We start from the raw sequence: 60,948 nt of genomic DNA, 5'->3' as shown, positions 1-60,948 counted from the left end.
GTCACAGTTGGGGAGTGGGGCTTCACTGTGAATGACTTCTAACAACACTCTGGCAAATGTGAGCAGAACAAAATATACTAGATGAGAAAAGTGTCACCAAGATGCTTCAACACTTAAGGAATCTATAATTTTCATATCACAATTTGTTCAATTAATGCTCATTATGCAAGTGAAGTTTTTATTTTAAACATCCTGGAAGCACAGCCTTCTCCCCGGGCAAGCCCCAGGTGGGCACAGGCATCAGTGGGGAGCTGGCCTGAGTTCCCAAGGGCTCAAGCTCTTACAATGCACGTAGCCCACCACCCTTCAGCAGCCAGAAGCTTTACTTTCCTCAACAGGTCTGAGTTTCTGAAGAGGGTCCCAAGCAGGGATTGCCCCCAGGCTGAGGAGGTGGGTTGTTGCATTGTCTCTGTCTTGTTCTCTGTCCTCCTGAACAAGAGGACCAGTTTGACCAGCAATTCCAGTTCCCATCAATAAGGACATCTGTGAGAAAGAAGGCAATAAACTAGGATCAGCCCTTAGTTTTCCTGTGGGGTGGGTGTTGTGGTGTGGGAGATGAGACCAAGGCTTTGGAAATCTGATCTGAGTTCCCCTCCCCCTCTGCCCAACTGTCCTTCCTGGCCACTGTTCTTTCTTTATCCCTTTTTATTTTTTGGCTACATCCAGCTGTACTCAGGACTTACTTAGGCTCAAAACTCAGGGATCACTCCTTGTGGGGCTCTGGGGACTATCTAGGGTGCCCGTGCACCCCAGTCAGCTCTGTGCAAGACAAACACCTATCCACTCTACTATCTGTCAAGACATTGTTTTCCCCGTGTTCCTTTCTCTTGCGGGCCTTTGAACATGCCAATCCCTAGCCCAGAGTACTCTTCCCTGATTCACAGAGGAGGTGAATCAGTTCTACCCCACAGATTTTGGTCTGTGATTTCTATAGGGGAATCGTCCCTCCTCCCTAAAGCTCTATGAACTCTCTGTATTTTAAACTTCAAGAACATTCTGGAACTGTTGTTACAAGCGAAATTTGAAGTGTATTTCTGGGACAACTCAAATGATATTACTCTTCCCTCCTAAAGAGCCATCAATCATTACCATGACCAGAGCCACGTGGAATGGAATGATCTCACCACTGAATCCCACGTGTACGCTGGCACACGGGAAAGCTTGGCAAATATTTGCTGAGTGAAGAAATCATTTCCAGTAAAGACACTTCCCAGCCACAGGGGGCTGGGGCATGTACTCGGTCTCAATGTTTAAATAGATGCCTCCTTATCTGCTCTGAGCATCGTGTATTTTAAGCAAGATCCTGAGGCACAGTGCGCCTGCTTACTGATTGATACTCACCTTTCCCGGAGCATTTGTTTGTGGGGAGCTGAGATTAGCAAATGATCAATTATACTCAGCATGACAGAACCGGCATCTGGCTGAGTCACTGGTTTATAGTGCAGTTCCTGGCACATGGCCTCCCCCTCCCTCTCAGGCCTCCCCAATCATAAAATGAATGGGTGGGTGCCTATTTCCTCCTGCCAGTAGGATCCTGGGGCTGTGAAACTGCACTGATATGGAGCACAGAGCAGTGTGGGACAGTGCTGAGAGGTGGGAGGGAGGACCCCATGACAACCTGGAGTTGTATATTTCTGCTGGGGTGGGAGACTTCAGGCTATAGAAAAGTGCAGAGGCACTGGGCCTGGAGTCCAAGCTCGGGTTCCTTCACTCATTCACTGGAAGACCACTGGGCAGGTGAATGAGTAACACCCCTGAACCTCAGTCTCATCTATAAAATGGGGGGCCACTGATCATATGGCCTTCATGAAGCTACTGTGAGAATGTGAAGGTTTAACCCATGTAATAGACCAAGAATGTTACTCTTTTTTTTTTTAATCTCAAACTAATGTCTTTACATTGGAATATGTCAGCTGTTGGATATTAACCCTAAGTGCCTTAGGCTTCATCAGTGAATTCTATCTTTTCCTCCCCTTGAGAAACTTGTGGTGATCTTGTGAGCACCCCTAGTCCCGGGTTTATCTTTAACCTTTCCTTGGCTTTTTACCTCTCATTGTCACAATTCAAGTCAGTCTTGGTTACTTATAAGTCAAAACTTCTGGTGATTCTGGACTTTGAATTTATAGTGAATTGCTTGATTTTCTATTTCATATTTATATTTTACTTTTCATATTTTACTATACCAATAACTATTAATGTAACAGTAACTGCTACTGGTGCCCGCTTGAGCAAATTGATGAGCAATGGGATGACAGTTACAGTGACAGTGATATTTTACTATAGACCAAGTTCTTTACTTAAACACAGAAAGACTATTAATGCTTTGATTTAATATTTGGGAGTTGATTGACTCTGAAATATATCTACTCCTGAGCATCTGTCCGAATTACATGACACAGGTGTCTGTTGTCATAGTTCTTAAAACCCCATAAATGGGGTGGGGGGAACCCACATGGGTCTTGGATGGACTTGGGGCAAGCACAAAGCTACCCCAGCATCAAAATGAGACAGTCTAGAAAGCATAAAAGCATGGCCTTGATGTAAGCTGTTAGGACTTAAGAGACAAGACCCCCATGGGGAAAGCCAAGGTGAACCAGCCTGAGGACCTAGTCTGGAATTTACAGTAAATCCAGTGGGCTTCCCCTCAAAACCCAGAGAACTAAGTTTTGGAGTCTGTATCTCTTATTGTGGTTATCCAAATAACTGAAAGTATTAGTAAGAAGTAAACTCACATGTACAACTAAAGGAAAATAGAAAAGCAATTTAAGTGTCTCTGAGAGACTCTGGGGACTATTAGGGGTGCCAGTTAGAGAAAAAAGTTGGCTGCATACCAGATGAAATAAAAATAAAATCATCACTCGCATCTTACAGCTAAGGAAACGGAGGCACAATGAAGTCAACTAAGTTACTCAAGGTCACTAATATTAAGCAATGGAGACAATTGAAGAATTTAAGCCCAAGTAAGCCAGGTACAAGCACTTAACATGATACCTGGTAGTCAAGTGCCTGGAAGGTATTTGTTTCTATTGAGCGTTCCTTTTCCTTTATTCATGGTATCATCAAAAAGTCACAGATTAAGGGAGGACTGAGGAATGATTTCTTAGATTCTAAACAGGCCATGGGATTGAGAGCTGGGAGGGATTTCAATGATGGCCTAAACTTGAATTTGCTGGAGGAAGGGAGATTGTTCAAAGGACTGGATGTGTGCCATACATGTGTAAGGCCTTGAGTTCAATCCCTGGCACCACATGTCATGCTAAGCAATGCTAGATCAGTGTCCACCCAGCATCAAGTCAGCACTGCTGGGTCTGAACACCAAGATGCCAAACTTGGACCATTGGGTCAAATTGCCAGGAATGGTCCAACGGGCTCCCAAGTTTTCGGTCCCATCCCCCACAAAAAGGTAGAATTTCATTTCTTGATATAAGATATAACTAAACAGGTCATAAGGACACAGGTAAATGGAACATTATCCCTCCTCCCAGACATAGGGGAGATAGCCACATACAAGCTCTCAAGTCCATTATTGTAAGAGCTACACATGTGCGTTCAGAGTCCTAAAGGAAACCACAGGAGGGGTGAGCTAATTGTATCTGGAAGAATTTTTACAGAGGAGAAAGCATCAGCCCCTGAAGGGCTGAGTAACAGTTCATAAAAATGAAAGAAGGTGAACAGAGGCGAAACGTTTCAGATTGACCAAAGAACTTATTTGCAAATATTACACCTCCATAGGTCTGTTATAAAAGTACTCTCAGTGTTGAAAGCAATGATAAAGGATAGTATCATCTTTTATAATAATAGATATAATCTATATTTTATATACCACTAAAGTCAGGATTCTGGAAGGATCTCAGCTTCATTCTGCCCAGCTTACTTCTTCAGGTGTCTACATTGCTCTTTCAACACCCACCGCCCAGCCCTCCCCACACACACCCACACACCAGGACCCCTCCAGGGTTCCCTTTTCCAGCCAACTTTCAAAGACTCCTTACTTTCGCGGGCGGAGACTTCACAGGCAGTGCCCCGGGATCCAGCAGGACAGATGCAGTCACAGCGGGATTCTGCGGAGACAATGCATACAGTGTAAATCAGCCACATGCAACACGTATCCCCGGACCTCAGCCTTCCCCATCACCACGATTCCTTCAGATTAACAAGGAGCAGCCTCTTGTTGAGAGGCTCAAAACAAGATTTAGAACCAAGAACACCTGCTTCTTCCCTGAGATGACTTCACTCAAAACAAGAGGGTGTTTGTTGCCTTTATCTGGAATGGCTAAAAAAATTTAAAAAATTACTCACCAGCTCATTAGCTGACTACAAGTCTTACCTGTTATCAGAATCAGAAACTCCAACAATGCTCCCTTTCACCAAGTGATTGTCTAGTCTCTGCTTGATTACCTCTAGTTACAGGGAGCTCACCATCTTTAGATGTCTTATTTTACGTTTTTTTTTCCTTCTCATTTTAATATTTATTTTGTCTGGTGCTGAGACTATTCAAGGGACTCCTTAGTCTCATCATGGGACAGGCCCTGCAAGTACCCCAGTCTCTGGCTACAAATTGTCCCTCACCTCCATAAACTGCACCAGGCAGGTCCTATAGTTTCTGGGTCCAAACATCACACAACGTAAGAGTGATTTTCCAGCCCCACTAGATTAACACCTTGAGCCAATGATCTCACTCATGGTCAAACTGACCCTCACTTAGGTGCTCTTGACCTGGTCACAGAACCTTCCAACTGTAGGATCTCGCTTCGATTTGTTTTGCTAATAATATTCATCATGTCCAAGAAGATGGACAAAGAGACCCAGAAAGGGCAGCTGAAACCCTTCTCCCTGATAAATGCTCTTCCTTAGAGGCACTTCTGCTGAGCTCACTCCATCCTCTGGGGCTCTCTTCTGATTCAGCTGGTACCCTGGGTGGGATGTGCTTTTCCAACTGCTGGACTGGACTCTTCCTCAGAGCTCTGCTTGTCTCTCCCCATAGGAATATAGGATACACGGCCCCTGCAGAGTATCAGTAACCCAATCCTGGGACTCATCCTAATTGCTGCCTCCCACCCTACCCCACCAATTGGCTCACCAGGAATTGCTTGGGACCCGCACAAAGGATTTCCCCATCTTGACCCAAGGCCCTATCTTGACCCAGAGGAGATGCTCTGAGTCTAAGACCTGCTCTGTGGCTGAGCACACAGCCTCACCCTGTTCCTGTCTTCCATGTCACAGAGCCATCAGCCACTGTTTCTGCTGGAACTGGGATGGAAGTGACCCAAGAGCCAGAGGAGTGGGTTTTCCTGCCTACAGTCACTCAGAAGACAGACAAAGGTACATACTCATATGTTGTACTTTTTAATGGGCCATTGCCTGCCTCCTGGGAGTCCCAGAATTCAGCAAAATCAGATTCCACCTGTCTACAAATTGGGCTTATAATTTGGCTTCTAATCATACAGGGGATTCATCTGGAAGGATTTTCCAAAGGCCGAGCCCAGTGATTGACTTTAATTATTTTGGGCTGAGGCCCAGGGCTTTAGAGCTATATGTAGCTCCTTGGGGGGATTCTCAGCCTGGGCTGGGGTCTGCTAACTTAGAGGAAGGCATGGAGCACTTTGCCAGGGGTTCTCCCCAGTGAGGGGGTGAGAGGTAGGGGTGCTCCTGGCTAGTCTTCTCTCTGCTCTAGGTCTACTAACACTCAGGCTGCAGATTAGAACTCCTTGGTGGGGGTCAACCAGCAGTGATTTAACTAATGTAACCAGCAGATGGGGGCTTCTGCAGAGATTCTCATACAGTGACCCAGGCTGGTGCCTCAAGTGGTTCTAATGTGGATGCAAGGTGGAGGAAGCTTGACCTTAAAAATGTTCACATGGCCAGGACATGTTTTCCACCCGGAGAAAAGGAGTTTCTGTTAATCCCAGGAGTTTGGACTGGAGGGCAAGGGACTGAGTTAGATGTCTCTCCAGGGGATTTGGGGTTGACCCCGAAATCTGGCTCCTGAGCCAGCCCCTCCCATAAGGGACCCCAGCTGCAGGGAGGGGGTACCTTTCAGGACGGGGACCCCATTCCTTTGGCAGGGCGCGCAGTGGCAGGAGCTGATTTCTCTCTGGAACTCCTCCAGGGCTTGCTTCATATTCTGCCTCACAGTGCTGGAGTAGGCGAAGTCTGTGGCCGTCACCAGCTCGTACAGAGGCTCAGCCTGCCAGGGAGAAAGAGAGTATTGACAGAGAGCATCCACCATGGAAGCCTAGGGTGGTCCTAGATAGCACAGCTACAGCCATGTGTATAGTTTGCCTCATTCAGGTTCCAGCAGATGCACACTCACTTAATACCTACTGAGTGTCAGATACCCAGTGTAGGAAATGAGTAAACTATAGTCCTACCATCCCTGAAAGCGTGAGATCTAAACAGCAGCTGCCAAACTTAAGAAGGTGCTCATCAGAAAGGCAGGCTATGGAGTGGGAGGGAACCTGGGACACTGGTAGAGGGAAGTTGATAGTACTAGTTGGTTGGTGCTGGGACATTGAATATCTACAACTAAATGATAAATAACTTTTTATATCAATGTGCCCAATCAAGGGGGAAAAAGAGTAAAATAAAATCCCCACTCTCAAGAAATTCAGTCTAGAAACATACTGCTGGATGTGTGGATGCTGGGCTACTGGTCACAGTGGAGCTTGTAATGGAGAGTGAGGAGTCCATGGTTAACCTGGCAGAATGGGCAGAAAAGGTGGTTTGGGGGAGACTGCGTGTGTGTTTGTGCATGTGTGCGTGTGTGTGTTTTCCTTACCTTTTAGTTTGTTGTTTTTTTGTTTCTTGGGGTCACACCCAGTGGTACTCAGGGCTACTCTTGGCTCCATGCTCAGGGATCACTCCTAATGGGCTTAGGAGACCTTATGAGACGCCAGGGATTGAACCATGGTCAGCCATGAGCAAGGGGAAAACTCTATCACCTATACTATATTTTGGCCTCTTCCTTATTCTTCTTATTGAGTTACTGGTAATTTATATTTTCCATGCATACTTTTGTTCTAACACCACATCCATCCAGAGTGCCTGCTTCCCTCCAATAGTGCTCCCAAGAGCCCTTCCTACTCCAACAGGACCCTCCAACTGCATTGGTAAGCTCAGTTTTATAGACAAAATCTCCAGTTCCGATGCCTTTGAACATTTGTTGCTCCCTAAACACACACACACACACACACAACACTATTGTGGGGGGTGTGTGTATGTATGTGTGTAGTGATGGTGACACCTTCACCTTCACATCCAGACAACTCTATTAATACTATGAAAGTGTTGTTCCAAACTCCAATCCATCCAAATTGTCCCATGATGCAAGAATTGTCACGAGGGAGCGTTTTCCCGGGTCCCAAAGCTCACAGAAGATCTTTTAACTGGCAATGTTTAGAATCACTTTTCTGCTGCTCCTCTGACACAAATGATCTTCTCTCCTGTATATTTGCATCATTTTACATCTGTAAACTCCTAGCATGCATGAAGTCTGCTGCTCAGATCCGGCACGGGGGTAAGGGGAAGCCTTGCTCTCTCTGTCCCACTCTGGATTTGGGGAGACCAGATCATGCCAGTGGATAGAAGAATGAAACTATGGAAGTTTTCACAAGTCAGAGAAGTGGGCTTGGGTATGCAAGGCAGACATGCAGTAGCAGGGAGAGTAATGCTGCATATTCTGCACTCAGGGCTGTATGATGTGTGAAAAGAAGAAGCCACGGAGGGTTGCAGCAGTGTTTGTGGGTTAGAAAGAAAGAGAGGCCAAGTTCCAAGAGGAACTCAGAGAGGCTGTGCATCCTTGGACTCTAGTTCCTGTTCTGGGACTAGGTTCCCTTTCTGAGTTTGTCAGTGATCCTGTCCTGGCCCTACCCAGGAGGGTGTAGGGTCTGCCTAATGTTGCAATCATACCTAATAGAGCCGCCAGTGAGAAGGAAACTGTTTCCTTTCTTAATGCATCTCAACCTGACCTTCTCCCCAGTGGGCACAGCCCAGGCTCCTCAGTGGGCCCATCGGGACCCATTTGTTTCCCTGTTTGTGGTCAATGAATTGATCCAGAGGCTATTTGCAGAATAGTCCAGCTTTCTGGCCGCACACAGGGGAGAGGAGAGGGCGCAATAGGGCTTGCTGTCTATTCACCAAAGATGAACCCCTCCAATAAACTGCCTTCCCCAGGGAACATGTGGAAAGGCTGCCTTCGGCCACCAGGCACTTTCCTCCTGTCTGTGGTGAGAGGCATTCCAGAAGCTTGAGCCTGCTGGGGCAGAACCACATCGGACCCTCCAAGCCACAGCAATGTGCACCAGGCACTGTGCTGGCAGTTTACAAATCCAATCCCTCAGCATCCACACAGGGTAGCAAAACAACCTCACCTTAGGGCAGGCTAAGGACCTTAGAGGGAAAGATCTCACAACAGCACTGCCCGGGAGATAGCTCAAGACAGCACAAGGGCCCCTAGCACTGCCCACCTTCACAGCATCTGTGGACCCGAGCATGGAAACCATCAGGCCATACTGCTGGGCTGACTACTGCGGGAGTGGCCACTAAGGCCCCAGATTCTAACCCAAACCTATAGGCATGGTGATTGTTGATAAAAAAAAAAATGGCCCGATTATTCCCATTTCCAAACTTTTTTCCTTTCTTCCCACATTCTATTTTTCCCCCCTCTCTTCATACCCTTATTTCTTCCCCCCACCCTCTTAAATATACAGGTCTAACTATTCGTCTTGATCAGTAGGTCCTTAGCACACTCATCTCTGTGAAAATTTTACTTATCATGTTACTGCAAAGGGATGGGGGGTGCCATCTATGAAACCACTAGTTTTAATAGCTTAACACCTCAGGTTAGTGCCAAGATGGGGACAAGTGGTTGAAAGCCACTCTTTAAAACCCAAGAAGTTCTCTACAGTGGAGCCTGGAGATCAATACACAGGTAATTATTGCTAATGATATATTGACAATATATCAGAATACTTTCCATACGTGACTGACTTTATTTTATGTTTGGTGTTAGGAGTCAGTTTGTCTTCTCTTTCCCCATTTTTACAAATGAAAAACTGAGCCCAGGAAAGTTCAGCAGATAAATCACTTAGAGACTCACCAGGGGATGAAGAAGGTGGTGGTCTCTCACTGCATAATTTTGCATAGGTAGATGGACATATATTTACACCAAATCGGTGGCATAAGATAACTGAAGTTTGGAGTGGCCAGAGAGATAAGACAAGGGTTAAAGTACTTGCTTTCATGCACCCCAGTTTAATCTCCTGCACCCCATATAGTCATCTGAGCACCACTAAGAGTAATCACTGAGCACTGTCAGGTATGACCCAACTCCCTCCTTCCAGTGCAGTTTTATTGTCTGCTTTTTACATAATATCAAACTTGGAGCATTTCCTACTGCATCTGTGGGCCTGAGACTGCCATTCGACAGTCTTTGATGAGATGAAATTTTATGGCCTTCTAGCATCCTTCAGTATAGATGAACTATAATGTATTCACCGCTTCCTCTGTTATTGAATCTTTTGGTTGTTTCCTTTCTTCTTTTCCCTTTGCTACTAATAACATAAAACAAGGTACCTCTTTCTACATATATCTTCACCAGGTTTTGAAGTTATTTCTTTGGTAGATTCTTGCATTTGGGGTTACTGGATCAAAAGCTTTAAACATTGTCAATCTTTTCAGTTATATGTGGTAATGATCTTTCTGAAGGATGGTGTATTCTCTTCTCATTTTGCAAAAGTGCTCATCTCATCGTTTTCAATGACATTGAGTATTATGGATGTTTAATCATTACCAATTTGGTTGGTAAAACATAATATTGCACTGCTACTTTCACTTTCATTTTTATTCCTAGAGAAGTTTAAAATTTCGCATATTTATTAGTCTTCTGAGGTCTTTTGGGAGTTGTCTATTTCCTTTGAGATGTGTCTTTCTTATAAATTGTTTCATTCCTCCCACATTAAAGATTTCATTTTAGCAGGAAAAAACGGTATGTTAGCTGCCATTTAATTATATTCATTTCCTAATTTGAAATTCAGAATTTATTTTTGGGAGTAAGATCCAGCTGTTTAAGTCCAACATTATTCTACCTGGCAAAGCTCTCTCATGCTCAGTATGTCTTAAACCTTCTCTTGATCATGAGAAGGTAATTTGCTTTTAGGAACCCCTGAGCAAGTTACCTTACCAAGAATCATGGCTTACCAAGGAATTGGGCTTTTTTTTTTGGGGGGGGGGTGCGGTGGGGCATAGCTGGGTTGTAAGATGCTGTTGCTCTTCAAGGGAGCTTAGTCTAGTGATTTGTTTCAAGAGTTAAAAGTTAGTGGAGTAAAAGGCTTTGGAGCAGTGAGAGGAGACTGGTCCATTCCTGGTCTAAGGTGTAGTCTTGGAGCACGTGACAAAGGAGAGCCCCCATGCACAGGTGAGTGATGATAAGTTAGTCCCTCTTACTCAGATCATTCAGTGTGCTGTGTAATAAGGAATAAGCTTTAGTTATGCTCAGCAGAACCCAAGGACTATCACAGTTGCCTGCTCAGGCTGTCCTGACCTCTAGGTGGTCACTATTGCATCTTTTCCTTCTGTCAAAGACAGTACCAACACTCTGACCAACTGGCATCACTAAAAGCTTTGGGTCACAAGCTGCAACCTAGCTGTTCTCACCATGACAGACAATTGCAGGGGTGACAGACTTGGCCTAGGGCTTCTGGTTAACACAGGCCCCAAATAATTTCAGATAAACAACAAATAATATTTGTATATTTGTCCCCTGACACAGTGGGACTGTATACTGAATGGGTATACTAATAGGTATACTAAAAACATTACTTACTTATTTGCCTGGGATTTACATTTTATTGTCCATCTTGCACTGGCATTGGCTGAATCTGGGACCTCTTTACACAACCTCCCCACCAAATTCATCAGAATGCCTTTGGTATTTGTCCTCCGTGAATAACCATTTTACTAGGTCCCACGAGATGCTTCCTCTAAGATCCCTGGCTGTCACTCCATTTTCTCCAGGCACATTGTTGTAAAGAATTCAAAGGCCAGTTTGACTTATTTGTGAGGGACACATTTTTCTCTAAAAGTAGAAAGTTACCAAGATATGTTTAGTGTTGTTTGGTGTTTAGTCTTTTTGCCTGCTTTGAAGCAGGCTGTTCTGTCTCCTCCAGGCAGCCACATTTCTCTAGATGCCTGATTAATGTGTCTTTGTATTTCATCTTGCTGCTCTGAGTTTTAAAAAAGTCTGAGTCTTACATTTCCAAACCAGTATGCTCTATCCACCATATTTCTCCCATATTATTGTTTAATCTCTTTGTCTTCTACATCTGCATTAGGAGAATATTTTTATAGCACCTTCCACATCGCTGACTCCATTTTCTGCAGTGTCAATTCTGTTCTTTATCGTTTTCAACTCAGACTTTCATTCCATCACCCTGCTTTGCTTTCCTATCTTTAGCTCTGTCTTTTTTCACTGGAGTAGTGTCTAAGTGTCTCAACTTCTATTTTTCATTTTATGAATAATTCCTCATCTTCTTGGATTTTATTATAATCACAAAATAAATACATTCTAAAATTGACTTTTACTTTTCATTTGTTAGAAGTATACTTGTCATCTGCATCTTGAATATAATTACAATGTTTTGACTTCAAAAATCTCCATACTTCCATGGCACTGCCTTCCTTTTCCTTGTGCCAAGAACCATCTCTATGGATAGACACGGAGAGTATCCTGCTAAGTGAAATGAGTCCAAAAGAGAGGGACAGACATAGAAGGACTGCACTCATTTGTGGAGTATAGAATAACATAACATGAGGCTGACATCCAAGGACAGTAGATACAAGGACCAGAGGGATTGCCCCATAGCTGGAAGACTGCTTAATGAATGGAGGGGAGAAGGCAGATGGAATAGAGAAGGGATCACTAAGAAAATGATGGCTGGAGGAACCAGTTGGGATGGGAGATGTGTACTGAAAATAGATAATGGACCAGACATGATGACCTCTCAGTGTCTGTGTTGCAAGCCATGATGCCCAAAAGTAGAGAGAGAGTATGGGGAATATTGTCTGCCATGGAGGCAGGGAGAGGGTGGGAAAGGGGGTAATATACTGGGGGTATTGGTGGTGGGGAATGTGCACTGGTGGAGGGATGGGTGTTTGATCATTGTGTGATTGTAACCCAAACATCAAAGCTTGTAACTATCTCACAGTGATTCAATAAAAATTTTTAAAAAGAACCATCTCTAGTTAAAGTGTACTGGAAAATTGTGTGAGAGGGCTCTTGTGTGACTTCTCTGCCCACAGCCTCCAGGGTCATACCCGCTAGTGTTCAGAGGCCTCCACAGTTGCACCTAATATTGCTTGGGGGATCATGCAGTGCTGGGAATTGAACCAGGGTTGACTCCATGCTAGGCATATGCTTTTATCACTCTACTATCTCTCTGGCCCTGGTCTTTTATTCTTAATCTTTAAGACTAGTTTTGGCACACAATTCTGGGTCAACACTGCATCTACTGATTGCCTTTCTTGAAGGAAAGAACACATACGTCCTGGAAAGCTATCTGGTAAGCTGACTCTGCAGAGAAGAGTTATTCTGAGATAATGCAAAGTCAGTTACAGATTTTCTTCTGCCAGAGTGTGTGGAAGAGGGGCCCACTCAGAATGTTCATTCTCACTTAGAGTAAGCAAGACTAGAGAGAGTGTGTAAGAACCTGTGGCAATCCTGTCTTCCCCACACCTAGAAATAGCTCTCTCCCTCCCCACCCACAGTGCCCTACACAGCATCACAGTGACGGGGGGTGTGATGGGCTGTGTGCTTTGAGGAGCTGCAAAGCCTCTGGGCTCTCAGGAAAGGCTACACCCCTGAAATGGTTTGAAGGCCTGGCAGACATTGAAAACTGAGAATACTAACAAATGAAATCTCTCTCTCTCTTCTCTGTCTGCCTGTCTCTCTCCCCCCTCTCTCTTTCTCTCTCTCACACACAAACATTTGTCACACCCCCTCACACATCCCACATCATAACACATGCTTGGCTCTTAATATTTCCAATGCCCAGGCTGGCATGTTCAACCTGTTTAGATAGGCACCGAGGTCAATCCATCAACTCTCAGTTAAGGAAAATATATTCAGATAAGATATGTCAGTAATAAGCAAAGACCAGGGATGTATTTCCTCCCCTGCTCTGTTCCCTTCCATGTCCACCAGTGATACCAACTAAGGTCACCATGCCATCAGCCAATCACAGGTATCTCTGCACTTGAGCTTCCTGGCTTTTCTCAATACTTACTAGTAACTGTACCCTAGAGTGTCATCAGTCAACAAGTGACAGGAGAGGATTGGTATGGCATATTTCTTTATGTGTCTGACACACAATAAAGACACTGCAAAAAAATCCAGTGTTTTGGACTGCAGAACTTCCCACAGCCCCTCAATTCCCTGCCCCAGCTGCAAAAGTAAGTCTCAGAGTGGCAAGAGAGATGGCGTCAGATGTGACATGGACACCAGGGCTCAAGTTGCCACAGGCAAGGATCTACCAAGGCTGAGGTATGTGACAGTCCAGTTGGAGCAAATGTCTTTTTAGTTTAAGTTTGCAAAAATAGTTCCTGTTTGGGTGACAGGTGGTTGAGGTTGTTAGTTTATTCACTCAAACCCACAGGAAAATCTAGAGGGGAGGGGAGAGGTCAAAGACTCAGGTTCCAACCTAACAAAGATTCTTGAGCAGCAGGATGGCTACATTCTCTGTGACCTTGATTTTTATCAGCTATGAAGTGGAGAGGAGCATACTGAATTTTCAAATGAGTGAAGATTATAGGAAATAACATTGCACAAGCCCCTGGCAGAATGTCATGAATATCTAGGTGTCCCGGTCGTGTTAGTGATTATCATGATGTATTATCCTGTCCTGTAGGATAACTGTGCATGCAAGCATCTTACTGTTCAGCAGAGACTGTCTTTCTCCTCCAGTACCTAGTGCCTCTCTCATAACAGGAACTTAGCTCCATTTTCCAGTTGGAGAAGGAAATATTTAAATGAAGAAATAAGTGGTTCACTGGTAAACTAGAAGACTAAATTTGAGAAGGCTGTATTGAGAAGCTGATGGTTCATTTCCTTTAATACCTTGGAGCCCACTGAAAGGAGGAAGGGGTGTCCAGCCAGTATTGAGTACTGTATTATTAGCTCATTCCAGATCATTATGCTAAGGATGTGTCCTATTTAGTGGAGGCTCCTGTTCAGTTTTAGACATGACATAGCTCCTTGATACCCTACCAGTTTGTCACAAATGATCCCAGAATTGGCCTCCTACAACAATTACAAAAGATGATTGATATATTTTTCTCTCTAATGTATGTGCCTTAAGATAAAGGCTCAGGTCGTGCTGAACATATATCCCAGGCTCTGTTCTCAGTAGCTCTTTCCCTGCATAAAGAAAGAATGGAGGGACTCCTACGTGTACCTTAATTTGGTTAATATTTGGGTTGTACTGCACGGCTTCTCCCCACTTCTGCATCAGCTCCGTGGTAGGCAGTTCCCGGTATGCCAGGGAGGTGATGTCCTCACTTCCCCCTCCTCGGACAAGGACAACCAGGTCTTCCACCATGGTCTTGCGTTGGTTTCGGTCTGAAAGGCATGTGGAGACCAGCATGTCAGGACAGCCCCGAGCACACCATGGAATTGAATGCAATCTGACCAACATTATCATCCTCGAGTTCATCCTAAGGATGAGGGAGGGCGGATGTATTCCTGCCTGCTGTGTAGCCACAGTATGATCCCAGGCATACATGATGCATGTGGGAGACAGGACAAGAAAGGAGCAACTAATTGGAGCATCTATTAGTGCTAGTCACTGATGGAGCCTGTAGACAATAGCTGATTGGTAGATGACATATACACACAATACAACATATAGGAATTGATGGATGGCTCATAGATAATAAGTGAAGAGATCACTAATGCATGCACACGTACAGATACACAAACACACACAGGGATAGAATAACTGATTGTAGCCAATAAATAAAATCAAAGCAGGTGCATACCTTCGTAAAACTAGAGTAATAGATGATAGGTATTGAGGATGGCAGATAGGCTGATGTATACATCCATCACATACACATGGAACAGACATTTGGGCATACATATAGATCATTAATAGGTAAGTACTAGAGAAAGTAGGTAGGCTATAGATCACTTCTGCGTCAGTCACTAATCTAAGTGCTGTACACAAATGGACTCAGTTCATCTTCACTGTACAATAGGAACTGTACAATCTTTGCTTTTGAGACAAGTTGGCCCTGGGCTGGAGGGATTCACCCCATGTAGCCCTGTTCTGGGGTCTGCACTCCAGCAATTCTTCATGGGGGAAGTTTGGGAAGGCAGGATCCCACATGTCACAACTGTCCCCTCAACATGACTCCTGAGAAATTGATTTCTTGATTTCTCACAGGGTTTCTCAGAAAGCTCTGGTTACATCAGGGATCATCCTTATGCCCCTTTGCCCAAAGCTCAAAGTCTGGTGTAAAGTGATGACTCAGCACTGTGCTTTCAACACCTTTCAAGAGCAATGTGACGAGGGGGTCACACACAAGGACAAAGGTGAGAAGTCAGGGACATTTTGGTGGCAATAAAAGTCCAGTAACTGTGTACACCAAAACCATAAACTTTAACACCATTGTGTTTGTTTTACTTAAAATATAATAAAAATAAGTTACAAAGGGAGTGTCATTCACTGCTGATTGAGTTGTGAGTTGGCATAAACATTTTAGAAAACAAACAACTTGACATTACTTCATACTCTCCAACCACACAACCCCATTTCCAGGTGATTGCCTGGAGTCACATGCAAGCAAGAACCAGATTGTGAAGCATGCTCACAGCAGACAGGAACACAAAAGCACCTATATAATGACCAACAGTAGAATACACAAGAAAAATATGTGTCAGCCAGACAGTGCAGCGCTATACAGCATGGGAAACCATAGTCATTAAAACAAACAAACAAACAAACAAACAAACAGAACACAGGATTTTGAGAGTCTGGAACGTAGCCCAAGTGGGAGGCTATAAGCCTGGCCTGTGTGAAGCTCTGGGTTTGATCCTGGGCACTGTGTGGCTCCTTGAGCCTGGCTAGGTATCCCTCAACCCCAGTAATGTTGAATAAAATAAAATAAGAAAATTACATTCAACACAAATCAAGTTCAAAGAAAATCACTAAACCCTACTTGTTACTGATACAAGTCAGTGGTGATACCATTGAGGAAGTAAGAGCATGTTGAACCCGGCGTTGTGTGATGGTGAGGGGTCTAGGGGTCAGGACAGCACTCTCATGAGTGACTTTGATGGGGGGTGACTTTAGATGTAGTTTTGAAAATGCAAGTCTGGGGACTGGAGAGATAGTACAACAGGTAAGGTACTTGCCCCGCATGTCGCTGACCCAGGATCAATCCGTGGAACCCCATATGGTTCCTTAAGCCTTGCCGGGATATGGACCCCTAAGTGTATAGCCAGGAATAAACCCTGAGCACTGCTGAGTGTGACTCCAAAACCAAAATATAAAATAGAAAGTCAACGCATGTCTATTTTACCAATGCCTCTCTTTGTAGAGCGCAACTTCCACTCCAGCTCCACAGCATTGGACAAATCTACACTGACATGAAGCAGGCGGAAAATTGTTGAGAGCATCAGTTAACTGGGGTTATTGTTTTTGCATGGACACACATGCTCCAGGGCACAAGGCGGGTGGAGCAGATGAGGGAGAGCCCCTGAGCAGTTAGGGGGTTGGAGACCAGAGCCTCACTGAGATCAGCCTTCCATGCCTTGACTGGACAGCTCTCTGGGTCTGGGTCCCTGCCGCATTCCCTGCTCTCAGGCACTTGGCTCTGACCTGTGCCTTTCTTATCTATCAGCAGTCATATTTCTCCGCTCTGTGGGCGCTGAGACAAGGTCTGTAGGTCCATTGGCTCCTCTGGTCTCCTCTGGTCAAGATCGACTGCTTCCACCTCTTCCTCTGGATCCCTTGCACACAGACATCTTCTTGCAAAGAAACTCCCAGCCTTGAGTATGTTATCATCCTTACACTTTCCCCCTTTGCCTACAAAACAAGCCTTAACATATACAACCCTAAACTTTGTGCTCCCAAAACGTTTAAAGGACCACACCTCATGAGATAAAGCAGGCCTTGGTGCTCTTCTGGGATGGTGCTTATGCCTGCCATTTCCACGGAAACTTTAGTGGTTTGTCTACTTCATACAGACACAGTCAGGAATTCAATCACATTTTTTTCCAATTTCAGCACATAGGGGAGCCTAGTAAGTTTTTGTTTAAATTATTCACTGTATCACTCTCATTCTGTTGCTCATCGATTTGCTCAAGCGGGCACCAGGAATGTCTCCATGGTAAGACTTGTTGTTACTGTTTTTGGCATATAGAATATGTCATGGGTAGCTTGCCAGGCTCTGCTGTGTGGGCGAGATACTCTTGGTAGCTTGCTAGGCTCTCCGAGAGGGGTGGAGGAATCGAACCAGGGTGGGCCGTGTGCAAGGCAAACGCCCTACTCGCTGTGCTATTGCTCCAGCCCTAAATGTTAGCATGTAAAACTATACTAGCTAAAATTATTAAATTGCTAAATCTGTGTCACTAAGGCAAAAGGATATCACACTGAGAGCAAATTATCTGACACCATCTAATGATATCAAGATAAATCTTTCCGAGCAACAACGTCTGACTATAACCTAAACCTGGAGTATTTAGTGAGCATTTACTTTATGTCAATTTCTGTGGCTGGAGCGATAGCACAGTGGCAGGGTGTTTGCCTTGCATGCTGCTTACCCAGGGTTTGATTCCTCCGCCCCTCTCAGAGAGCCCGACAAGCTACCAAGAGTATCTCGCTCTCACGGCAGAGCCTGGCAAGCTATCCAGCTATCTGTGGCTTATTCGATATGCCAAAAACAGTAACAACAAGTCTCAAAATGGAGCCATTACTGGTGCCCGCTCGAGTAAATCGATGAGCAACTGAATGACAGTGACAAGTTCTGTAGCAACACCTCCCAATGCATCATCTCCGTTAGACCCTGCTACTCTTCCCATTAGTTCTTCACAGATGAGGCTCTAAGGTTTAGATAAGGTTCAAGTAACTTTGCCTGAAGTCACATACGTCATTGGCAGAGCCAGAGTTCTGGCCAGGTGTGTGTGGTTCTCTGGCCTACACTCAGCTACCACAGCAGCCGGACGCTGCCACCATTGGGGAAACTGTTTGCCTCATGTTTTCCAGTTATAATTATGAATCTGTAGAAGTCTGCCATATCATCTCCATTTTATCTTTTTGTTTTCCTAGAGCAAAAATGTCAAATGTGTTTGTTTTTGCATTTTTGGGGTGATATCTGTATCGGTGACATTGACTAACGTTAAGTGACGTGCAAAAAATGGTCTTTTAACGTCACACTGATAATCCAAGTCAATGTTTCCTGAAGACCTGGATGTGTGTGCAGCAGAGTGTGGCAATGGAGCCACGAGAACATTTAGCTTAACTATAAAAATGTGGTTTTTAAAAAATGTCCCTTAAAAATAACATAGTTGTTATTGCTTGTGTTATCTCGAGTTGGCAATGAAAGAATGCACTCTTGTCCGCAGTGGTGGTAGTGGTGATTGAGAATGTGAGGGCAGAAAGAGGGAATAGAAATCAAAGAATCTTATCCAAAAGAATGCTTAAATTATTAAATTATTTAAATTAAATTATTTCAGTTGAAATGCTTTAAGAATTACCTTGCGCGTAAAGAAAGATTAAGACCAGGGGAGTTGTCAAGAGGAAAAGATAAGCATGGAGATGACAAGGTCCTGCCACTCACCTTTTATTTCATTCAGAATACCGTCACATTTGCCTGCCGACACTCCCACACTTACGTAGAAACCTTTAATGTTTCCACCAATCTTAACTCCATATTGGGCACAGTCATTGACATCCTTGAAAGAGTAATCTGCAGGAAACAAGGAAAGAGTCCTGTAACCTAATGCACCATTCGTCCTGGATCTTTCCTTTCAATCAATTCCAAAGAGTTGCATCCCTTCCTCCCCAAACACTCACTTATTGTATGTATTGGTGCCCCATAGGGGTGCAGATGTAAATTAATGAATGATCTATCTGATTCGGAAAAAATGCAGGGGGCAAGAATATGGCTCAAGAGCTAGATTTTAACCTGATCACTGTCACTTTATCACTGTCATCCCGTTGTTTATCTGTTTGCTCAAGCGTGTGCCAGTAATGTCTCCATTCATCCTTGCCCTGAGATTTTAGCAGCCTCTCTTCACTCATCCTTCCCAACGGTGCTGCATTGAAGACTCTCTCAGGGTCAGAGGAATGAGACCCATCATTGTTACTGTTTTTGGCATATCGAATATACCACGGGGAGCTTGCCGGGCTCTGCCATGTGGGCAGGATACTCTCAGTAGCTTGCCTGGTTCTTTGAGAGGGAGAACTAGACTATAAGAGGTCATGCGGCCACAAATGCAGCCGTGTGCTTCAGGGAGCTTTGTTTTATAGTCTCTAGATCTATATAGATGCAAATATCTATATTCTTACCTATTCTGTGCCTATATCTAGCATCATATAAAATAAATGAAGTAACTGCAGACTGTGGCTGAAGCTTTTTTTCCATTTTAACTTTGCACCACCATGTACAAAATTTACCTGTCTGGGGCTGGAGATAGTTAAATGAGCTGGAGCCTATACTTTGCATGCAAGAGTTCAGGCACTGTGTGGTACCGATACTGTCAGGTACTCAGGGACCCCTCATATAAAGAATACCTTTGTATAAAACGTGAAGATTTTTGTGTTTTATTGCTTTTCTGGTCATACCAAACTGTGGTCAGGGGGAAATCATGCAATTTGTTACTCTGTGGATGGATCTGGAAACTTTCCTATTGAGTGAAGTTAACCAGAAGGATAGGTAATGACACAAAATGATTTTTCTCACACGTAAGGTAGAAAGGAATATAGTCAGGAAATGACAAACAACCAAAGGCAACAGAAAATGAGAACTGGTTTAAAGAATTGGGCTTACCACGGTGGGAGGAGAAGGGGATAGTTAGGGGACTTGGGACAATGGTGGAGGGAAGAAAATACCCTGTTGCCGGGTGTGGTGTTGGAACACTGTAGGCATGAATCCCTACCACCAATAATATTGTCAGTCATAGTGCCTCTATAAAAAAATTAAAGAATAAAAAGTAATTTTATAAAAGTGATAGAACTTTTTGCATGTGCCAGGCCCTGAGTTTGATTGCCAGCACTGGATGCTCCTCCTCCCCAGCACACCAAAAAACGGATGTAGTCCCAGTGGTAGCTGAGTACCCCAATCCCCCAACAGATTGAGACTTGCGGGTGACAGTCCCATTAAAAATGCAGGGGACATGGAGTGAGGCAGACTCCTAACAGGGCAAAATGTGCATCACCCAAAGCTTCTTTCCTCAAAGAGGCTTGAAATAGGGCTGTGTTACCATCCCCAACCTGGTGGGTCTCGTGCTCTGGATCCTTTTATTTTATTTATTTACTTATTTATTTGCTTTTTGGGTCACACCCGGCGATGCTCAGGAGTTACTCCTGGCTCTGCACTCAGGAATCACTCCTGGCTGTGCTTGGGGGACAATATGGGATGCTGGGAATCTAACCCGGGTTGGCTGAATGCAAGGCAAAAATGCCCTACCTGCTATGCTATTGTTCTGGCCCCCTGGATCCTTTTATTTTATTCTTTTCAAATTTATTTATTTTCCGCTCTGAGTCCATTTAAAGTTGGCTCCTTCCTGAGGCTGTAACAATCTTTCCACAGCCCATCACCCACCCTTTCAGAAGAAGGAGTAGCCAACTAGTGAATGGAGGGAAGGGATGAAAAAGTGTCCGGTGGAGTCTTTGCAAAGAGAAGGACCGGATTCCCTTTCTTCCTCTGATTTCTGGACCATCACCTGCCTGGTCCTATTGCTCACTTTCCAGGCCTCCTCTCCTGGCCCTTTTTGGTGTGTGTACACCTTCCTGGAGCTCTCTGCAGCTGCTGCAATGTGGGCAGGTCTGACTGTGAGGATCAGCAGCACCATTAGTGCCCATCACTGTTCCCCATGACCGTGATCTTTGGAACCTGGATGCCACCACAAGGTCACGTAATACTTGCAGTAGCTAACAGCCAAAGAAGGGGGTGCCTGTGATCAAGTAAGGGTGACAATTGCTGCATCCAAGGGAAGGTAAGAAACCCTGGTAAGCTCTTGCAAAGGACCTGTATTTCCCCTTCTTCCACCTCCAGTGCACTCAGCAGGGGTGAAGCATGGTGATAGGGGCTGAGCTGGACTGCCTAAATTTATACACTCATGTTCCCAACTTATGAAAGGAGCCCCGAGAGAGGAGCTTTAAATGAAGAATGGCTTAAGAAGCTTTAAATTAAGGTGGTACGGGCAGAGCCTGGCAAGCTTCCCGTGGCATATTCGATAAGCCAAAAACAGCAAAATAGGTCTCATTCCCCTGACCCTGAAAGATCTTCCAATCGTTCGGAAAGATGAGTAAGGTGAGGCTGCTAAAATCTTAGTGCTGAGAGGAATAGAGACGTTACTGGTGCCCACTCGAATAAATCAATGAACAATGGGATGACAGTGATGACTGTGATGATGATGATGATGATGATGATGATGATGATGATGATGATGATGATGATGATGATGATGATGATGATGATGGAGAACTATGGGATTCGATAGGTCTTTGAATCTTCTCAGAAGAGTCTCCTGGCCTGACCTGCTCCAGGGGAGGTCAGGTGAGAACACAGCAGGAAGGTGGTAGTGGGTGATCGAGGAATCGGCTAGCGGAGTTATTACCACTGACCCCTGCTCTTGGCTTCCAGAGCTCTGACACAATCATCTGACCTCTCCTCACCCAACTCAGGTGCTGGGCTTGTGTCTGGTGTTCTCCAGAGATGAGCACACATCAGAAGAATTTTCTGGCTCCGAGGGAATACTAAGGTGTCAGAGGGAACACCTCTCTACACCTCTATCCTCGAAGGCAAAACTAAGAGAAAACAGTCAGAGGACAGACAGCCTTGAATTCTGGGGAGCCCAGCATCCCACAGCTTTGAGAACTCTTTCCTCGATAACTCAACTGTTGCCATGTTTCCTGATTGCTTGTTTATTTCTGTTATTGGGGCCTTTGTCAGTACAATTTGGCTTGCATGAGCCAAGGCTAGGATTTCACCCAGCAGAGTCTGGGGGTGCCTCCCAGTGGTGCTTGGGGATCCATGTATGAAACTCAGGTCCTTTCACATGAGAGGCTGCACTCTATCACTTAATCATTCTCCAATCTCCTCATTTACTTTCATTTGTCACTCTCCACATGCTTGGATGAACCTCACGCATGAAGGAACCAGCAGAGAAACCCAGGTGTGCGGGACCTGGGGCTGAGATCTCCAAGCCTGCTTGGATCAGGACTGGGCCTCTTATGCCCAGACCCCCCATTTTCCAGTAGTTAGGCAGTCACACCCACAAACTGCCAACGCCGTGTAATCTCATCAACGGCCAACATCCAGAGACTACAAAACTAAGCTCCTGGAAGACATCCTAGAGCCTAGTTCTCCCTCTCAGAGAACCTGGCAAGCTATCAAAAGCTTCCTGCCCACACCAGAGAGCCTGGAAAGCTCCCTGTGGCGTATTCATATGCCAAGTACAGTAACAATGATGAGTCTCATTCTCCTGACCCTAAAAGAGCCTCTAATGTGGCACCGTTGGGAAAGATGAGTAAAGAGAGGCTGCTAAAATCTCAGGGCTGGGACGAATGGAGACATTACTGGGCCTGCTCGAGCAAATTGATGGTCAACAGGATGATAGTGATAGTGATAGTGATAGTCTTCTATGTGTCAACCTCAGTACTCAAGATAAATATTTTCTTTCTTTTTGAAGGCTGGGGGCCGGGTGGTGTTCCTCAGGGAGTTGGGACCACCTCTGGCAATAACTAGGCCAACCAAGCCCAGATGGGTCAATTCTCTAGTCCAGCTATATGGTATTGCTCTGGTTCAGGTGGGGCTACCAGGACCATCATGGCAGTGCCTAGAGGCCCCCAGAGCTCTAACTAGTGGTGCTGAGGCGGGGGTGGGGAAGGCGGCAATGTATGCAGGAGACCAAAGTCAGCACCTTGCACATTCAAGGCATGCTCTGCAGTGCTTTGAGCCCTCTCCTGGCAACTTATTCATTACCTTTTTTTAAAAAAAAGAGGTGGAGGTACTAGAGAGATAGTACAGCAGGCAGGTACCTTGCCTTTCATGTAGTCAACCCAGGTTCGATCCCCAGCACACCATATGGTTCCTCAAGCCCGCCAAGAGTGATTCCTGAGTGCAGTAATAGGAGCACATCCTCAGCACAGCTGATTGTGACCCAGAAACAACAAAAAAGAGGATGAGGGGAGGGAGAAAAGGGAGAGAGGGAGGGATGGAGGGATGGAGGGATGGAGGGAGGGAGGGAGGGAGGGAGGGAGGGAGGGAGGGATGGAGGGAGGGAGGGAGGGAGGGAGGGAGGCAGAGACAGAGACAGAAACAGAGAGAAAGTACAGAGCAGAAGGAAAGACGAATCATCAAAGTTGATTCCTTAGCTTTTTGTTTGAACCTGTGGTTAGATGGTAGAATGATTCTGAGGTGAGGAAGGCCGGGAAAAACATATTTGGGAAGGAAAAGTGAGGGCTTGCATGAGGACACGGTCTATCTCTGATGACTCATTTGATGGTTCAGATGACGCTATCAGAATTCTGGACCTCAGCTCTTGGATTCAGAGAAGAAATCTTGGTTGGATATATACATCAGGAATTTCACAGGTTTCCACGTCATCGTCTAGGGCAGCAAGGCCCAAACTTACTTGGCCTGCTGCTCCTTTTTCATATTGGCACTTTGTCTTTGTTCTCTTAAAGAAAGACTCATGCACCCATACCGCATCCCTACTACATCCGAGACTACTACCACCCACCCCACCCACCATTCCAGTGCTCCCCAAGGGGCAGTCCTGCCACTTTGGGAAATACTAGGTTCTAGAGAGAACACACAGTAGAGAGGATGGGGCAGATAGAGGGCTGGGGGATAACCAGCCTCAACAAGACTTGCCTAGAAGTGGGATTAACAGGAAAGAGTGTCTCCAGGGAGGAAGAAGATCCAGGAGGGCAGCTTGCCACTCTCCCCCCAGCAATGAGAGACACCTTCCCCAGAGCTCAGCCTTTCCAGGGACTGGAAAGCACTGACCACATCCCTCAGGATGGCCACTTACCTTGTTTCTCCATGGCTTCCCGGTTCATAATGAGGGTGTACTCATAGATGCCCCCCAGCACGGCCTCTGTGATGTAGTGGGTGCCGAAGTCGCGGAGGATGTCCCTGTACTCCCCATAGCTGTACTCTAGGGGCAACTGCCTCACCCTCTGGAGGAACTCGGGGTGCAGCATGAGGCTCCGGGTCTTCAGCTTGTATCGTGCTACTTCCAGCTCAGAGCGTGCATGCAGAAACTTGCTTTCCTAGGGGAGAGACCAACACAGGGGCAGGGTGGTGGTGGGTGGTACTTGACCACAGAAAATCCCAGGTTTGCAGGTTTTGTGACCGAAATCTCCAGGCTCGAATGGAGTCGGGAATGGGTGACCTCTCCTTATCCCCCTGTTTTTCCAGGAGTCTGGCAGTCATACCGACAAACTGCCTCTGGTGGCATGTAAGCTTATTAACGGCCATGATCCAGAGACTCACAAATAAATCTTGGAAGAGAGCAACAAGCTGCAGAGATGCCTCTGGACTCCAAAGTCACCAAGCAGTTAAAAATTTAATTCCAACTCTATCACCCTATTCAAAATTTTAGAATTCCTAGAGCATGTGGCTGCATTTGTGCTTGTGTGATATCTCATACTCTATGCCACTGCTGTATCAAGAGTAGCACACCACATATGAAGGGGTGTAAAGTAGATGGAAACTGATCTGTATCAGTACACACACACAGACACATATATATGTATATATGTATGTATATATATATATATATATATATATATTAGCAGACAAGGCTCAACCTGTAACAACAAGCTAGTAATCTCTTATACAAGATCGTAATGACTCCAAGGTGAGACAACAATTTTCACACACTTTTCTCTAAGGAAACCTTTTTTGGATCATTTTTAGCGAATTATTCATAACAAGCAATACAAAATAAATTATTTAGGATCTGCTTTTGGAACAGTCTTCAGGGTGGTGCGAAAACTCAAAATGATGGTGGTGGGAAGGTGTAATGGTGGTGCGATTGGTATTGGAATATTGAATGATATCTATTATTATGAGGAACTTTATAAAAATAAAATTAAAAAAGAGAACAAAGTCAAAGACTTGGAAAGAGGGAGGTGAACTGGACAAATGCTCCCTGCTAAGCTGCTTCTGTCAGGAGACCTGAGGAAAGGCGGGAGTTCCTTGCACATAAAGATGCTCATGTCCTTTTCTGCTCAGAGGCACCTGCTCTTAACTCATATTCTCAGGGACCAGTAAGGGGTGTGGAAGGTAGGGGAAGGGGCTGGCATGTCATGGGGGCAGCTCTGGTGTAAGAGGGGTGGCAGGCAGATCTTCCAAGACTATTTCTCTGTCTGTGCTTGAGAACCTCTGAAGAGAAGCTTCTCAAGGAGTAGTGGGGGCACCCAAGGAAGTACTGGCTCCTGGGCTAATCAACCCCGTACAGCCAGCACCCTAAATCTAGTGCCTGGTTTGTGAGTGAGCTTTCAGCCCATCTGAGTGTGTCACCCATAGTTGTCACTGTACCCCAAGGGCAGTTGTTGTGTGAGTTGTGGCCAGGTTACCCTTTGGCCCCACAAAACTTAAAATAGTCACTGAGGCCCTTTAGAAAAAAACAAGGTCAGTGACCCTTGGTACAGCAAGATGGGAGCACTCTGAAAGGAGCAATGAGAAAGGCCCAAAGCTTGTCCTAATTCCCCAGGGGTGAGCAAAAAGGGGTCACTGGGATCTTGGCAGTGAAGCAACAGTGGCAACATCTGACCCAAGAAGAGAAATAGGGAGCATAAAGGAAGCAGAGACACAGATAAGAGCTGGGGGGATCAGTGCCAGCCATCACCCTGAGACCTGGTAGAAAAGGTCTTGCGTGACTTTCTAGAGGACAGCGCAGCTGAAAGGAAGGGCACGGCTTACAATTTCTCCAGACTGTCCTGTCTCCTGAGAGGGTTTGGTTGACTCAACTACAATCTTAAACTTCATGAAAGCCCCAGGGGGAATGCTGAGGAGGGAGGGAGAACAAATAGTTCTGGAAGGCCGAGTTTCATGGCCTTTCTGAAAAATGTACCTAAGACCAAGCTATGACTAGCAGAAACATTTCAAACAACAGAAATGTAATTGGCTGATAGAACTGAGTAGGATTAACGTGGAATTCAGACACGAAGGTGGACCTGACCTTTCCAAAGAATACACAGAAGTTCAGAGCAGCGAGAGGGTACTTACGGTATGAGAAAATCGTTTGATTCTGCTGATAAAATGGTTGAGATTAGAGCTGGAGTGGCTCAAGCCAAGTTCAAATATTCCAGGTAATTTAAAACCAAATTTGAAGCTAAAAGCACTAGTGGTTTTACTTGTGACATTACTTTCAAAATCTGAGTACGATTCATACTCTGTCAGCGCAAAGTCATATTTGCCTTGAGTCTAAAGGAAGGAAAGAGAAAGAAAACTTATTTTCTTGCACTTGGAACTTAGCAAAAGTCAACAGACAGCCATGGTACTTTAACTACAGGCTGGGTGCTGCACCAAGTACTCCACATACAGGAAGCTCTGGACCAAGCATATCCTCATTCCCAAGGTCCAGGTCTAGCAGGATAGACACATGATCAATCCTGGTGGCGAAATGGTGGTTGTTTGATGTGCATTGCAATCTGCCCACACCCAGGAGAATGTGTTGGGCTATGGGTGCCACTGAGGTCAAGACAAGGAGGTGGGAGAGGGAAGGCTAGATTCCAGAAAACTTTGAGTGCTTGTGCGACTGAGGCAGAGGTTCCCCAGTGAGGGCAAGGACGGGAAGTTCGGAGCATGTGGGGACATTAGGATGTTGGAGATCTCATAACATGTCTCCAGCATTTGAACTTTATCCGCCATGCCTGGGGACGATCACTCCAGGGCAGTAGGATGTGGGCCTGCCTGCGGGGGCAGATATGGGGGTCTGAGGGATGAGGAGAGGGAGCAGGGGCAGCCCCAGCAGATCTGGTCAAAGGCAGTGCAATGTTTGCAGTGGGAGGGAAGGCGGCATGTTGGAGAGAACTTAGAGAAGCTCCTTGCTGGAAAGTCAGTATGCAGAGCCAGGGCCCTATCTCCCAGTGACAAGGCTAGAGAGTCGCCACATCTTTCCCATGGCCTCCGAGGGTGGGCCTAGGGCTACCAGAGGAGAAAGATAGCTCTGCCATTTTCTAGTTTGTCATCACAGCCATTGGACTGGGCCTCTCTCTTTTTTTTTTCTTGTAAAAAATGAACCTAAATGCGTTCCTCCCATAGGATGGAGTTTCTAGGGGTAAAGCCTACACCATAGCTCAGATATTGACCATTGAGGGGGACGCTCGGATGCACTGGGCCTGCCTGGGTTGGAAGGCTTATTTTAATCAAAATGCTGAGCACTCTCAGACTTTCCCTTAGATGCAGAGGCTGGGGGACAGCCAGGGGTGATAGGGGAGGGTGGTGGTGCTAGGCTTTCTCTGGGTTGGTGAGATGGTGGAGGAGGAGGCAGTAATTAACTCTAGGGCTGCTCCAGTTTAGAAGTAAACTCTTCAATCCAGGTCATCTTGCGCTGTCCATGCACCAACCTTTAACAGAGAAGGACACAGAGGCTCAAGTCCAGTCTCCTGTCTATTCCCAGTGAATCTTGGTGTCTATGTTGTATAATAATATTCTATGGCATTTTCCCCCTGAGTTGCCAAGCCTTGAATCCAGGACATCACCCATGGGAGGCATGTGTTTGCCCTGAGCCATATCCCTAGTTAACTAGGAATACTCTCAACCTCCTTCTCTGTGAGATGTGATTTTAAGGTTGTGTGCTAATCCTAAGTCAGGATTTATTGGTGGAGCAATTGTGGCTTCTAGCAGGCAAACAGCCATAAGACTTGACATTTCCTCTTAATTTTGGGGGGATGTGGGGTGGAGTATGACCTGGGAATGCTCAGGGATTACCCCAGGCTTTCAGCTCATGGATCACTCCTGGTAATGTTTTATGGAATCATTTATGGTGCCAGAGATCTAGCTGGGTTCAGCTGTATGCAAGGCAAGTATTTTACTGTACTATCCCTCTAATCTAAGAATTGATGTTTCCTGAGAAGTGAGGATCACACACAGGTTAATTACAAAAAAAGCCACCAAAACTGACTCTAAGTACTAAAGTATATTTAGATTCTCTAGTGTTTTTTTTTCTTTTTGGGTCATCCCCAGTGATGCACACGTGTTAACTCTGCACTCAGGAATAACTCCTGGCGGTGCTCGGGGGACCCTGTGGATGCTGGGAATTGAACCCGGTAGGCTGCGTGCAAGGCAAATGCCCTACCCACTGTGCTATCACTCCAGCAGCCCCTCTCGTTGGTGGTTTTGATATAATTATTTATGTTAGGGGTAGATACCTAGTGGTGCTGGAGACTTCTCCTGTCTTTAGTGCTTGGGGGACCGTGTGGTATTGGGGATTGAATTGGGCCACTTACATGCAAATATGCACTCCAGTCCCTTAAGCTTTCTCTCTGGACTTTTGATAGTATTGGTGGAACGTTTACTTATCTATGATGAGACTTCTAAAGCAGTACTCTACAGAGAATGTCAACCTCACTGCCATAAGAAAGAGGATCCCCCCCACCCCACCCCACAACTCATTTGCACATGAAGAACTGAACTTCAGAGAAAAATGGGTCTCCCTCTGAGCTTGCCAAGCTAGCAGGTGGCTGGAGGAGGCAGAATCATGCCCACTGACTGCTTAGCAGTGCTCAGGCATTGCTTTGTAGGGCTTAAGGGCTCTCACATACCTGCGCAGTGTAACTCTCCACGTTGTATGGCTTCCGAAACCTGGTGTTGAGTATGTAATGTGGGGAGCACCCACCAGCATAATACTTGTGATCAAGAACTGGGCCCTCAAAAGTGTTGGTGAATAGGTTTATTCTGCAGGGAACACAGAGGAGGAGAGGAGGTGACGGTATCACGTAGTGTCGCCTTGGCTCTAGAACTCCTAAACCAAACCCAGCTCCTGGGCACAGCCCTAGAAATCCCAGACACCTGACACAGACCAACCTCACTGCCCCACACCTGCCCATTCCACACCACAACCACATGCCAAATCTCCAGCCACTGGAGGTGACTGGTTTCCCTCCAATCTGCTGGTTTAGTGCTTATCCCTGTGCCCCAGTGCCCTGCCAGCCCTTCACTATTTCATCTCATTGTCTTTCCAGACTGAGCTCTCTAGTTGCTTGTGGGAAGCTTTCCCCTGATGGGCTCCTACCAAGCTGGGCTCCAGAGGCCTTCCCTAGACCCAGTGCAGGCACTACTCTAAACTATTTTTTTTTTTGCTTTTTGGGTCACATCTGGCAATGCACAGGGGTTACTCCTGGCTCTTCACTCAGGAATTACTCCTGGCGGTGCTCAGGGGACCATATGGGATGCTGGGAATCGAACCCGGGTCGGCCGCATGCAAGGCAAAGGCCCTACCTGCTGTGCTATCGTTCCAGCCCCCACTACTCTAAACTATTAATCTGAGACATTTCTACTGCCTTATGGGAGTGTTAGCATGTAAGAACCCATGGACTCTGGAGCTAGATTCATTTTTTTAAAATTATTTTATTGAATCACAGTGAGAGAGCCCATTAAAAAGCTATTCATGATTGGGTTTCAGTAATCCAGTGTTCCAACACCCATCACACCACCAGTGTACATTTCCCAATGCCAATGTCCCCAGTTTCCCTCCCATCACCACCCAACTCCCCTCTGCCTCTCTCTCTCTCTTCCTCTCTCTCTCTCTCCTCTCTCTCCTTTTGGGCATTGTGGTTTGCAATACAGATATTGAAAGATTGTCATGTCTATCCCTTTACCCACTTTCAATACTAAGTGTAATCATTTCCAACTGTTCTTGTCATACTGTTCCCTTCTCTGTCTTACCTTGCTGGAACTAGATTCTTAAGCTCTTATGACCGTTCTGCCATTAAGCATTATGTGGGCTTGGGCAGACAGTTTACCTCTCTGAATCTGGGTCTCCATATGTGTTAAATGGGAACAAGGAAAACCAAGTCTTCCCCAGGCTGCTGTGAGGTCATGGGATGCCCATGTTTGTTGAGTGTCTGGCCCCTGGCTCACATCTATCACTTATGAATCTGCTGCCCCCATGGGACTGCACGTTTCTGAGGATGGAGATTGCCTTCCTTATCTCTGCATGACCCCATCACCAGACACTAAAATAATAACCATTTACGAAGGGTCTGTAGCTACAGACCCAGCATCAGGTAACTCCATGCCACATCTTATTTAGTGTCCAGAAACACTGGGCAGTCGATAGTGTCATCATGTCTGATTGGAAAGGATGAAAATCCAGATTCCTGTCCCACATTCTTCTCTCCATTTAGGGCAAGTTCCTGCTCTGTACACACTCTCACCCCATCAAAAAGTTCTTATGAGGTAGGAAGGAGCTGTCCTTCCTCACAGGATCATCTTCCCTCCTGCCTGGAACAGTGTCAGGATCATGTGATTCACCTGCATGTGGTTTAAGGTCATGTGGAATTGGTGATTTAATCACATGTAGGACACAACCCTGACATCCAGTACCGTGACCTGGAGTGCTGCAGGTTGGATCTTCGAGGTGGCCACAAGCACACTGTGATGCCTCCCATTGTATGTCTCTGACCATCACCTCACCCAGCATCCAGGAGAGTCTGACCACAGTCTGTGTGTATTTGACTTCACGTGCATTATTTCCTGCTTCCTTAGTGGAGGCCCAGTCCTCACCTATCACACTGCTGGTTTCCTTACGAGCCAGGGGCAGAATGATACTCCTCACACAGATGGGGAAGCGAGGCCCAAGCAGGGTCTTAGCAGGAATCTCGGTGCCCCCCAGCATCTCAGAGCCTGGTGAAGGAAACATTTGCTCCACCCTTTCAAGTGGGCTCCATGCTCGGCTCTGTCCCTTCTCTCCTTGTGCCCCCTGCCTGTCTGTGGGCTGTGTTTCTGGAATGTTCTGGGAGAGACACCAAGCACCCACTTTCCTTAGGAAAGAAAAAGAACAGGCAGGAACTCATTATCCCTCTGCCCCCTGCTTCCTGTGCCCCAGAATCCTCTTGGGCCTGGGGCCTCCCCTTTGCAGACAGCACCAGTGCTCACTTACCCACTGGCCAGATTGCCAATTGCCCAGTATTGGTCCACTTCATGCTGACACTTGTGTGAGATCTTTTTACAGTTGACCTCATCAGACCTGTCTCCACAGTCGTTGTCCCCATTGCAAAGGAGTCTGCGGTTTATACATCGTCCTGGGATGGAGAGAGAGGGGGAAGAGCCCACGGGTACCCCCCGGGATAAGCACCTGCCATGTACCAGGCCCTTGTTGGGCCTTCACTTCTCTGCTCCGAGAAGCCCACCTGGGCCCGGGTCAGGGACAGGTGGTAAAGCACATCAGCATCTTTGCACCAAAGAGACTCGGGCAGAGTTTCTGAAAGGCACTTCCAGGGGAGTTGACTGACAGTGGGATCGTGGTTCAGGTGGGAGAGCACATCCTTTTTTGTATGAGTGATTTGATATCTGGCACTGCATGGCCCCCAAACACCATCCCTAACAACCTCCACAAAGCATGGGAAATGGGACAGTGCTTGCTGGGCCAAGGGGAGGAAAACCTGCCCTTTATTCTCTGGGGCCAGTGAGATGTGTTGGTGTGGGCATTAGTATGACACCGATTTTTTTTTTTTTGCCCTGATTTCCTCATCAGAACTGTCCCCCCACACTGGGAGGTGCTTACAGAAATAAATGAGGCCATACTCATGCCAAGGAAGGGTTTCTGAAAGCCTTTGAAAGCATGTTGCTGGACAATATTTGTAGTCAGGTCAGAACGAGGAACTGTCTCATCACAGATTCTTTCTACTCCATTGGACACCAGATCCATTTGGAATATTTTTAGATGAAGGAGACACTTGGAAACTGTGTCTAAAAGTACCTGTAGCATGTCTGTTGCCTTTCCTTCTTACTTCCGCTTCTCTCACTTGATGTTGTCTCTTAATTTTATATTCCTGGGGGGAAAACCCTTCAGTAGGCAAGCCTGTTTCCACAGCATGTCAGGCCACGTCTACCCAATGTTCTTAGATGTTCATGGCAGAAGAATAACAATCTGGTCTTTAAATGTTTCTTACAAGGCATTTAAATTCCCATCTGCCTGAGTAACCATTATGGGTTTGGTCAGAATCATGGAACGCTGACCATAATGAGTCCATGGACGCACTGTAAAGCAGTCTCTCAGATTTATTGAAGGGAATTTGATTTTTGAAACAAGCCCAGGAAATGGCTCTAGGAATCCCTAACTCTTTCCTGAAAGATCCCAAAGCACCATCCACATGGGGCCAATAAATGCAGAGAGCTGCAACTCTCTTCTAGATAATCTGGACAAAAATATTCTATTTTTTGCTGGAGGCTTGGAGAGAGAAAAACAAATGTTTGCCTGAATTAGAGAGACAAATGAGCTGAAAAGACAAGTTTTTATTACTTCTGCAGCTGATGAGTCATTCGCGTGCTCCTACCCGCCTTTTCTATCCTGCCATCTGTCCTGCTAGCCCCTCCTCCCTTTATCCGAGTATTTGTTAATGACTGTTTCATGTGTTCAGGGTTATGCTGAACTTGATGAGAGGAAAATGCAGAAGCCAGGAACAGTCTCTCCCAAGATTTCTCCCAGAGAAGGGATGCTCATTGACCTATATGACTACCCAAGGCTTTGCCACAGTGCAGGTAAGTCCAGATATCTAGAACAGCCAGTAGGGTTCAGCATTCAAGGAACACTTGTATCCAAAACCCTGGATCCTTATAGTACATCCCTTCCTCTTTTCTGTAGAAACGACCAATATGCAAGAAGGTTAAATGACTTCTCCTAATGTCAAAATGAGATATGCCTCAGGGTGTCTGATTCTAGAACTAAAGCTTCTTAGGGTCTTTAATGTCAGGAAATGAAATCGGAACCCCAAGATTTCTAAGTACAGCCCATCCACAGACCTGCAGTACGTCTTGTGCCAAGTAACATCTCCAAGGCTAAATTCTTTCTAGTTTTCTTTCTTTCCTCTTCTTTTGTTTGGGGTGGGGGGAGGAGGGGGCAACTCAGTGATGCTCAGGGCTTATTCCTGGTTCCATATTAGGAATCACTCCTGGTGTGGTTGGGGGAGCATATGGGGTGCCAGGGATCAACCCCCGGAGAAAAATGGAGATAGAAATACTAATTGGGTGAGGTTTTCATTTTTGTATTTTACTTTTTGACTTGGAATAAAGCAATATCACAGCGGGTAGGGCGTTTGTCTTGCACGTGGATGACCTGGGTTCGATTCCTCTGTCCCTCTCGGAGAGCCTGGCAAGCTTAACAGAAGTATCCCGCCCACACAGCAGAGCCTGGCAAGCTACCCGTGGCGTATTCTATATGCCAAAAATAGTAACAAGTCTCACAATGGAGACATTACTGGTGACCACTTGAGCAAAGTGATGAACAATGGGACGACAGTGCTACAATGCTACAGTGCTACTTCTTGACTTCTGGGACACACCAAGTGGTGCCCAAGGCTTACTCCTGGCTCTATACCCAGGAATCACTCCTGGCGATGCTCAGGGAACCATGTGGGGTGCTGGGACTTGAATTAGGGTTGGCCCTGTGAAATGCAAGTGCCCTATCAGATGGATTTTTTTAAAATCAAAAACATAATACATGTAAAATGAGGTAAAAGACTTGAGGACAAGGAAGCCTACTGGACTGAGACATGACCATGATCATGAGCATGACACACTGGTCAGTTTCCCCATCCTCGGACATTGGCATCTCATTTGCTAGTGCCTGCTCCCCCTCCCTGCAGCCCACTGTACCTGTCTGGGCACACACAAAGCCTTCACATCGCACTTGGCTTCGGCATGGTCTGTTGGTAACACAGTCTTGGACCTCCTTGTCGAAGTTGCACGGTTCCCCATAGAATTGAGCTGGCCGGAGCAATGTGGCATGTCTGTACTGGAACAGAGAGAGGAAGCAGGGTGGAGTGGCAAGACTCTGGGAACTGAGGCATCCTCTATGCCAGAGATGCCCAAAGTGGGCAATTGGACTAATTTCCCAGAGGGTACTGGACCAATCCAAGGATGGATGTAACTAGCCTCCAGCAGGATTTGGGATTTCTTACTCTTTGTTGGCTTATAGAAGGTAGATTTCTTCTTGGTGTGTGTGTGTGTGTGTGTGTGTGGGGGGGGGTTATCTTTACTTCTGAAAAGAGATTGGCAGACCAGAGAAGTTTGGGAACTCCTGGTTTATGGGGATGGGGGCTCAGGCAGGTTTGGGAGCTGGCAGAAGCAATCGATTACTGGTGGCTGCTTGCCTGCTCCCTTGTGCTTCCCTGACTAACGGCTGGTAAGGAAATAAGTCACAGTGGGCTGCATGCTCGTGACTAGACTGTAAGCCCCACGAGGGCAGTAACCCGGGCTTTGATCTCTGTGTCTGCAGTGATGGGAAAGATTTGCTGACTGTGAGCAAAGCCTGGACTTCAGAGTCAAGGGTCAGGATTGATTGCAGACGGAGCCAGTTCAATAACACAACATCCGCAATCTCTCAGCTGGGTAACTTCAAGGGGCCGATTCGAGTGTTCTCATGGACTTAGTAGCTTCTAAATGAAAAAGACAAAGAAAGTGCTCTGAAACGACAATGAACATGAGTCTTTCTAATTATAGGATGGAGAGCAAGTTACTTAATCTTGTAATACCAATGTACTGATCTGTAAAAACGGAAATAACAAATCGCCCAGGTGTATATTTTCAAATATATATATAAAATATTCAAATTTATATTATATACTATATATTACATCAAGTCCCACTAATATTTTGGTAGACCTAAATTTCTGGTAATTATATTTATTTTAATTTTTATTTATTTTGGTTTTAGGACTACACTGGTGATGCGCAGGATTTACTCTTGGCCCTGTACTCAGGGATCACACTCCTGGTGGTGCTCAGCAGATCATCTGCAGTGCTGGTGATCACACTTGGATTGGCTGTGTCGAAAGCAAGTGCCCACCACCCTAGCCACACTACTATCTCCCTGACCCCTCTCTGTTATTAGCAATTTCCAACACTTCATGTCGCCCTATCTCCACCTTCTTGTTGGTCTATGCCACAGTATAGATTGAATTGCCAAAATATTGTGCCACACATGTTTGGAAAAATGAGAGCTTATTTACATCAGCTTGTTTTCTGATAACCACAGCCATGCTTTCTGCTGTCACCACTAGGAGATCACAGGCGTTAGTGCTAGGCACCAGGCTGGGGCCATCAAGAGCAAGTCTTCTGTAAATGTCTAAACAATTCCCAGGGCAAACTTAGGAGAGGGTTGAAGACTTCTGGAGGACAGGCCATTTAGTCTGAGACCTCAGGGTGAGTGGGAACGCCAGATGAATGTGGAACATTGTGGGAGGAGGGAAGAGAAGACTGTTGAGTGGAGAAACTTGCTGCACCCAAGTCAAGAGACTAGAGAGCATACGCCTTGATCTAAGAAACAAGAAGAAATCCATTATGGCTGGAGAGAAGGAGCAGAGGGAAAACAGGAGGAGCTCAAGGAAGAGGAAAATAAAGCCAGGAGGAAGTTCATCAAGGCCCTCAGGCTTTGCTCAGGTTGGATTTAGTATTTTATTATGCAACTAGAAGAAACCACTGCAGAGAGGGAAGTGATTATATTTCCAGTGGCAGTTGCCCTTAAGAATTGGTGCAACCACAGACAGGAAGGCAGGTTAAAGCCCCTTTGAGGACTGCATGGTAACAGGTTAGCTATTTTATCTGTATGGCATTAAAAATAAATAAATTATATAAATACAAACATCCATCCATGTACTCTCTCTCTCTCTCTCTCTCTTTCTGTGTGTGCCTATTTATTTATTTATTTATTTATTTATTTATTTTTTCATTTTTCCATTTCCAGAGGGTATTTCCTCCTGGAAGGCAGAGAGGCTGGCAGGACAAGGATAAGTATACAAAGAAGGCTAGAAGGCTAGCCCCAGGCACTGAAGAAAAACTGGGTTTGAGGAGTGCTTATAAAAGATGAGGTGGGGGGGAAACATCTCCCAGTTTCAGCTGAAAGGTTCGGATGAGCCCCTAGCTAGTGACCCCGCCGTGTTGCTGGCACTGAGGGAGTGGATGGCAAATGCCTAGCGATAAGCTCCAACTAGCTGGCTGACTGGCTGATTCATTGCTGAGTCTTCCTGGTTGATGGTGCCGATGAGGTAATTATGCAGATAATTGGATCAATGTTGGTAACTTCAGCAATACAGCCTACTGTGGGAACTGAATGATCTTGCTTGGCTCGCATATTGATCCAATTAACCGTGCAACTGTTCTGGGGCTAGTTCTACCGTCCCTCAGGTCCTCACCCATGGCTGGTTTGGTTACCCAAGGAGTGGGACGGGGCCCTTTTCTCTAATACACGGCTATTCTCAGAGCTGGGATCCTGCATCAACCATCCCAATAGGGGGGAGCCCAAAAAAGCCTCTTCTGCCAACTGTGAACTTTGATCAGGAGAACACAAGCAGGACGGTAAGCATGTTGGTTCAAGAGCTGTACTTGATCCTAGATGCAGTGAAGACTTTGAGAAGTCACCAGCTAGCTCTGAGTCTGTTTGCCTAATATCGTAACAAAGTCTCTCAGTCTCTCTCCTCCCAAGACATCAGAGAGTATAATGAGCTCAAACAACACCTCTTTATGGAGTACTTATCAATGTGCAGAAATTGGCCTACCCCTGAAGATGTAGAAATAAATAAGCTTTCAAGCGTTCACCACTTAATGGATCAGCAGATAATAAAGGAAAAGTAGGTGGTAAATCCTCTGAGGAGAGGACTAAGGAGCTATTGCAGCTCATAAAAGGGTGTCTAGAAGCCACGGGGGCCTGAGAAGTCAGGAAGCAGAGTTTTGAAGGACCAGAAAGTGTTTGCCAGTGGAGAATGTGGGAAAGGGCATGTCTGCTAAGAGAGCAAGACTCCTGCGGTCAGGAGTGTGGGAAAGAGCCAGAGAAATTCTATTTCCGTGTGCTGGGGTGAGGCTGAAGGAGGTTCTAGGTAGATTTACTGTTTGCACTAGCTGCAAGTAGTTTTGTTGCAGAAATAATTTGGTTCTAAGGCAATTTTGCCATAAAAGAGACAAAACTACAAAACATTAGAATGGGAACATTCATTTAAATGGATGAAAGGAAACAGTTTCTTACAATAGCCAGAATCTGGAAAAAACCCGAATGCCCCAGAACGGATGACTGGTTGAGGAAACTTTGGTACATCTATACAATGGAATACTATGCAGCTGTTAGAAAAAAGGAGGTCAAGAATTTTGTAGTCAAGTGGATGGGCATGAAAAGTTTCATGCTGAGTGAAATGAGTCAGAAAGAGAGAGACAGACATAGAAAGATTGCACTCATCTATGGTATATAGAATAACAGAGTGGGAGACTAACACCCAAGAACTGTAGAAATAAGTACCAGGAGGTTGACTCCATGGCTTCGAGGCTGGCCTCACGTTCCGGGGAAAGGTCAACTCAGAGAAGCGATCACCAACTACATTGTAGTCGAAGGCCATGTGGGGGAAGGGAGTTGCGGGCTGAATGAGGGCTAGAGACTGAGCACAGCGGCCACTGAACACCTTTATTGCAAACCACAACAGCTAATTAGAGAGAGAGAACAGAAGGGAATGCCTTGCCACAGTGGCAGGGTGGGGTGGGGGGGAGATGGGATTGGGGAGGGTGGGAGGGACACTGGGTTTACGGGTGGTGGAGAATGGGCACTGGTGAAGGGATGGGTTCCCAAACTTTGTATGAGGGAAGTATAAGCACAAAAGTGTATAAATCTGTAACTGTACCCTCACGGTGATTCTCTAATTAAAAATAAATAAATTAAAAAAAAATAAAATAAAATAAAATTTTAAAAGAGAAAAAAAAAAAAAAGAAAGGAAACAGTTTCACTTCTCTGCTGGTGTCTCTTTTCATTGAAAGGCAATTCCCAATCCAGAGAAATCTTGTTTATATGGGACTTTGCATTGCGGTCTAGTCAGCAGGCCCCTGGGCTAAGATTTGCAGGAAAAGATGTTACTAGTCTATGCTCTCCCCTCCATGTCAGTGTTCCAGTACATGCCCAGTTCTTTTGTGTCACTGACCCTTCTAAGCTACTTCCTCTGCCAAATATCAAAATTCCACCTACCCCAGGTTCTCTATTACCAAATAGCAAATAAATAAATAAATAAATAAATACGTTTTTTACCATTTTATATGCATAAAATTTTTATAACCATTTATTTTCAGAGCAATGGGGGAAACTTATTTAGCTTCCAATTTCTAATAAAGTGTGATGCATTTGGTAGAGACATGGCATCAGAGGATCAGCTGTTGCATATGAATTAGCTAACGAGCTGATTATAAATGTTCTAGAAGAAGCCCCTCTTACATTTGTCAGTGCTTGGGAGGCTATTGGCTTTGAAGAATGGGAGAGATGACTTTGCTCACCAAGAGCTTGTCAAACTCATACGGATGATTATCTTCCACTATTTTATCTGCCAAATTGATTCTTCATTCAAATTTGGAACCAAACTGCCAACTAGTTCTTTCCTTTCTCTTTACTGTTTCTGGGCCACACCTGGTGGTGATCGGGGCTTATTCCTAGCTCTGTGACCAGGAATCATTCCTGGTTCAGATCAGGGGACCAGATGGGATGCCAAAGATTGAATCTGTGTTGGCTGCCTGCAAAGCAAATGTTTCATCCCAAGTTATTTGGTTTTCTATGTCAAAATTGCCTTATACTTAGTCAGTTGGTATGACTAAGTGAGTAACAAGCAGTAACTAACATAAAAACAATCCACTGGCCAGGTTTGCAAAGAAGCTGACCAATTTGAGGTCATAGGTAGTCTTGTATCCCCTGAACCTGAACTTGAACCCAAGGGCCATGGGAAGATTTAGAGTACTTTCCAACTAGGGGAAAAGCCGCACTTACATTTCCTAGTGCTGCCTCTGCTTATATCATGAAAGATGGACTGAAAGAGTAAGGTTGGTGACCAGAAGTCTAACACAAGTGAGAACAAAGCTCTTGGGAATACATTGTTGAAAGATCAAGGAAATGGACCTGATGGCTACTTGGAGGCATCGAAGGGCAGAGTTCATGCATTAAATCAGTCAACGTGTACAAATTCTCTTGGGTGCCAGGCACAGTCATTAGCTCCCCAGTTGTCCTTGCTGAGGAAGTTGTCCTTCTGGAAGCTTGGAGCTCCCCTGAGGTCGGAATACTTACCCTTTTCTTCTGACAGGGATCACATGTGGTCCAGGAGGACCAGCTGGACAATTCACAATCGATAGGTAGAGGTGCAACACCCACACTCCTCGTCTGCCTGCTCTTGATTGTGCCATTGTTACGTGCATGTGACTCAAGAGAGGGTGACCTTTCGCTTCTGAAAAGGGTATCACAATAAAAAGAGTCAAGTAGCAGAAGGGAAATAGAGGACATCAAGCAACCACCCACCCATCCATTCAATAAATATATACTTGTTCATGTGGTTATTTGTTTATCACTCAAGCATAGGCTAATTTATCCCACAAATATTTGTTAAAACCCTGGTGAGTGTCTGACACAAGAAATCACTGTTGCTGAGAAAGTACTGAACTCAGATTAGCATCTGTAAGTAGAGGACAGCTGGCTGATCTTGGTCTTGGTATTCAACCTTTATGAGCTTCACCTTTCTCTCAGATCTTAATGAGAGAATCCTGCTTGCCACAGAGGAGGTTATTCCTAGGCTCAAATAAGAAAGTATGCATGAAGGCATTTCACTCTAAAGTGCAATAGATATGTGGGGAATATAACCACAGCTTAAGGATGTAGGATATTAAGCAATCCTCACTGCACTTTGGAGATTCTTTTATCTCCTGGGAAATGAGAGGTTTTGACTGACTGGGCTTTAACATGCTCTCTTACTTAAGAGTCTACGAAACATTGGCTAAGAACAAACCATATTCAGGGTACTGTACTCCAGGGATACAGAGAAAAATATCACTGAGGTTTTGCCTTTGAGAAGTCAGTTTGTCTTAGAATAGAAAAAGGGAGGCATAGCTCAGCTATTTCAGATTTTCTCCAGCAGACAAGGTTCGGAAACCTGTGGGCTCATTGGTAAACTGCTTTAAGACATGGCTCTGACAGGGGCAGGATAAAGAAGGTAGATACTCATTCAATAGAATGGGTGTCTGTGTGTGTATGTGTGTGTGTGTGTGTGTGTGTGTGTGTGTGTGTGTTAGGATGTGTGGTATAATGTGAACCTGTACTATGGCATTTTTCATGGGAGAGAGAACAGACTTGCCAGCAATTTGGCAGGTGGAATGAGTACACAGTGATGGACAATGGGATAGACTGTGGGACACAGAGGGGAGGGGATTGATACTGGTTTGTAGTCTGAGTGGGTGAGTAAGTGAGAAATAGAGGCAAATGAGTCTTTTGAGAAGGTATGATTAAGAAATGTGACTTTTGGAAGCACAGAGACAACTTATCTAGGGTTGATCATTTGGTAACGACTTTCTTTCTTTCTTTCTTTCTTTCTTTCTTTCTTTCTTTCTTTCTTTCTTTCTTTCTTTCTTTCTTTCTTTCTTTCTCTCTTTCTCTCTCTTTCTTTCTTTCTTTCTCTCTTTCTTTCTCTCCTTCCTTCCTTCCTTCCTTCCTTCCTTCTCTCTCTCTCTCTTTCTTTCTTTCTTTCTTTCTTTCTTTCTTTCTTTCTTTCTTTCTTTCTTTCTTTCTTTCTTTCTTTCTTTCTTTCTTTCTTTCTTCCTTTCTTCCTTTCATGTAGGAGCACTGCTATTTATTCAGCCATTGATTACGCTGATTGAATTGGGCATGATCTCCACATTACTTTTTAAATTTTTTTTAATTTTATAAGTTAGTTCACAATGTTTGATTACATTCAATATTCAAACACCAGTTCCACCACCATTATACCTTCCCACCACCAAATTTGGGATGTTTCGATCCCAAGCCCCAAGCCCTAACCCAAAACACAACTGAAATAATATACTTTGTATTGTCTATTATGAAGAACTGCTGAACATGCTTACAAAAAAGTATTCAAATACGAAACAGTGTGAAGATTGTTCTATTTTGGCAGAAGCCATTAAGATATTCTATAGGATATCACTAACATGTTGTTTGGGTGATGTGAACTTTGATATATATATATAAAAATATGTATATATGCATATATACATCTCCTTCTATGATTTGTTGCCTACTATCTGAACCTCATCAAATGTGCTGTGATAATTATGGAGAATGGGTAGGGAGTGTTTTAGGATGTGTCATGTGGCCGCCTTCATGGCCATGGGGTCTAGGAATATGCTTACTCATATGTGAGGCTAGGCCCGAGCATGTGGGGAGCAGCCTTGAGCATGGCGGTGATTGGGTTGTGGAGGTTTTTGGCTGCCAGAGTTGGGTCCTTTGGGGTGGGGAGGGCTCTCACCCGCCCCTCCTCTGGGGCACCCTGTGTGAAACAGCCTGGCCCAGAGTCCAGTGGAATGGTTATGGGGGCCTTATATTATGCTCCCTTCCCGGAGAAGCAGCCGTGAGATCTGGATGGTGGCCAGTGACGAGTTTATTTGGTGCTGGCAGGAGGTGGCTTATGGACATGACCTCTGGGTTGCCGGGGACTGGGGAAAGTGGGCAGAGGATCTCCGCTCCTGGTCCTGTTGAGCCCAGAGTCCAAGGTCACAAAATTCCGCATTACCTGGGTTCTGTAGGATTTCACTCATGAGTGAGGCTCAGCCCAAGTGCATGGGGAGTGGCCTTGAGCATGGCAGCGATTGAGTTGTGGAGGTTTTTGGCTGCCGGAGCTAGGTCCCTTTGGGCGGGGAGGGCTCTTACCCGCCCTCTCTGAGGCACCCGTGTGAAACAGCCTGGTGCGGAGTCCAGTGGCAAGGTTATGGGGGCCTCGCATTATGCTCCCTTTCAGGAGAAGCAGCCATGTAATATGGATGGTAGCCAATCTCCACATTACTATTTTTTTATTATATTCTGAATGTTTATTTTATTTTATTATTATTTACCCCCCCTTTTTGATTCACCATGAGATACAGTTACAAAGCTTTCATGTTTGAGCTTCATACAATCATCAAACACCCATCCCTTCACCAGTGCACATTTTTTTCCACCACCCAAATCCCCAGTATTACCACTCCCCATCCCCGTTCCAACCCTTCCCGTGCCTGTGTTGAGCTTATATAGCTGAGCCGGAGGTGGCTTGTGGGTGTCTCCCACATACCTAACTTTTGGCCATTTAATTTCTTGGTAAACTTGGCCCCAAGTTGTTGGGGTCTGGCTAAAGGCACAGCAGAAATTTGGAGTATCTGGAAGTCTAAAGTCACCATCAGGTTGCTGATGCACTCACCCCACAGGTACAGTTTGACCTGCTGACAGCACCATACCCCCCAGTAATGACTTTCTTGATATAACTGGAACTCAGGAAAGAATCTGCACTGGACATACAGGTTTGATCATGAAGGGCAAGGGGGGTTACTACAGGATAAGATTGTTGCACACCTGAGTATATACTTAGAATTAAAAAGATATGAAGACACTCATTTGAAGACATCTGTACTGCCAGGATTATGGCAGCATTTCACAGTAGCTAAGAGTTGGAAACAGCCTATGCCCCTATCAACAGCTAAATGGACAAAGATACGGTTTCCAATCACCACGTTAGTCACTGTGTTACTGGTTTACAATCCCTGGTTAACTGTAAAAAATGATGAAATCCCACCACTTATGACAGCACGATGAACCTTCAGGGTATTACATTAAGTGAGATAAGCCAGACAGCGAAAGAGAAATACTGTTTGATTTCACTCATATGTGGAATATAAAGAAACAAAGCAAATGAACAAACGAAAGCAAACAGATACAGGGAACAGATTGAGGGGTGCCAGAGGAAATGGGTGGGTGAAATGAATAAAGGGGGTCAATTCTATGCTGATAGATGGAAACCAGATTTTGGGTGGTGATCATGATGAAGCATACACAGATGTCAAATGATGACACTGCACATGATATTCCAGACTGTGAAGACTGTGTTGAAACATTGAATGCATAACACAACGTAACATTATATTGCTAATGTGACATATGCTATTATAGATTCTGCTGTGAACAGTACATGCTTCAGTACATAAACATTCCATTACACATTACATATATTTAGACATTCCATTAGACATTATGTTTCTCTCTCTCTTTATATATATTTATATATATATTTAAATATATATATATTTAAAGATATGTGGGAGAAAACTGCTCTTACTGTTCTTTTTGTGAGAGAGGCCTTACAAGTGGTGCTTGGGAGCCTGAGGGCCACTTTTAGCTATACTAGGCTAAGGGGCTGGCTGGTGGCTCAGTGCTGGCTGGTGGCTCCGTGCCCTGTGTTGCTGAAGACCATCAGGGCCTCCAGAACTAAACCTAACAGTGCTTGGGTGGCAAGGGCTCTCTAAGGTTGAACCTAGTGATGCTCTGGGGATCATGTGGTCCAGTGAATTGAACTGGGCTTGGCTGCATGCACCACAAGCACTGCACTATCTCCTGGGTCCAGAGAGGGCATTTCTGAACAGGAGAACCAGGTCAAGGTCAAGCCTTTTATCAATGACAGCAGAGATCGTGGCCTGCCATCCAGGTTGGGGAAAGTGTATAAGGTTGAGGTTAGGTTGGGCAGGGGTCCTGAAACATGATGCCTGAAACATGCCTGGAAGATAAAACAATGCTTTCCTTTGAATTCCTGATGTGGGGTGAGATGCTGTGTTAAAGGTAAATGTATGTATGAATAAATGGGTGTATGAGTGAATGAATGAATGAATGAGTGAATGAATGAATGAATGGGCATGATATCTACTCTAGGCTTCTAGTCTCCTGTCAGGAATATGATCTGAGTGGGACTGGAGTTATAGTAAGCAAGTAGGGTAGTAGGGTGCTGTGTTATCACTGGGTGATGCTCAGGGCCAGGAGTGAGTCCTGAGCATCACCACGGTGCCCACATAGTGTAACACTCTCACTGGTTTTCCTTTCCAAGACAAAAAACAAGGAGCAGTGAGATTTGCTGAGGGCCTGGGTATACCAAGCCCTGTGCCAGGGGGTACTCCCCGTGGCTTGGTGGGTCCTGACAGGGCTCACCAAGCAGTGCCAGGTTGTAGTTTCCATGGTGGAAGTGGGGACCTAGGGCACAGATCATCTAACCCGGTTGATGAGTTCCTTTAAGTTTTACCTGATGGAAAGGTAGACAGTGTGACAATGAAATGATTCAGGGTGGGGTGGAGATAGGGAGAGATGAAAGGGACACCCCAGCCAGGTAGCCTTCTCTTCTCTTTGACTCTTTACCCATGCTGGTGGATGGCAAGAAAGCTGCAGTTCTCCCCCACATGCCTGCGGATGGATAAACAGGACCAAGTCTTTATATACTGGGGAAAGTGGACACCAAGGTCCGAGACCAGGTCACCACACACTAGACCAAAGTCAGCGAAGAACAGGATGAGTGGTGTCATTGTAAAATGGCCTGGACGTTGGGGAGGGACCTAGATCTATCCATTCAAACTGCACAAGAAAACCCATATTCAGAAACCTCCAAAGAGTCAAATGCAAATCTCTCCCACATCACTCAAAGACAGGGAGTCAGGAATAAAGAGGAATAAAATCTTTCAGTACTTTAGGCAGATGGCAGAAGTGACCGAGGTTCCTGTGGCAGGTCTGAGATGGCTTAGAGGTCTGTCGGACTGTCCAGCTGGTGCTGTGTCCACTGCCCCATGCTGCTGGGCCTGCACGGACCCCTCCAGTTCTCCCTCACACCCCCCAAACTCGGTCTCTTTCTCAGTGCCTCTTTCTTCCCCCGGTCCAAGATTGAGTCATTAGCGAGCGTGGCACAGGGTTGCACTGTCTCAAAGACATAGTATATCACACCAGACAAGGTCATTAACAATACATTCTCACTTGGCAAAAGTCCTAAAAAAGAGGATAATATTAACTACAGTGAAATCCATCTCCATGACCACCCCAGAGACCAGCAAAAATCAATGGCCTAGTCAGGTTGGATCTTTAACGAAAGGTCAAAGACTCTCCTGGAAACCACAGGTGGATACTTTAAAGTGGTTAGTGAAGCGGGTGGGACACAGCAAGCAGTGGGGGCTGGGGGAGGGTGGGAGGGAAGAGAGAGCTGGGCTCTTATTTACCAACTTACCCAGGTTTGACAAGACAATAGTGTCTGTGATTTGGGCTTCTCCTAAGCATGTATTTGACAGCTCTGCGGGATATCCTCTTCCTGCTTCAACTGAGAAACAGTCATATTGTGTTTTTAGCAACTATCAAGCCCGTTTCGTGCCCTGCAGTTGAGACCAAGCCACTAAGTAATGCACAAATGCACTATTAAGAGTCACAATTATTTTCCTTTCCGAGATTTGAAAGCCTGCTAATGGGCAAGATGATGGCTTAGCGAAGAAACTTGGTAAAAAGTAGTTATAACTACCAGATCTCTCATTTTTGTACCCGATTTTCATTATGGAGGTGGCAATGTAATGAAGTAATCAGCTGAATAAATAGCATGTTTGTAAATTACATTGGATAAGATGTGTGGGGCTTATTAGGGCTGCAGAATGCCAAGCTGAGAGAAAAGCCAGCATTGAGTCGCATCTTGAATTCCTGGGACTAGCAGAGAAGCTAAGAAGGAACAGGCTGTCAGGGCCACAGTGTGAGGACACAGCCCAGTTTCTGTCCTGCCTGGGAATTTTCTGCAGAAACAAACCAGTCAGACAGTAATTTGCCCCTGATCCCCTCAGAGGGACTCCCTTCTGAAGCATTAAACAGACCCCTAGAAGTGTAGCAAATAAAATAGTACACACCAAGGACTCTGAACTCTGAAGCAGCAGTTGGATTTTGAAACCTTCATTCATTTAGTGTCTTTTATAATCTCTGTTCCTGGCACTTTTAGGCCATTTGACATTACGGGTGGTTACTGACTCAGAAGCTGGTTTAATAATGACCAGATTCCTTGCTGCTTCCAGTGTTCTAACTGGTTCTTTGGTCGCATTTTTGTTGTCTGCTCCTCCTACCGTTTGTGGTTCTAAATGAGGATTTGCTATAGGTCCTATTTCTTCTTTAAAAAAAAAAAAAGGAAATCAACTTTTTGTTTCTTGTAAACCCCTGTTATTTGGTTTTGTTTGTTTGTTTGTTTGTTTGTTTGTTTTTTCTTTTCTTTTGGAGGCTGGGGATATAACCCAGGGCCTCACACACGGGAGGCATGGACTCTACCTGGAAGTGACACCACAATGCTATTAAAAAAAAAAAAGCCCTCTGATATTTTGCAGTTCATATCAGCACTGTACAAATTTCTGGGGTTTCTGTTTCTCTCCCTTCCATCTCAAACTTCATCAAAAATTTGATGGATATCTTGCCAGTCTTTTTTTTTTTTTGTACATGTATGCATGACACATTGCATCCTGACACATGCCCCTACAACTGCCTTCTGGCTCTCACCCCTGGACTCCTGAGGCCTCTCCCGGCAGATTCCTAAAGAGTTTAGTCCCTTCCTTTTGTCTAGGTGTTGCCTCCGATGGAATATAGAGCATTTACTTTCTCCGTTTCCTTTTGGAAAGCAATTTATATTTATCCATTGCTCTGAAAACATTGCTGCAACCACCCCCCTCTACAAATCTCGGGAACGTGTCCCTCCAACATACGAACTGGCAAGGATGTGCCTTACCCTGAGGGCCGTGGGTCGCTGCTGCCAGTGTGAAGACTTACTCCACTGGGTCCCCCTCAGCTCCCACCATCTTTCTAGCTGGCGTCTCTGATCAAAATAAAGATGGATTCCTCAAGTCCAGGCGGGATTAGGTCAGCAGTAAATTGCAAGCCATCAGCTTATATGGATGGGGTGCGTCAATATATTTTGGCTTTCTGTAGAAATGCCCTGACACAACAACTTTCTTGTCACACACAATTTGTCAGGCAGCTGCACCCCCTTGGCAAATAGCATCCTTCCTCTTTGCTAGAAGGAGCAACTTCTGGGTGGCAGAAATCCAATTTCTCTTCCTTCTGCCATTTGCAGTTGGAGACATAGAATTTCAAGCAATGTCTCATGGCAACAAACAATGTGGCCCAGAGAGAGAGAGAGAGAGAGAGAGAGAGAGAGAGAGAGAGAGAGAGAGAGAGAGAGAGAGAGAGAGAGAGAAATGGCTGGGAGACGAGCGAGCTGGGAAAGAGGAAGACCCAGGGATATGTGAGGACTCTGCAACCAGCAACACTGAGATCTGAATCTGTTTTATTTCTGCCTAATAAGTGAGTAATCTTTACAAAGGCTATGCTGTCTCTCCAGACCTCAGTTTTTCTCAAACACTGGGCTCTATAGCTGTAAGAATGAGGGCTAATGAGCAAGGACCTGGTGCATAGAAGAAATACATAAGGGCAGTTCTTAGGGCTAAGGGATGCTTATTTATCTGGCCTGATTACAAGAGGCTCAACAATGAAAACCTTTCTTAGCAAATAAGATGGAGGCCCCCGTGAGTTTCCAAGGAAAGCACGGGCATGCTGGACTGGAGTGTTCGGTGGCCAAGAGCCATCTCCCCAGGCTGACCCATAGTAGTGACAGGTGATTGAAGGACCAGGGAACGGAGAAACAGGGCCCCAGGCTGGTCGGTCATCAGTTTATTTCTCTCTCCTCCCCAGCGTAGTCCAATTTGTCCCTTACAGCACAATCGAAGTCACAATTTTGCTCGCAGTCCCAGTCATCACAGTTCCCTCATCTTCGTCCTCATAGTTCTTATCATAGTCCTCTTAGGTCTCGTCCCCCCTGTCCCCTTATGGCATAGTTATATAGAAATCATGAAGGTTGGGGGTGCACATAGGTGGGGTTAAACATTGTCATAACAACAAACAGAGGTAAAGCCACTCCTTCAGATAAATTCTAGGGCATTAACTCAAGGACAAAATCTCATTTGAAGGTTCAGTAGTCCAGACTACTAGGAGATCCGCTCAAGGGTGGGATTCCATTTAGAGTGTATTGCTTTCTCCTTTCCTCAGCTAGTAATCCATTTAAACAATAATAGTAAACTTACTTCTTATAATGTTTCTAGTCATTTTGTATAAACACAGTAAGAGATATATTAAGCTTAAATGTTGGCTCTTCCTGGGGACGTCTCACTATATATTCCAGACCATAGTCTTTAGTCCTACCTAACCCCAACAGGGTCCTTATTCAGTTACTTCTTTTTTTGGGTCATGACAAAATTTGTTCCATGAACACGTGCTTTATTTGTTATACTTATGGCGTTTAGCTTGTCCCCTTTTGATGCCAGGGTAGCTTACAGCTTGCCCTGGGTCCATCTAGTCCCTTCGTTGGGACCCTTCTTCTTTGCTTTTTTTGGGGGATGACACCCGGCGATGCACAGGGTTTACTCCTGGCTCATGTACTCAGGAATTACTCCTGGTGCTGCTGGAGGGACCATATGGGATGCTGGGAATCGAACCCGGGTCAGCCATGTGCAATGCAAATGCCCTATCCGCTGTGCTATCAGTCCAGCCCTGGGACCCTTCTTTCAGGGGGTGTTAGGAAGTAAGGGCAACTGAGGTTTAAGTCAGGTAAATATGATGGGTGCCCAGAAGTAAATATTATTTGGAGTCAACTAATTCCCATATTACATGGGGGAGAGCCTAGCAAGCTCCCCGTGATGTATTCATATGCTAAATACAGTAACAATGATGGGTCTCATCCCCTGACCCTGAAGAGCCTCTACTGCAGCGCCATTGGGAAGGACGAGTAAAGAGAGGCTGCTAAAATCTCAGGGCTAGGATGAATGGAGACGTTACTGGGCCTGCTCAAGCAAATCGATGATCAACGGGATGACAGTGATACAGTGATAAAGTTACAGAGCATAGCATGAACTGTCTTCCTGTATCTATACAAAAGGGACATTGCTAAACCATGCACGTGACATAAAGGAAAGAGAAAAGCAATATAGGATTATTAGTGCTTGATGGAATTGGGTGTGCCTCGGGGCACTGTTGTGGGAGTAGCTCAATTAACCTAAGCTCCCTGTGGGAGGAGCAAGGACAACACAATGTTATCCAACAGGCCCCAATAGTTTCTGCTCTAACTTAAGACTGTTGGGCTTTACCAGTGGAATCTAAAGCACAGGCCAGGGCTTTCCCAGGGTCCCTGTGGAGAGAGGCCAGAGCAGAAACCCTGCTTCAGAGAAGCTGGACACATGGGGAATAGGAGACAGGAACAAATCTGTCTCCAGTATGGAGGATCCCCTTGCTCTTCCCCCAGGTTCAAAACCCCACTGGGAGACAGGGCAGGACGTCCCACAACTCAGCCTCTTGGAATGCCATGTGTACCCTGGAGTGAACTTCCTCATATATAAATATGAAATATGTTCATGTTTCTGCTTTGTTTAATACCCTTCTATGTTCCTTGCAGCCAAGAGCAGGAGTAGGGAGAGTTTTGTTAGCCCTGATGAGGAGCAGGCACCAGCGCCAGCCACATGCTTTAGAGACATTGATGGTCCCCTTTCCTGATCTCAAAGATGAGGTCCCAGCTCCTTGGCTGGCACTTGCTGTGCCACCATATGAGCCCGGCAGCCCCTCCATCACCTCTCCTCTTGCTGCCACCTTTTCCTGTGCCCTAGGCTGACCCAGAGTAAACTGGTACCACTCATGGAGATACTCAGGTGACCACATGGGATGCCAGGGATCAAACTCAGGTCAGCGTATGCTAGGCCAGTGCCATACCTGCTGTATAACTTTTCCAGTCCCAAAGTTTGTTTTTGTTTTTTGGATTAATTGGTAGTCATTTTTGGGCCACACCCAGAAGCGCTCAGTTCTTACTCTTGACTCTGCATTCATTCCTGGCTGGGCTCAGGGGACCATATGGGGTGCCAGAAATTGAACACACATTGTTCATATGCAAGGCAAGTACCTTACTTGCTGGCTCCTAAATCAAGATTTTTAACAACCATAACAGGTATTTTATATATATATATGTATATATACACACACATATAATATATATGTATATATATATAATATATGTATATATATGTATATGTATATATATATAATTGTATATATATATAATATATATACATATATATATAATAATACATATATATATTCTTTTTGGGTCACACCTGGCAATGCACAGGGGTTACTCCTAGCTCTGCACTCAGGAATTACCCCTGGCGGTGCTCAGGGGACCATATGGGATGCTGGGGATCGAACCCAGGTTGGCCGCGTGCAAGGCAAATGCCCTCCCCACTGTGCTATCGCTCCAGTCCAACAGGTATATATTGAGTGTCCAAAAGGGAGTTAGTTCTCATTGTCCTGGGGATTAAGTGCTCAGCAGTACTGGCCATGAAGTGGGGTGAAGAGTGGGCACTAGAGCCTCCGTATACTGAGAACTTGAGCTCAGAGAACATTGTGGACTCAGAGGGAATGACATCCTGCCTTCCTCCAGCCGGCGCAAAGGAGGCCTGCGGTGCCCAGGTCTGCAACTCTGCTAGGGATTCCTCAGGCACCAGAATCATTCCCAAATTGCCAAGACCCAGAACTTCTTTCCCTGGAGCCCAAATCTGAGCTTTCACTCTTCTATTTGTTTATAGGCTGTTTTAAATCCTGTTAATGAGATACCAAATATGCAAAAACCAAAACAAAAAAGAAACAACAAAACTAAACAGCATTTAGCTGTTATTCCAAATAACATCTGAAATGTGTGTGTGTGAGAGAGAGAGAGCTAGAGAGAGAAATGGAGACAGAGAGAGACAGAGAGATAGAAAGAGTGGTGTGCATGTGTGTGAGAGAGACAGAAAGAGTATGTGTACACATGAGAGGGAGACAGAGAGAGACAGAGAGACAGAGAGACAAAGGAAGAGCACCTGAGAACTCAAAGAATTTGGGTTGATGAGCAGATAGAAGAGGTCACCCCCATATATTAAAGTAATATGAATTGGCTTTTCCCCCATTCTTAACGAATCTTCCTTTGCATAAATAATCATACCGAGGCTTTGTTCAGAACACAGAACAAGGACCCTATTCTTTCCTGCATGACAAAACACACTTAAACATGTCAGTTTGTTGCAGGAACTTTTGCGGAAGTCAGCTGCTTGGATCCACAAGCTTTCGAAGACAGTCGTTGATATTATTTTATCAGATGCAGGGGAGCTGCTTGGAGCAATTAGCCTTGTTCAAGAGGCGCACAGGAAGGAGGTGCGCCATGCTTTTCTCCCGTGTGCCTCGTCTTGAGCAGGGAATCATGCGTAACTGCCACTTACCTGCAGCCGGGCACCCTGAGCCACCCCAGAGCAGCACCGAGAAGAATCAGCTCTGCCACTTGCATCCTCCAAGCCCTCATCCTGCAGGTCCTCATGTTCTCTATGTGACCGGAGGTCTGGCCGAGACGCTTAGACCCATGAAAAGTCAGCACAGGGCATATTCCGGTCAGGTCAGCTCCTGACCCTGTAAACAGCCCTGCAGAGTAAACAGAAGGACGAGAGTGGCCGGTGGCTGTGGATACCACGGGCTTTGCGCGGACAGGAAGTGCAGCTTCGTTGGTGGAACTCTGCAGCCACTTGCTTTTCACTCATTCACAACAGCATGTGGGGGAAGCTGCTGAGACTAACCTGTGAGGAAGTCCCCAAGGCTTGCAAACTCCAGATCCTGAAGGTTCAAGTCCTTGCTCTGCCCCCTCTGACTTTTGTGACCTTCAGCAAGTTTTACAACCTTAAGTAAGGGACTTTACCTCTGTGCCTCTGTTTCCCTCTTTTGCAAAGCAGGGACGATTCGATAGGCCAATGCAAACAGAGCACTTAGAACCGGCCCATCCTGAGTACCGAGACTGTCACTGTCACTGTCCTCCCATTGCTCATCGATTTGCTCAAGCGGGCACCAGTAACATCTCCATTGTGAGACTTATTGTTACTGTTTTTGGCATATTGAATACGCCACGGGTAGCTTGCCAGGCTCTGCCGTGTGGGCGCGATACTCTTGGTAGCTTACCAGGCTCTCCGAGAGGGGAGAAGGAATCGAACACGGGTCGGCCGCGTGAAAGGCGAACGCCCTACCGCTGTGCTATCGCCCCAGCCCAGTACAGAGACATGTGAGCTATTCTGTCAGTTATGGCAAATGCTCAGTATGGAGTGTGACAGGACAGGCTTCGCCTTCCTGTGAGCCTCTTCCTAGCTGTGTGATTCTGAGTAGGTCCGCAGGAGACTGTAGAACTTGAGAGCCTGTCGACTTGAGATCAAATTCTCTCTATACTTCACCAGCTGTGTGACTCAAGGCCGATGACTAACCCCTCTGAACTCATCCTCATTAATAAAACATGAATGGTAAGTACTCACCTCCCAGGAATGTTGTGAAGATGGAATAAATCTGAGAGTTGAAAACCTCTTCCACTGGGTCTGGCACATCCTCTGTGCTTTCACTTAGGAACTGCTGTTTTTACTGAGTCCAGTTCTGTTCCCTCATAAAATTCGGAGGACAATGGCTACCTGTCACTCAGGGTTAGCTCACATAAAATACTCAATGTGAAGCTGTCCCACCTGTCTGCATTATAAAAAGTGTCTCTGGGGACCACAGTAAGAGTAGAGTGGGCAAGGTGTTTGCCTTGCATGGGGTCGACCCAGGTTCAATCCCCAGCATATGGTTCCCTGAGCACTGCCAGGAGTAATTCCTGGGTGCAAAACCAAGAATAACCCCTGAGCAACGCTGGGTGTGACCCAGAAAGCAAAAAATAAAATAAAATAATAAACAATGCCACTGTACATGACCAGTGATCCAAACTCGTTCTATTGCCATCCTTTAAAGTCACAAAACTTCCTTGTCATCAGGAGGAGAGGGACAGCGGTGCTGGTGTGCTGGGGACTGGTCCTGGGAAGATGAACACTGGACTCCAATAAGTCCTGGGAACCTTAAAATGCTACACGTGAGTGGAGCACCTGCCAGATCAGTAAGCTCTTGTCCCTGACCCTACACCTCTGCCACCTCAGGGGTCAGAGGCTCCCCACTGTCTGTGCTCTGGGGTGGAATCAGCAAATCAGGCACCTTCAGGTCGGATGTGCTTTATCTGAGCCTAACAGGCATCTCCCATTCTCCTCTTTACTCGGACTCGCATACCAGCTGCCCTGGCATCCCTGCGTGCCTTACTATCAACGAGGGTTCAAGAAAAATGTCCCACTTAATGCTTTCTCCCAGTGCCACCCCATGATCAGATGGTCATCTCCCTACCTCTGTGACTCTCTGATCACTGTGAGCAGATGTAAGAGGAGAGTCTTCATAGTATTCGTTTCAGCAAGGCCATGGGTATCTGCCTTCTTATTCAGCCTGGTAGTGGGACTGGATTGAATTCTGTTAAAGGGGCCATACACTTTTCAAAAGCTGGTTTTTGGGTTTATTTATTTATTTATTTTTTTGAAATCTGTCTATTGGAGCTACTGGGACACAGATACCTACTTGAGGAGGTTGTTTGTGGTTGGAAGATGTAACTCATGAAGATTCATCCATTTCCTGGTTTCCCTGATAGTCTGGCTGCTCCTCCTCCTGCAGCTCGGCTGTTTATTCCCCAGATAAACCAAAGTCAGGAAGGGAGAGAAACCAGAGCCGTCAACCTTATGCCCAGATCCGAGGAACCAGCCCTGCAGTCTCTCTCTCAGGGCTGCATAGGATGCCAATCTCATTAGCCAGCCCCCAGGCACCAGCTCCCTGCTGTCCCCAAGGACACAGCCACCTGAACTTTGACACGATTGATTGTGGTAGTTAATCATTCGCAAACAAGCAGAAAATTGGGTTTCAAGAAAGATTTTTATCTTCACTCACATTTGCCTGCATCTAAGAGAGGCCACCTCCTTGCACAAGAAAAAAAAAATTAAAAAGAGGCTGCCTTCCTCCCCCTCATGCTGAGGGTTCCCTTGGGGAAGCTGCCAGTTGTAGAGAGGGTGGTTTCATGAATGAAGCATGTACTCTCAACCCTCTTGGTTTCTCGTCGCACTCTGTCCTGTCCCTCTGCCCAGATATCCATGCTGCTCGGATGCACTGGGCTCAGTGTATGCATTTCATATAGGTGTCACTTTCTCTAGGAAGCCCTCCCCATGGACTCTGCTGGGCTTTTGTTTCTCGGCTCCCAACTATCTCCCTCACACCCCCCGCCAACCTACACTCCCCCTCACCCTCCCCCCCCCCACTGCATGCCCTCTGGTGGTTCTAGGAGCACTCACCTGGGATCTAATATGGGGAGAGGATATTAGCCTCAAGCTTCGCAATATACTACACTTATTTCACGGACAGTTCGAAGTAATAAAGAGGTTTTTTTCTGTCCATCATCTTGCATGATCTTGACAATAAGCCAAGAAAGTAATCACCATCTTCCCTGCCTTGGAGAGGGGGCTCACAGCTGCACAGCATCAAATCTAGCATCAGATACATTCTCCCCCCACCCCCTATTCTGACTCACAAGTTTTTTTTTTGGGTTTTTTTTTTGTGTGTGTGTGATTCTAAGGCTTTATCCTTCTCATAGGAAGTTTTTAGCACAACTGTCACACCACCTCATCCTCTGGTATTTATGCTCTTCCAAAGGGTTGTATCTTTTCTCTCTGACTAGGAGAGACTAGAGATATTTTAATAATAATCGTGTCTCTGGACCTTTAAACTGGATGGAGGAGTGGGTAGTTCTGGGTCTATGGGTTCATTGTTTTGTTCTTGCTTGGTTTTGGGGCCACATCCAGCAATGTTCATGGGTACTTCTGACTCTTCTTTCAGAAATTACTCCTGGGAGGCTCTGAGGAACATACAGGATACCGAGGATTGAACCCAGATCAGCTTCGTGCAAGGCAAATGCTCTACCTGCTGTTCTACCTCTGGCCTTCAAGGAATCACTGATTTTTAAGCCTGTAATGGCTCTTATTTTTTTAGCCACCAGTTTCACAGTCAATGACACCCATGTATTTTAGATGTTTGCACGGCCACAGTCTCCTCCTGGTGCCTATTTTGTACTAGTGTTTGCTACCCTAAAAGTAATCCCCCACCCCCAGTAGTCATTTCAAGCAGTGTTGCTCAATCTTTTTCAAGTTGTGGCCTCTTTCTGACCTTGTGTGTTCCCTGAGCTACTGATTGGCCATCTAGCCTCATGCTGTGGTCCCTCCCCCACATTTATGCAGTTTTCATCTTTGGCCCCTTAAAATATCCCAGGAGCTTTGGGGGGGGCATATAGCCTTATTTGAGAGATGCTGACTTAAAACGATGGTCATGTATTAGCTCCCGATTCCTTGGATCATGATGTTGTGCTGGGCTTAGCCGGGTGGTTGTGTTGGTCTTGTATTGGTTCACTCATGCAATTTCAGTCAGCTGGTAAGTCAGCCAGCAGGAGACTGGCTGGCACTGAGTGGCCTTCCTCATCAGCTGGCGTTTCACTCCAGTTGTTGGAGCTAGCTTATGGCTGAGATGATGGGATGGTTGGACCACTTGTTTCTATGGAGACTAACTAGGTTTCTTCATGAGGATATTTTGGTTCCCAAATGCTGTTCCCAAAAGGGTGAATCCAAGGCAGAGTGTTTCTCCTGCCTCTGCTTGTGCTATGTTCTTCATGTCTTATCAGCCAAAGCCAGCACTCAGCCCACATTTAACCCATGTTTGTTGCAGTCCTTAGTACAATATGGGAACAACCCAAATTCCCAAGTATAGATCAAGAAGTTGTGGTATTTATACATAATGGAATACTCTGAAGCTATGTAAAGGAATAAACCATGCGATTTTTCTGCTACATGGATGGAACTAGAGGGTATAATGCTGATGAAGTCAGTCAGAAAGAAAGGGATACAGAACAATCTCTCTCACATGTGGTTCCTAAAGATACATAGGGGGCAACAAAAGGCCAAAGGCAATAGAACTAGAGTTGGTTCACAGGACTGACATACATAGGGGGATGAGATTGAAAAGGAAAGACCTTTGGGACCTTGGTAGGGGGAGAGGATACTGTGGTATTGCAATGATGTATGGATAAAACCATCATTACCAGTTTTGTAAATCACAGTGCCTCAATAAAGATGAGGACATAAAATAAAATATAAAATATAAAAAATGAAATTTAAAATAAAGAGATGGAGACACAGGCAACCATCTGTGCAAAGTCGACAGAATGAAAAGCAGAGTCACCCAGCTGAGGGTCATGCCGACAAGAATGGAAGGGAGAGGTGGCAGAGGTAGCACAGGAGTTAAGGTCCTTGCATGACACAGGGCTGACTCTCTCCCCTCCTCCAGAACCATTGGGATTGGCCCAAGTCCACCTGCTTCCCTCCTTTCAATCAAGAGAAAACAGGATAGAAGAGATGCGGGGGCATTTTGTGACTTACCACACACACAGGCTCCTTTGGCACATTAAGTCCTATGGATTTCCTGGGCATCTCTTCCCCTTCCTGATGGTTTGGAAGCATGTATTGGGAACATGTGTCTCCCAGTGGAGGGAACCTTTCCTGGCTCATGGCATGGAGAGAGCCCCTGCTACCCCACTGGACTTTAGATGAGTGAGACATTAGTTTCAGTTGTGCTGTCCTGGTGATTTTATGGTTTATATGATATTGTAACAACAACTATTATATTCTTACATAGGTTCCTAGGCTATGCTTCATTCAAACCTCTTGTACGCAGCTCTATGCTACTAACATAATTTGATGTTTATGTGCCTGTTCCCACCCCCCAACCTTCCCCCCGCCACCACACACACACACACACACACACACACAAACCTGGAGAAAATGTCCATAGATTGTCTTGGATTCTCAAAAAGACTGAGATTCAAATAAGAAGTAAAAGCAAGACAAAAAGTAAGATACTCCCTCAAGATGTATCATTTGTTCCGCTCACAAAATTATCTTTGTAGGGAGTACAGAGTGATCTGAAGTGTCTGAGGAGTCAGAAAGACCCAGGTTAGCATTTCATCTCTTGCCTTTATTAGTTTCTATGCTGGATAAATCCCTGAAGTAGTAGTTTTCTCCATTTAAAATGCAGACTTGTTGAAATAATGGTTCAATAATCGTTTATTGAAAGCCTACTAATGCCAGACACAATACTGGGTGTCTGGGTATCAAGATGACTACAGAACTGACTTTATCAAGGCTGATAGCCTGGAAATCAGAGTAGAGCAGTGATTGGGATGCACACAGTCTAATTGTGAACTCTCGGTGTGTGTGTGTGTGTGTGTGTGTGTGTGCGTGTGCACACACACACATGTCACGCTTGCTACCATTGGGAAGAGCTAAAGGGAGGCATTCCAGGGAGAAGAATCAGCATTGGCAAGATGCAAAGGTGAGATGTAAGATGCAAGATGCTCCCAGGGTTTGTGGGAACTAGAAGCCTTTCAATGCTACTGGGGCTCCCACCGCACGCACGCACCGCACCGCAGCAGGCACTGAGGAAAGAAAGGACTCTGGAGAGACCTGCAGGGTAATACCCTGGGGGCGTGATAGGCAGTGCTAATGATAAGGATTTTATCCTGAGTGCAAGGGTGGGGTGGGGAGTGCAGGAAGGGCATGTGGGAAGAAAGGGGTTTCTCCATTGTGAGAGAGATTCTTCTTGCTGCCCTGTAGAGAATGAATTAGAGGGAGGCAAATTGGTGCAAAGAGACTGGTGAGGGGGCCGGAGTGATAGCACAGCGGGTAGGGCGTTTGCCTCGCACGCGGCCGACCCGGGTTCGATCCCCGGCATCCCATATGGTCCCCCAAGCACTGCCAGGAGTAATTCCTGAGTGCAAAGCCAGGAGTAACCCCTGAGCATCGCTGGGTGTGACCCAAAAAGCAAAAAAAAAAAAAAAGAAAAAAAAAAAAAAGAGACTGGTGAGGAGGCTGCTCAAAGAGCCCTCAGAGAAATGATGAGGCCTGAATTAGGGGTGTGTGAATAAGATGCTGCGGGGGGGAGGGGGGAGACATACACGTACACATATGTGTTATCTGTGTCCAGTGGCGGAGAGAAGAAAACGAACAGGACTTAGGAAAGGCTTTGTAACCAGGCAGCTCTGCCCAGAGGTGAGCCCCGAGTTGCTGCCTCTCCCTGAACGAGGGAGAGTCAGCCCCGGAGGCTGAGCTCAGCTCTGTCCACACCTCCCACCTCCCCCAGCACATGTCCAAGGTTGTGACAGACACCTCCCTGGTCCTGTAGACTAATGGCCACAGCTTATCCATGAAAAATGAACTCCTTTATTTCCAGGTCACTGCCCTGGAGCTTGGGGGAAGCTTCACTCCGCTCTGAGAGGCTGGAAATCACCGAGGCTTTCCCTCTAGGCTCCCCATAGGCTGAGTGCCTGGTGGGCAAGTGCCTGGTGGGCAGAGAGTCTCTTGCCCACACGCCTGGCTGTCTTCCCTGGGGCCCCTCGGAGGGGGTGGGCTCCAGCTTCCCTCCCCACCCCGAGCAGAGCTCCCACGGCCGAAGACCTCCGGAGCCTAGCCACAGCCATGCTCAAGGCCCCTCTCCACAAGGCCCCTCTCCACACGTTTGGACGAGCCTCATTCATGAGGGTACTGGCAGAGAAGCCCAGGTATGTGGGGGCCGGGGCTGAGACCTCCAAGCCTGCTTGGATTGGGACTGGGCCTCTTCTGCCCAGATTTCCCATTTTCCAGTAGCTAGGCGGTCACACCCAGCACTGCCCCCAGTGCCATGTAATCCCACCAACGGCCAACATACAAAGACTTAAAACCAAACTCTTGGAAGCACGAGGCCGTGAAGAGACATCTTATAGCCTACTTCTCCCTCTGGGAGAAACTGGCAAGCTACTGAGTTTCCTGCCCACATGGGAGAGCCTTGCAAACTCCCCATGATGTATTCATATACCAAAAACAGTAACAATGCTGGGTCTCATTCCCCTGACCTGATGCAGCATCATTGGGAAGGACAAGAAAAGAGAGGCTTCTAAAATCTCAGGGCTAGGACAAATGGAGATGTTACTAAGACCACTTGAGAAATTTGATGATCAACAGGATGATGATGATGATGATGATGATGATGAGTGCCTGCCACTGGGCTCCTCTGGCCTGTGGAGTTCAGACATCATCATTGTCCAGGATGGTGGTAACAAAGATGGTGTTTTCCTGGTACAGTGGCTGGCAGGGGCAGTGTGACAAGGGCCATTCTTAGAGCCACCTCCTGTCCGATGGCTACTCCCTAAGGCCTCTCTGCATGGTCTCTCTACCGGGGCGGGGGGTTTCTTCCCTTCCTGGCAGATGAGGGTCCCCAGAGTACCATAGCATAAACTGCTAGGCCTAGACCTTCTTAAGGCTCCAGCTCATTGTCTTCCTGTCATCATACTCAATCCACCCATGGGTGAAAGTGTGTCAGGGCCCAACCCAGCCTCCACATTGGAGAAAGCCACACAAGGCAGTGAATAGAGGGAGGTGGGACTCACTGGGAATCATTTTTGAGCATCAACTGCTATATGCACAGGTGATAGCACTTAATGAGGGCTGTGTGCATGCGTGAGAACGTGTGTGAATTGTTTGTGTGTGAATGTGTAGGTGAGTGTAGGTGTATGAGTGTGTGTACGTGTGTGTTACAGGAACATAACTTAATCCAGAAAAAGACTATTTTGTGGGCCCCAAATGAGTGGGAAGAACATTTCTTCAGACACTGTTGCTGAAGAACAGGAGATCACAGAGGCAGATAGGATTTCATGATTTGAGGGGGGTTATGCCATGATACAAGCCCTCCCTGGCCCCAACCCACATCACACAGAGACCTACCTTGTCAGACCACCAGTGACGCAGTGAGCCTCTGAGCAGGAAGCAAATCCAGTGCAGCCCTTGAGAACTAACAGGCATAAAGACCTTCCTCTTATGGGTCTTCCAGAACCCTGATTCACGGAAATGATGTTAGCCAGAGACACGCTCGGGAGATCCTGGGAGTGAAATAGAGCACAAAGGCTTGGTGTGGCATTTCCGCTGAACCATGCAGACACGTGGAGGAGGGCAGCTTTGTGGTCCAAGTGTCTACCTCTGTCCCTGGCAGCTTGGGAAGTCCCATGTCAGATCCCTTCACTTGAGTGTTCAAAATGGTAACAAGGCTTAGCCCAGTGCCACAGGGCACACATCTGGGAATGCTAATGATTAGTATCAGTATTGACCCCATTCTGGAGATCAATGTCCTGTGGAGATCAGTGTCTACTTAGGGAGCTCCCCAGTCCCCGAAGGTGTTGATTTAGAGGGCTCTTGTGTCTGCCCACTGGGAGACACTACGGCACCCAGAGTGGGGAAAGTTAGGAGCATCACCTTCTTTTTACAGCAGGGAATGGGGGCAGCCTGGTGCTGCCAACGGACCCAGACCATCGCAGCAGCATCTGAATGAAAGAGAAACCCTGGCCTTGAGAGCTGGGCCACCTACTGGGGTGGGACACAGTGCCCATGACCAGGGTGCTGACCCTGGTCAGCAGGGTGACATCAGCTGACCAGACAAGAAAGTCTTCTGGCTTTGATTTGTTGAACCAAAAAGACACTTTCATGTTTGTGCAGTGTGTGTGTGTGTGTGTGTGTGTGTGTGTGTGTATCACACCTAACAGTTCTCAGGAGCCCATATGTCGTGCCAGGGATCAAGCCAGGGTAGGCCATGTGCGAGGTCTACTAAGATAAAAAGACACTAAGACACTTTTGGAGTCTCACAGAAATGTCAAGTGCTTAGGATTTTCATTCCCACTGTTCACAGTTTTCTATTTGTCTGCAATATGCTGTTCT

The 60,948-nt window shown here is 45.9% G+C and overlaps 1 protein-coding gene across 1 annotated transcript; it reads right to left on the bottom strand.

The window, feature by feature from the left end:
• Positions 1–249: 249 nt before the first annotated feature.
• C8B (complement C8 beta chain) lies at positions 250–51,643 on the bottom strand. Its single transcript, XM_055140077.1, has 12 exons — positions 51,520–51,643; positions 39,482–39,638; positions 34,057–34,195; positions 31,343–31,484; positions 29,004–29,136; positions 26,464–26,661; positions 24,260–24,500; positions 18,835–18,963; positions 14,448–14,611; positions 6,034–6,187; positions 3,993–4,061; positions 250–483 (listed from the first exon to the last, which is right to left on the bottom strand). The coding sequence occupies exons 1-12, from the start codon at positions 51,612–51,614 to the stop codon at positions 332–334; spliced, it is 1,773 nt and encodes a 590-aa protein (XP_054996052.1). The 5' UTR covers positions 51,615–51,643; the 3' UTR covers positions 250–331.
• Between the last annotated feature and the right edge of the window lie 9,305 nt (positions 51,644–60,948).

This window comes from Sorex araneus, chromosome 5, assembly GCF_027595985.1.
Source record: "Sorex araneus isolate mSorAra2 chromosome 5, mSorAra2.pri, whole genome shotgun sequence".
NCBI classification, from domain to species: Eukaryota; Metazoa; Chordata; class Mammalia; order Eulipotyphla; family Soricidae; genus Sorex; species Sorex araneus.
This window is presented reverse-complemented; position numbering and strand designations above follow the sequence as displayed.

Coding starts and splice junctions, on each gene's coding strand:
- C8B (XM_055140077.1), bottom strand. CDS start 51,614: ATGAGGACCTGCAGGATGAGGGCTTGGAGGATGCAAGTGGCAGAGCTG. Junction 29,137..31,342: donor ATTGGCAATCTGGCCAGTGG/GTAAGTGAGCAC, acceptor TGTTCCCTGCAG/AATAAACCTATTCACCAACA. Junction 14,612..18,834: donor TATTCTGAATGAAATAAAAG/GTGAGTGGCAGG, acceptor CATGCCTTTCAG/ACCGAAACCAACGCAAGACC.